Below are 72089 nucleotides of genomic sequence, written 5' to 3' on the forward strand. Positions count from 1 at the left end.
GATAATGTGGAGATTTGAAAAAGATAATAGTTGAAAAGATAGATTTGTTTTGAAAATTTGAAAAAAGAGTTGAATTGAATTGAAAAAGAGGGTTTGTGCTTATGGATTAAGATATATTTGATATTTTTAAGGTAGGGTTTTTAGAAATTAGGGATTTTAAAAATCAGAGTTCTTAACATGTTTATGCAAGAAATCATGGATTAAAGCATGAAAATTAAGATTAGAACGAAAAAATATGAAGAAAGAATGAATTTACCTCCTCCCCACCATCCTGGCGTTTGAACGCCCAAACGCTGCATGTTATGGGTGTTCAGCGCCCAAATGCTGCCTCTCCTGGGCGTTCAACGCCCAGCTGCTGCTTCTTTCTGGCGTTGAACGCCAGGAAGTCCTTTGTTACTGGGCGTTTTTTTGAACGCCCAGAATGCTGTAAATCTGGCGTTAAACGCCCAGAAAGAGCTTCTTTCTGGTGTTTAACGCCCAGATGGCTATCCTCACTGGCGTTCAACGCCCAGTGGATGCTTCTGTTGGGCGTTGAACGCCCAAAACAGACTTTGACTGGCGTTTTCTTGCCAGTGAGCTCTTTTTCTCTGTTTTGTGTGCAGAATCCTTCTGTAACCCTGTGAACTTATACAATTGACTCTTTACCTTAGGATCAGTGAACTTTATATAAACAAATAAAAATAAAAATAGGGCAAAATGCTTAGAGGATTGATGCCCCATGGCTGGGTTGCCTCCCAACAAGCGCTTCTTTATTGTCTTTAGCTGGACCTTGCTGAGTTTTTAGTCTAGCTTCAGCCTTGAGCACTCTTGCTCAACATTGCCTTCAAGATAGTGCTTGATTCTCTGTCCATTGACAATGAACTTCTTATCAGAATCAATATCTTGAAGCTCCACATAACCATATGGTGATACACTTGTAATCACATATGGTCCCCTCCACCGGGACTTCAGTTTCCCGGGGAATAGCCTGAGCCTGAAGTTGAACAACAGAACCTTTTGTCCTGGTTCAAAGATTCTAGATGACAGCTTTCTGTCATGCCACTTTTTTTATTTTTCTTTATAAAGCTTGGCATTTTCGAAAGCAGTGAATCTGAATTCCTCTAGCTCATTTAGCTGGAGCAATCTTTTTTCTCCAGCTAATTTGGCATCAAAGTTCAGGAATCTGGTTGCCCAGTAGGCTTTATGTTCCAGTTCCACGGGCAGGTGACATGCCTTACCATAGACCAGTTGGTATGGGGAGGTCCCTATAGGAGTCTTGAATGTTGTTCTGTATGCCCACAGAGCATCATCCAAGCTTCTTGCCCAATCCTTTCTACGGGTATTTACAGTCCGTTCTAGGATTCTTTTTAGTTCTCTGTTAAAGACTTCAGCTTGTCCATTAGTCTGTGGATGATATGGAGTCGCCACCTTGTGGCGAATCCCATACCGAACCATGGCAGAGTAAAGCTGTTTGTTGCAGAAGTGAGTGCCCCCATCACTGATTAGTACTCTAGGGACCCCAAACCTGCTGAAGATATATTTCTGGAGGAACTTCAGCACTGTTTTAGTATCATTAGTGGGTGTGGCAACGGCCTCAACCCATTTTGATACATAGTCAACTGCCACCAGAATATAAGTGTTTGAGAATGATGGTGGGAAAGGTCCCATGAAGTCAATTCCCCATACGTCAAACAACTCAATCTCCAAGATTCCTTGTTGAGGCATGGCGTAACCATGAGGCAGATTACCAGCTCTTTGGCAACTGTCACAGTTACGTATAAACTCTCGGGAATCTTTATAGAGTGTGGGCCAATAGAAGCCACATTGGAGGACCTTGGTGGCTGTTCGCTCACCTCCGAAATGGCCTCCATATTGAGATCCATGGCAATGCCATAGGATCCTCTGTGCTTCTTCTCTAGGAACACACCTACGGATTATTCCGTCTGCACATCTCTTAAAGAGATAGGGTTCATCCCACAAGTAGTACTTTGCATCAGTGATTAATTTTTTCTTTTGTTGCCTGTTGTACTCTTTGGGTATGAACCTTGCAGCTTTATAGTTTGCAATATCGGCAAACCATGGTGTTTCCTGAATGGCAAATAAATGCTCATCCGGAAAAGTCTCAGAGATCTCAAGAGAGGGGAGGGACGTCCCTTCTACTGGCTCTATCCGGGATAGATGATCAGCCACTTGATTCTCCGTCCCTTTTCTGTCTCTTATTTCTATATCAAACTCTTGCAGAAGCAACACCTATCTGATGAGCCTGGGTTTTGAATCCTGCTTTGTAAGTAGGTATTTAAGAGCAGCATTGTCAGTATACACAATCACTTTTGATCCTACTAAGTATGATCTGAACTTGTCAATGGCATAAACCAATGCAAGTAATTCTTTTTCTGTGGTTGTGTAATTTTTTTGGGCATCATTTAAAACGCGACTAGCATAATAAATGACGTGCAGAAGCTTGTCATGCCTCTGTCCCAATACTGCACCAATGGCGTGATCACTGGCATCACACATGAGCTCAAATGGTAATGTCCAGTCTGGTGCGGAAATAACTGGTGCTGTGACCAACTTAGCTTTCAGCATTTCAAACGCCTGCAGACACTCTGTGTCAAACACAAATGGCGTGTCAGCAGCTAGCAGATTACTCAGAGGTTTTGCAATTTTTGAAAAATCCTTTATAAACCTCCTATAGAATCATGCATGCCCCAGAAAGCTTCTGATTGCCTTAACATTGGCAGGTGGTGGTAGTTTTTCAATTACCTCTATTTTTGCTTGATCCACCTCTATTCCCTTATTTGAGATTTTATGCCCAAGGACAATCCCTTCAGTCACCATGAAGTGACATTTTTTCCAGTTTAAAACTAGGTTGGTCTCTTGGCATCTCTTCAGAACAAGTTTCAGGTGATCAAGACAGGAGCTGAATGAGTCTCCATATACTGAAAAGTCATCCATGAAGACTTCCAGAAAATTTTCCACCATATCAGAGAAAATAGAGAGCATGCATCTCTGGAAGGTTGCAGGCGCATTACACAGCCCAAATGGCATCCTTCTATAAGCAAACACTCCAGATGGACATGTGAATGCTGTTTTCTCTTGATCCTGGGGATCTACTGCAATCTGGTTATAGCCTGAGTAACCATCCAAAAAGCAGTAATAATCATGACCTGCCAATCTTTCTAGCATCTGGTCTATGAATGGTAAAGGAAAATGATCCTTTCTGGTGGCTGTATTGAGCCTTCTATAGTCAATACACATGCGCCACCCTGTAACTGTTCTTGTAGGAACCAGTTCATTCTTTTCATTATGAACCACTGTCATGCCTCCCTTTTTGGGGACAACTTGGACAGGGCTCACCCAGGGGCTGTCAGAAATAGGATAAATAATCCTAGCCTCCAGTAATTTGGTGACCTCTTTCTGCACCACTTCGTTCATGGCTGGATTTAGCCGCCTCTGTGGTTGAACCACTGGTTTAGCATTATCTTCCAATAAGATTTTGTGCATGCATCTAGCTGGGCTTATGCCCTTAAGGTCACCTATGGACCACCCAAGAGCTGTCTTGTGTGTCCTTAGCACTTGAATAAGTGCTTCCTCTTCCTGTGGATTTAAAGCAGAGCTTATGATCACTAGAAAAGTGTCACCTTCTCCCAGAAATACATATTTCAGGGATGGTGGTAATGGTTTGAGCTCGGGTTTAGGAGGTTTTTCCTCTTTCAGAGGAAATTTCAGAGGCTCTTTCATCTCCTCTGAATCCTCCAAATCAGGCTGAACATCTTTAAAGATGTCTTCCAACTCTGATTCGAGACTCTCAGCCATGTTGATCTCTTCTACCAAAGAGTCAATAAGATCAACTTTCATGCAGTCTTTTGACGTGTCTGGATGCTGCATGGCTTTGACAGCATTCAACTTAAACTCATCATCATTGACTCTCAGGGTTATTTCCCCTTGTTGGACATCAATGAGGGTTCGTCCAGTTGCTAGGAAGGGTCTTCCTAGAATGAGAGTAGCACTCTTGTGCTCCTCCATTTCCAGCACTACAAAGTCAGTGGGAAAGGCGAATGGTCCAACTCTGACAATCATGTCTTCAATCACGCCTGATGGGTATTTAATGGAGCCATCGACAAGTTGGAGACATATCCGGGTTGGTTTAACTTCTTCAGTTAAGCCAAGCTTTCTGATAGTGGATGCAGGTATTAGGTTGATGCTTGCCCCAAGATCACATAAAGCTGTCTTGGTGCAATTACATTCTAATATGCATGGTATCAGAAAACTCCCAGGGTCTTTAAGCTTTTCAGGAAAGCTCTTCAGAATGACTGCACTGCATTCTTCAGTGAGGAGAACTCTTTCTGTTTCTCTCTAATCCTTTTTATGACTCAAGATATCTTTCATGAACTTGGCATAAGAAGGTATTTGCTCTAGTGCTTCTGCAAATGGAATCTTTATTTCAAGAGTCCTGAGATAATCTGCAAAGCGAGCAAATTGCTTATCCTGCTCCTCTTTCCGAAGTTTTTGAGGATAAGGTATCTTGGCTTTATATTCCTTAACCTTAGTTTCTGTAGGTTTATTGCCTACAGAAGTGGTTGAAGAAGCCTTTTTAGAGGGGTTGTCATCAGCACTCGTGTGTGTCTGATCCCTCACTGGCAATTGAGAGCCAGAGTTAGAAGCTGGAGTGACGTTAGACGCCAACTCCTTGTCTGTTCCTGGCGTCTGAACGCCAGAACTGTGCCCATTTTGGGCGTTCAGCGCCAGATCTTGCCTATTTTGGGCGTTCAACGCCAGATCCTTGCTTGTTATTGGCGTTGAACGCCAGTCTTGGGCATGGTCTGGGCGTTCAGCGCCAGTCTTCCACCAGATTGCTGGCGTTTTAGTGCCAGAATTACTTTTTCCTATGCTCTTACTGTCCTCAGGTGAATTTTGGGTGGTTTGCTCATTCCTTAGCTCTTTGCTGCCTTGAGGTGGGGTATTTAATGTTTTCCCACTTCTTAATTGAACTGCTTGGCATTCTTCTATTATTTGTCTTGACAGCTGCTGCTTTGTTTGCTTCAATTGTTCTTCCATATTTATATTAGCCATCCTTGTCTCTTGTAGTTTATCCTTGAATTCGGCTAACTGCTTTGTTAGAAAGTCTAATTGCTGATTGAATTCAGCAGCTTGTTTTACAGGACTGAGTTCAGCAGTTACTGTTTTAACCTCTTCTTTCATGGAAGGGTCGCTGCTTAGGTACAGATGCTGATTTCTAGCAACTGTATCAATGAGCTCTTGAGCTTCTTCAATTGTCTTTCTCATGTGGATGGATCCACCAGCTGAGCAATCTAAAGAGATCTGAGCTCTTTCTGTAAGCCCATAATAAAAGATGTCTAACTGAACCCACTCTGAAAATATTTCAGAGGGGCATTTGCGTAGCATCTCTCTGTATCTCTCCCAGGCATCATAAAGAGATTCATTATCTCCTTGTTTAAAGCCTTGGATGTCCAGCCTTAGCTGTGTCATCCGTTTTGGAGGAAAGTATTGATTCAGAAATTTTTCTGTCAGCTGTTTCCATGTCCTTATGCTAGCCTTAGGTTGGTTATTTAACCACCTCTTGGCTTGGTCTTTTACAGCAAATGGAAACAGTAATAGTTTGTAAACATCCTGATCTACCTCCTTATCATGTATTGTGTCAGCAATTTGTAAAAACTGTGCCAAAAACTCTGTAGGTTCTTCCTGTGGAAGACCGGAATACTGGCAGCTTTGCTGCACCATGATAATGAGCTGAGGATTCAACTCAAAGCTATTGACTCCAATGGAGGGTATGCAGATACTGCTCCCATATGAAGCAGTAGAGAGGTTAGCATATGACCCCAGAGTCCTCCTAGACTGTTCATTTCTACTCAGATCCATGATGGAGAAAGGGAGATGATGTAAAGTAAAAAAAATTTTATTTTTATTTATTTATTTATTTATTTATTTCGAAAATGAAATAGATTAAAATAAAGTAAATAAAAATGATTGAAAATTTTCGAAAAATTTGATGAGGGAGAAAGTGGTTAGGAAGTTTTGAAAAAGATATGAATTTTTTTTTTAAATAATTTTCGAAAATTTGTTTTAAAATAGAGAGGGAAGACACCAAACTTAAAATTTTTAGAAAACCAAAATAAAATTTTCGAAAACCAAAGAAAAATCAACAAGAAAACACCAAACTTAAAGTTTGGCACAAGATTTAATCAAGAGAAAATTGTTTTTGAAAAAGATTTTTAATAAAACTGGTGCCCAATCATCAAGAACATAAACCAACACTCTAGCCAATTGGGCAATAAATGTAACACTTGTTTTGAAGAAGGATATTTTTAACCAAGAACAATAATAAAAGACTCTAAACCAAAAAGAAAAATTTTCCTAATCTAAGCAACAAAATAAACCGTCAGTTGTTCAAACACGAACAATCCCCGGCAACGGCGCCAAAAACTTAGTGCACGAATTGTGAATCACACTTTTCACAACTCGTACCACTAACCAGCAAGTGCACTGGGTCGTCCAAGTAATACCTTACGTGAGTAAGGGTCGAATCCCACGGAGATTGTTGGTTTGAAGCAATCTCTGGTTATCTTGCAATTCTTAGTCAGGAAGTCAATTATATTTATCAGTTGAATTGCGAATAAACAAGAGAGCATGGATTAAAGGTTACTTGTTATGCAGTAATGGAGAATATGTTGGAGTTTTGGAGATGCTTTGTCTTCTGAATCTCTGCTTTCCTCTGTCTTCTGATTCACGCACGCACGTCCTTCTATGGCAAGCTGTGTGTTGGTGGATCACCGTTGTCAATAATGCACCACTTTTCCAATCAAGAAAATAAATGCTTTAGAAGCATTCGCTCCTCGGTTCAAGAAAGAAGAAGAAGTCGGATACGAGGTCAAGAGAAGGAGATCGACTGGCTATAATTGGAGTTAGGTTCCGTCTTTGGCGTAGCCTTTCTTCGAACTACGCTCACCGCGCACTTGCATCACCACCTGAGCTTCGCTACCGCTTCGCCCAGCTCCTACGCCTACCACGAATCTTGAATCATCACGAGTGGATGCTAGGATTCAAAGCAAAAGAGATTGGTGCTTCGGCTCTTATTTCAACGAAGTTGTAAGGCCTGAGGCACGACAGAAGAGTTTTGGATTCAAATTAAACCAGAGCGTAAAACAGGTACTGCTGACAGCAATCCCGATCTACGGATATCTATCTAATGCGGCGCGTTGCGATTCGTCTTTTTTTGAAGAAATGGGCACGATCTAGGAACTTCCATAACGTTGGTGTGATTCAGTTTGAGCAACGGATCCTGACGTGAGACATCTTCGTAATGAAAATGGAGTGGAAACATAGTGTAGTGATTGATTGAGAAAAATTGATTCCCTCCAGACAGAAAGTCATGTAGGAGTCTTGAAGAATTCATTCTATTGAGTTGTGCTTGGCACTGGGAAAACGCTCTAGCGACGGGAAAGCGGCCACTAGTTACAAAGCTCCAATAAGGTATCGAGAGGGCTATCCTTGTGAAGGTTCGGGGCAGGTGCGGCTACCATCCATCCTTCCAGTGAAAAGGGTCCAGGTGCACTGTCACCGCACGGCTAATCATCTACAGGTTCTCAGTCGTACCGGAATAGGATTTACTATCCTTTTGCGTCTGTCACTACGCCCAGCACTCGCAAGTTTAAAGTTCGTCACAGTCATCCAATCCCAGAATCCTACTCGGAATACCACAGACAAGGTTTAGACTTTCCGGATTCTCATGAATGCCTCCATCAATCTAGCTTATACCACGGAGATTCTGATTAAGGAATCTAAGAGATATTCATTCAATCTGATGTAGAACGGAGGTGATTGTCAGACACACGTTCATGGATTGAGGAAGGTGATGAGTGTCACTGATCATCACCTTCTCCATAGTTAGGCGCGAATGGATATCTTAGATAAGAACACGCATGTTTGAATGGAAAACAGAAATACTTGCATTAATTCATCGAGACACATCAGAGCTCCTCACCCCCAACAATGGAGTTTAGAGACTCATGCCGTCAAAGAGTACAAAGTTCAGATCTAAAAATGTCATGAGATACAAAATAAGTCTCTAAAAGTTGTTTAAATACTAAACTAGTAGCCTAGGTTTACAGAAAATGAGTAAACTATGATAGATGGTACAGAGATCCACTTCTGGGGCCCACTTGGTGTGTGCTGGGGCTGAGACTTAAGCAATTCACGTGCATGAGGCTGTTTTGGGCGTTCAACGCCAGTTTTGGACCCTTTTCTGGTGTTGAACTCCAACCTTTAATCCTTTTCTGGCGCTGGACGCCAGAATTGGTCAGAGAACTGGCGTTGAACGCCAGTTTACGTCGTCTATCCTTGAGCAAAGTATGGACTATTATATATTTCTGGAAATCCCTGGATGTCTACTTTCCAACGCAATTGGAAGCGCGCCATTTTGAGTTCTGTAGCTCCAGAAAATCCACTTTGAGTGCAGGGAGGTCAGAATCCAACAGCATCAGCAGTCCTTTTTCAGCCTGAATCAGATTTTTGCTCAGCTCCCTCAATTTCAGCCAGAAAAATACCTGAAATTATAGAAAAACACACAACTCATAGCAAAGTCCAGAAATATGAATTTTTCCTAAAAACTAATGGAAATAAACTAAAAACTAACTAAAACATACTAAAAACTATATGAAATTAACCCCAAAAAGCGTATAAAATATCCGCTCATCAGCCTCCAATTGAATTCTATCCAGGTCTGATGCAACGCAAAGACATCTGGAAGATGAAACTCTCCCCCAAAAGTTCTCTTTTTCCTTTTGTGTGCTCTCTTTGAAAGTCTCCCGGTCATGGTCAACCTTCATAAGCGTATTCTAACAAAGCCTTCAATTCATAAGCGTATTCTAACAAAGTATTCTAGAAAACTCTTCTTTGACTACAGTTCAACATCTTCCTCCTAGCGCCACCAATTTCTTCTCTAGGAATTGCTTTTTCTCTTCTTATTTTTCATTCGTGTAGCTCACATAGAGCATTGGGAGAACTCTTTTTATATGTTAGTTGTCCCAATTAGACATTAATTCTTTCTCTCTTTCAATGAAATGAATAACTCAACTTTGGGGAAAAAAAATATAATGATCAAATCCAGTTGTTTGTATAATTGTTTTTAGTAGGTAAATTGAGAATAAATAATCAAATTAGTCCCTAAAAGATCAAGCGATTTTTAAATTAGTCTCTAAATAATTTTTTAATCAAATTCATTTTTTAAAAATTTAAAATGAGTCACGTTAGTCCTTCCATTAATTATATAACTGATAGTGTCATCATTTACAAAATTAGATCAAATTAGTCCTAATTGATAAACCATAATCCCAATTTCATGTATGAATATCCACTCTATCATACATATGCAGAATCTGATCATCAACAAAATTATATGCACGGTCCACCTGTCTCAAACACCTCTGAGAGTAATCTCTAAACTACCATAAGTAGTCCACAAGACTTGCATCCAATAAAATGTATCACAAGTGGTCACCTGTGATCACCAATACCAGGATGAATGGGTGATAATTTTCAATCATCTCTTCATAACGATTCACAAGAACTCCCCCAATAGTCATGCAAGTAGTAACCATTCTCAAGGTACACTTTTGCACTCAAATAGCCATGTTACAAGAAGGATATGGGCCTTGTTCCGAGCGATAAAATTTGAAAAATTAATGTATTGTTGGAGCCACCTTTTGCACCATTGGTCCCAATTGGTGATTTTGGGGCCTAATGTGTATGGTGCGTTTGCAGGTTACTTCGTCGTTGCTGGATGGTTTGTCGACGAGGATCGTGGAGATATCGAAGGTGACATAGTTGGTGGTGGTGGTGGTTTTCTCTAAGTGTTGTTGTTCTTCGAGGATGCAGCCGTGCGAGTTGAGGTGGTGGCTGAGATTATTGAAGCCTTGTTAAGGGGTTCCGAACTTGTCGGCGCCAATGGTGCCGTGGAGGATGATGACAGTGAGAAAAAAAACATAGAAATGTGAACGGCGTCATGGTGGAAGGCATGGCGAATTTGACAAACCCTGTTGGGAGGGGTTTTTTTCTTATTGAGAGTGACTGAAAGTGTGTGGTTAAAGTAAGAGCGAGTAACGTTTTGCCAATGATATAAATTAGATTAATTTAAAATTTTTTAAAAATAAATTTAATTAAAAAAAATCATTCGAAGATTAATTTAAAAATTATAGAAAAATTATCTCGTATACCTTTTCAAATGAGTGGAATATCGTATGTCTTGTACGAATAAGTTGCCAATGCTATATTTGTCTTATAGTGAATTAGAAGAACTAAAATAACCCTACTTTTATTAATATATTCTCACAAATAACCGACTCATAAACGTAATTGTCTAGTCGAGGAGTAATGGATAAAGTAATATGTAAAAGTGAGTTTGGAGTTGTTGGATATAAACTATTTTTTTTTGGCTTGGTAGCTTATAGGTTTAAGTTTTGGGGTGCAGTCTAACCATGCTTTTTTCAGGAATTTTTTTCATTGAATAATTTATTGAAACAATTTTCCCTCCTGTTTATTATATTCAGAATTTTTAATTTATAATAAGAATATTATTACTTTTTCCAGCTATATGTAATAAGGACAATATTAAACAAGTTTCTATTTTTTTTCATGAAAATTAAACTCTAGTATAGCATGCATGTGAATATTAGTTATTATTATAGTGATTGGTTGCTACCTTTATTTGTATGATTAGCATCTTTTCCTAATTAATGATAGCTAAACTTCAAAAATATTTTATTGTGATTATAATTTTTTTTATATGTTATGGTTTTTTATCATCTATTTATGAATTATTCTTTTATATTTATTTATTTATTTGGGTATAAATATTTTTTAATATATATATATATATATATATATATATATATATATATATATATAACTTAAAAATATTAATTAATGACTTAACATATTATATATTTTTAATAAATATTTTTCACTAATAATATTAACGATTCAAAATTTATTAATTATTTTTTATGAGTTCTTATTTTTTGTTCTTGATTAATTTGTATGTTATTACTTAACGATTTTCACTTATGAAACTATCAACTATTTAATATTAAGATTTAGTTAATAAGAATAATGACATTAATATTTTTTTCTAAGTTTTGTTATTAATTATAATTAGAAAAGAGCCGTAAATAAATTTATTAGGAGTCGCAAATAGGTTGAAACTTATCGGACTGGCTCGCGTATCTCGAAGAAAAAAAAGATGAGTCGGACTAGAAATTTAAGTCCTCTATAATAGAAAAAACTCATCGAACCCACACTGCCTAATTCACAGATTTCGCAGGTTTCGGCAAGGTAGGACGGACTTTTGACTTTAAGATGATAATTGAATTTGGAACATTACTTTTGTGTTTGTATTTGAAATGTTTGTTCATTTTACTTTGAGTTAGTTGGACAATATTTAATTATATATTTTAGATAATGTTTGTTTTGCTTTAAACAATATTGATTTTATTATTTTGTTTTAAAAAACTTGGTTAATTATTATGTATATTAGATATTTAGAATTATAAATATTTTTTAATGTTTGTGAATTTAAAAATTATAAATTTATTGAAATACTCATGAAATTATATATTTTTTATTATAATGGTTTAATAATTTTTCAAAAAGAGAAAAAGAGCCTACCAAACCGCCATTAGGTAGGACGGAATAGAAATTTAGGACCGCTTCAATAGACGGAAAGGGGGACTAGCCCGCCAAATAGTGACCTTTTGGCGGGACAAAATGGGACAGGGTAGGCATGCCCACTTGCCACCCCTAAAATTTATTTTCTTAATGAATGTTAATTTTGTTGTGAAATTCTATATTTCATTTAAAAATGTAGCATAATTGAATCTAATTCCTACATTTTGAAATGAATTTACTTGAAAATTTTAAAATGTAAATCACATTTTTTTATAAAATTTTTTTATTAACATAATTAGTGGTGCTTACTTGAATAATTATATTTAGATTCTAATCATATTAAAGTCAACATATTTTATTATTTTATGCCTTCAAAAAATTCACAAGACTGACATGAAAATGTAACAAGTTATATATTTTATTAATAATGTACGTCAGTTATTGATCTTTTAATATTTAAAATAGTAAAAAACTTAAATATGTATGTTATTTTTTAAAAAAATTAAAAAGATACAAATTTAAAATTGACCGTAAACATAAAGATTTGTATTAAAAATAGCTTATAAATAAATTATTTTATAATTAATTTTTTAATCATAAAAATATTTATTTTAAAAAAAAGTGATAAAAAAATTTATTATAGAAAAAATTAAATCACTTTTTTTAATATCATGATTTAACATTTATGCAAATTAATGACTTATTCATCTTGGTGATATACTCGTTAACCTTTATTGAGATTGAAATATAATATTCTTATTTAGTCATATTTATGATATGTTATCATATTAGTATATTACTTTTAGTGGTAAAATTTTTATTGTTATTAAAAATAATTATTCATTTTTTTTAAATATTGATATCTAAAATTAATAAATTAAACAAATAATTTATTATCATACACTCAATTATAGTATTTAATAAATACATAACTTTTAACCCAACAAAACGGCTTCGCTTAAAAAGTTATGCATTCATCCATTCACACATCTACCTTTTATCTCACATCAGTCACATGGGTCATGGATAAAAGGGACATTGTATGCGTGTATATACTTGTCAACTATAAAATCCGAATCCGTTGCAAATTTACCGTGAACTCCTGACTTTCACGTACACTCAAAGTAGTTTATTAAAATTTTGACCGTTCATATTAATTTATGTTATATCTCTATGGTCAAAATGAGAGAAACATCACATTCCATTACGTACATTGTCATACCAGAACAGCTTCCTAAACTATAATACCTATTTTATTATCTCATCTTCTAATTATTATTATATCAAAAATCACATCCACACCCATTTTACGTATCTCAATTAGTGATAAATCCATTGAGAATTTCCGGGAACCAATTTAGAGTATTCTCCATCTTAACTTCAGTGTCTTAGGTTAGTTTCTTATTAAGAGTAATGCAAAAACGAACATCTTTACCAATTATGTATATGCATATAAGCAAAACTTGGGGTGGATAAACCACTAGTTTCTTTCATGATTAGTTCATTCAATTTTTCGATGGAATTTGGATATTCCTGTATTATTCAAATCAAATAGCTTTAACACGTTAAGAAATTATATTACAACATAAATGAACATATAATACATGTTACCAACAGCATAAAGAAAGTGCAGCTTAATCTAGCATCTTGAATTCCAATGTAGCCCAATGGTGGAGCTAGTTTTCATGCTTTCGCATCTAAGAATCTGATCCGGTGAGATTTTCTGTGGAGCTGCCTCAGCATTTTGAATCAAGACTTCTGCAACAAATATCATTTCTTCCTTCTTTGCTCTAAACCTTAATATTGTTGTGTAAGACTAAATACATGGGCAGCAAGACATGAAAAAAAGAAGTTGCTACCCCACTGTACTGCATTTTAAAATAAAGAATCAAGCAGCAATGGAAACCCCAAAATCATGCCATGGCATCTGCCTGTTTTCGAGTCAACCGAGCATATAAACCATCTTTTAGGAGAAGTTCTCTATGACTTCCAATCTGCACAGAGAGAAGTTATTGGCAGCTAGAATTCAGATTATGACAAATGGGGCATAGTGAAAACAATAAAGCCTTGCAACATAATAAGAGTTATGTCCCCACGCTATTTAACAGTCTGATTAAACTTAATGAAAAAAACAATCAGATTAAAAACTGGAAGAGAAACAATTAGGGACTGTTTGGTGTGAGTTCATATTTATATTGCTTTTTACTTTTAGACGTTTCTGAAGAAAAAAGTATAAAAATTAGTTAAACAATAAAATTCCTTTCATTGCAAATCGAATAATTCTTATTTTTATTATAGGATTTTAAAAATAGATATATTGAAAATCAAAATTGAAACCAAACAACCCTTACTGTCTTCAACTCTTCATGGTCCTGTCTAATGACCATCATTATCCAGAATAAGAACTTCGGTGAAAATCCAGTAATTTTTTTTTCTTGTTTTTTAAATAGAGAACATGTATAAACTTGTAACCCAAATTTTCATACACCATTGAAGATGACAGAAATCAAGAAAGGAGGAAACACATGAAAATATCAAGGGTACTTCAAAAGGGATTATTAAAATGTTGATAGGATAATTTAGGGCAATCAAATTAAATCAACACTTTACAAACCTCAATAACTTGACCACCATCCATTACCACAATCCTGTCAGCGGCTTGTATGGTGGAAAGCCTGTGAACCAAGTCTTATAGATCAGGAAAAAGAAAAAGAAAAAAAAAAAGAGACAGGATACTATCTAATGACAATCATAAAACCAAAGAATCTATATCACCTGTGTGCAATGACTATGACACTTCTCCTTGATGTAGAGTCACTTCTGACGGATCGAAGAACACCCTACATAGAATTGAATGCATCAGTGCCTTAATCTCTCTATTAACATTTAGTGTGTCTAATTACCAACCGGTTAATAATAGGTTCCAGAAACAACCTTGACGTTATGTTCACTCTCAGCATCCAGTGCACTGGTGGCTTCATCAAGGATCAATATTTTTGGGTCCCGAAGGATGGCTCTAGCAATAGCGATTCGCTGCTTTTGACCCCCACTTAATAGATCGTCATCGACAACTGTTTCATAACCGTTAGGAAGTGCTGTGATGAAATCATGAGCATAGGCCTCCTTTGCAGCCCATTCAACATCCTCCTGTGTTACATCGCGAGTACATCCATATCTGATGTTTGAACTAATATCCATCCGGAAGAGCTTGGGTTCCTACACAAGCAAAAACTGTTAGGTCAGAAGGAAAGAGCAATATTTATTTACTGAATTTCAACCATGTTGGAAAGACTTAAGAACCTGTCCAACATATCCTATTCTCCCTCTCCACCACATGATGTCCAAGTCTTTAATAGGAATGCCATCTACCAAAATCTGCAATAAATAAAAACTTATGTCGATAAATATTCAAATAAAAAATGTAAGCTACTAGTAAGACCCTTGTCTCACCCGCATTCAAACATAGATTCAGAACCTTCTTCTTTTTAGCCCTTTTAATGGAAAGTCAACATGTAAATGAAACCATCCAAGTCTGCGCTCAGTTTATATGAGATATACCTGGCCACTTGTCGGCTCATAGAGACGAAGCAAAAGGTTCACCAGTGTGCTTTTTCCGCTACCACTAAGACCAACCTATACCGAATCAAAAGGAAAAAGTAAATTAATCTCTTGAGCAGAGTGCAGGGAAGGAATGTATTGAAGGTGCTACAGGCAATTTCTTTCTTACAATTGCAACCACCTCACTGGGATGGACCACAAAGTTTACATGTTGCACCACAGATACCTGCCACAACGTCAGTGTGATTAATTGAGCCTGTATCACTGACAATAACTTAAACACGTGTACATGGAATGTCAAATCGAATATAACATGTTAAAATGTCACGCAAACAGAGAAGTGATGGCAGAAGAATTCAGAATTCAGGATATATGTCAATAGTAAACCATTCCATTAATTTGAGAAATTGTGTTGCATGGGATATTCGTGGAATAAATTGTCTATAATGAAGAATGATTGCATGAACACTGAGATAATATGATTCAAAATGTTCTGCCCCTTTTCCTTCATCCCTTTCACACAAAGATTTTATTTTTAAATACACTTAGTTCAAAGCTTATATAAAGCATGCATTTTTTCTAAAAGGACATAAACAGTTAAACTTCACAGCATTGTTATTTGACACCCAACTTACACTACCAAAAAGGGAAAAAGAATGCATCAACAATTTTGGAGGGAGAGCAAGCTTTTAAAAATTGCTGCATTGAAGTCAATATTTTAATTTTAGCACCATTCACAGTGTAACTGAGACATGGAGGAGTAAGAATATAAAAGTTTCTCTATAGAAACCAAATAATGATGCTAGCAATAGGAGATCTACCGTTGGCCTTGAAGGGTAGCGAAAAGATACATTTAGAAACTCAATTTGCCCCATCAACCCCTGCAACTTTACTCCTGCGAAAAAATTGTCCCCAATCTTCATTATATTTAGAATTAAATGAATGATGGAAAGTTATGCAATAACTCAACATTTCAATAATAGGAGACTTTCCTTTTCTCTTATTTTTAGATAAAACTTTTTCAATATGTAAATTACTATCACTATTTTCCACAAATTTCTTGGGTTCAGAAAATATTAATGTTTGATCCACAAGTAGTTGAAAGTTGCACATGCAGACGTAGGTACCAGCAGTCTCATACAGGTGGAAGAATGAAAAGCCTTAATATAGCTCTCACAATACTTGCCTCTTTCTGTGAATTGGCTGCTAGGTAAGAGATCCATTAAATGGAATACTTTTTCACTAGCTCCAACAGATTGCATCAAATTGGAAATATTGTCTCCCACCCACCAGGTTGAATAAATTAGCCATTCACTGTATAGTATAAACTTAGTAAGTTTCTCAGCAGTAATATGTCCAGCAAGAATAGACATCCCTCCAAACAGCACAGCGATAACCTATAAGATAAAACATTCCCATAAAAGCAGCAGTCAAGTACAAAGGTTTAGTTTAGCTAGACTTCTGAATTAAAATAAATTAATTTTTAATCAAACTTCCTTCCAATAGCAAATTAAAGGTCAAAGGTGAAAACAGGGGCAAATATCTCAAAATAGATAAGTATAGAAATTTAGAATCCTTATTATACCTGAGTTGAATGATAAAGAGCATTGAAGCTTAAATTCCAAAACCCATATGCAGCACTTTGTCGCAGGCTTATGTCAGCTAATTTCTCCAGCCACCATTTGTACCTGTCAATAGAGATGAATATAATTAGCAGAATAATGGGAATAAGCAAGTAATAAATAAATTATAATCATAATAACATCACCTTCCATGTTCTACTTCTTCTGTTCCATAAACACGGACAGTTCGAATGAGAGACAAGGTCTCTTGAGCTACCTATGATATAATAACGAGAAAATTGTTACAATAGCATTTATGAATTATAAAACGAATTACATCACAAGGCATCATATTCTACATCATTTGCAGAAGCAGTGACTTCTTGGATCAACCTTGCTGCCTTTTTCTGGTACCTATGTTGAAATATATAACAAAATTAACACCGGTGGAATAAGGAGACAAAATAAGGCAAAAAGTAGATGCCTGGGGTAAACACTGTTAGGGAATGTTAAGAGATTCCTTTGACTTTTACATATTGACATCTTCTCTAAAATGGAAATTAATTAGCCTCTATTGTGTGAACCAATTAAGAGCAAGTCATAGCATTCATGAGCAGTATGTTCTGATAGATACACTCCCTTTTTAGACATGATGCCTCTGTTAGTGCTATTTAATTTGCAATTAACACAAGAAATGGAATTGCAATTTTCTAAAGGAGATATTTGAAGAAAATCAACCAAAAACTTTACCTTCCATAATGTACCATAACTGCTCCTAACATGATGCATATCATCAACGTACTTAAACCAAGTGGCCAAGACAAAATCACCAAGTAGATTAATGAACCTGTCCCCTAACAAGATGAGAAAACTAATTTAAATCTTTTGACATGTGGGATGACTTATATGGATATTTCATCTTGCACAACTAATTCATACCTGAAGAACATTGCGCAATATCAAGTTAAGATCATTTCCAATAACCCTAGACACTTGTTGACAATCTGCCCCGAGTCTACTTGTCAAATCACCAACTGTTTCAGAGTCAAAAAATGATATATCCTACAATAAGGGCACTGCAGAATGAGTTAAACCATACACCAAGAGAAAAGATAAATAAATGAGGGCAACAAACTTATAGTGTTATTAAGTGCTGCGGCAGAACCTGAAGAATAAGGGAAGAGTATAATGTTTCTCTCATTCTCTTAACCTGCACATATTTGTAAACACATAAATCATTGTTTCAACACACACATGCACACACACACAAATCGCCATTTATATAACATATATGCAGACCAGATCTGAAAGTAAAGGCTTATCAAATTGCATAAAGATCACTGCTCAAGTACAATAGTCTTAATTTGAAAACTATACTTATTTCATTATGACCTAGCCTATTTGTATTTTTAACATAAAGCATTGAAGTCCCAAAACCCAAGTCTTGTTTACACAGTACAGAGAAACTCACCAAAATCATGTTTGCAATGCCAAAACAGCAACCTCTTATCCCACTGAAGCATAGGAAAACTACTTGTTAGCCACCATATCTCAAATGTAAAACCAAAGTTTCAAATGAACCAAACTAAAAACAACAAATGAGGGCGGAAAAGTAAATGATCTTTGCCATTCAAAATTAATTTTAGATGTAAACCAAGCATGCTCTAACTAAATCAAAACCAAAAGTTCTCTAACAAAGTTTTAACTCCTAGTTACAATAATATCTTCAATACTTACAACTGTCATCGGAATCTTAACAATGCATTACTATATTCTACTCCATAAAAGACACTAAAAGAAAGAGGAGAATGATTCATTGATTCCCCCTTTTGGTAAAGCAAAAAAAAAAAAGCAATTTATGAGTATCAGCAAGTAGAAAGGGAGATTAGACCATACAAGATTTTGACCTGCATATTCCCGAGATCACACACAACAGAACCAAAAGCCGCACATTCTGGTGAAAAACCGCAATCTCCGCGCTCTGCGCCGAGAAAATCGACGCCGTCAAGAAATGCGGTATTGAAATCTCAGAAACCTGAAAGAAAGCAAAAAAAAAGTCATACAACAAATTCTCGAAAAATCAAATGTTCCAAAAAGCAGCAAAAGAAGAATGGGCAGACGCACCGCCGCGAAAATGAGAGCGGTGAAGGCGGCGAAGATGATCCAGCGGTCACGCGCGACGAGGTGCCACATCTTGCCGAGTGCGCGCCAGACAGAAACCGGCTGAGCCAGTAGCTCGATTTCGATGTCGTCGTCGAAGTTCCACCAGGATCCACCAGGGAGAATGGAAGGGAGGAAGCGGAGCCAGGTTCGGAGCGTTTGGAGGAGAAGGAACTCATCCCGAGTAGGAGAAGTTGATTCTTCGTTTCTGGAATGTTCTGGAATGTCCTCAAGGGAAACACCGTTGATGGAGGAAGAGGAAGAAGCAGAATATTTAGGGAGAATGCGCCTGGAACGGAGAGAGGGTGGGGTTGTTAAGGTGTTGGGAGCGAAACCGAAGCGCTTTCTAGAAAGTGTGATGAGAGTTTTATTACTGTGTGGGATGAGAGGGAGTAGGGGAGGTTGTGAAGCTGAGAGTAGAAGAGGCATGGTGGTGGTGGTGGTGGTGGTGGTGGTGGTGGAGTAGCAGAGAAGAGAACATAGGAGAGAGATGAAGAGTTTTCAGTTTTGGGGATAAAGTTACGAGTTTGAACGTGCGAGGGTGTGGTTCATGTGTGTCAGTGAGAAGAAAAAGAGAGCTGCGGTTCCGGTTGAACCTTGAGTTTGCTAGGCTCTCCTTTCACCTACCATAAAATCCATGCAATTATACGACATCGTTTTCTGTTCCAGAAAGCCAGAATTGCCTTCCACGTGCAAAATAGTGTTGCACATTTACACACCCACCTGATGCTTCTTAACTCTTAAATAGGAGAATTTTCGAAGTGTCCAATCTAATCCATAAATATTATTTATTTTCATTTATAATGTTTGAAAAATATATTAAAAATATTGTTTTAGTATAGCTATGAAGTATTCTTGTATAGTTAATAGTTCGTTCACTTTGAAATGTTCTTTGGATTTTTCGAATTGGATGAGTTATATTTCGATTGAAGAAGAATATGAAGCATAAATACCTGCAAAAGACATCCCATAATCAAATAAGACTAAAAATTAGAATTTTTTCACATATTTTTTTAGTGAAAAATTTACTCTCTTTTATATAAATATTATAAGAAAGTAATAGTTGATCTGTTAGAATAAGATATAAAAATTGCAAATAATAATCGAATTATAATTTTTTTTTTGTACGATAAAAATCGAATTATAAGGCAGTTATACTCGAGTTGTAACGGACAAATCATATATATAATAAACAATACTTAATTTTGTTTTGGATTCGTATTAAATATGTTTTGGATATATGCAACTATTTTAAGACCATGCAACTGATGCAAGTTTTGAACTCCTTAGCTTGTAATAATAGTAGTTTTGACATAATCAGTAATGCCTGTATGTGTGAGTTCTGTACGTACTCTATCTATGCATGTTTTATTTGTTTTTAAGTTGGTCTTTAATTTATGGTACTCAATTACGACATTGTTGCTTTGACTTCCTTGCACTTTTTATTTTTTATATTAGGTTGAGAATGGTGTTTTTTTTAGATTATGGATTGTTGAGATATTATTCTTAAATGTGACACCGATTAATTTAAAAAACCGAAATTAAATCTTTCGAGTTGTAAGAGATATAAAAATCGAATCTTCGATTTGTGAAATAAAAATCAAACCCTCTAATTTTTAAAATACAAAATCAAACCTTTTAATTTCTATTTCAAAAGAGTTAAAAAATTTAAGATATAAAAATCAGATTCAATAATTTCTGTACCTTTTACATTTTTTTTAAAAACACTTAAAATTATCATATTAAAAAATATCCCCCATCTCACGTCCACCAAAAAATAAATTAGCCCCTTGCTTGCCCCCTTAGATTCATCTCTTAAAGGAGTGCACACAATGACTAACTAGTAGCTACAAAAAAAATATTCAACGAATCACTACTCAATGTGAAAAAATACAAATCTGGGTGTCACATTGATGATACAATGATACCATATGAAGTTATGAACTGCAGCCGTGCACACTTAATGTTTTAATTGCCCTTTAAAACTCCGAAAAATCAAACAAATGAACAGCTCTAGTTACAAAAAAAAGATTCATGATATTTTTGTTTCGGATCAAGCTCAAATTTGTAAACTGAAAAAGTGAAAGTCCAATATCCTTAAATCAAAATAATAAAATTTATATATGATAAAAATTATAAATTTAATAATAATTAATATTTTATTTTATTAGGCTCAAGAATTTCAATATGGGAAGGAAAGTGGTGATTGGGCTAGAAATAGAGAAACATTGTGTTTTACCCAATGGTGGACGTCTGGAGTGCATGATCAACACGCAGGGGGCGTGTTGACTGCTACACGTGGGGAGCGTGATGATGACGTGGCGCAGCTTGAGTGGTACACGGGGGCATCACGTGGGGGCGTGCTGGCATACCACGTGGGGGCGTGATGATGACGTGGCGGATCTTGAGTGGAACACAGGGGCATCACATGGGGGCGTGCTGACGTAGCACGCAGGGGCGTCCTGACACGTGGCAATACGTGATTGGCCTGAGGCAATCAAAACGTGGGGGGCGTGGTGAATGCTACACTCTCTATATAAGGCAGTGCTCGGGTCCATTTTTATTCTGAGGAAGTGTGTGAGTGATCTTTGAGTGTGTTTCTGGTGTAATGGAAGGTACCACAAACTTGGTAGTATATCGCGACGGTGAGATAATACGTAATACTCATGAGGGAGTGAGGTTTGTGTGCCAGAATCCGTTTTCCTTTGTAGTTCCATGCACCATGATGTTTATGGAACTTCAGAATAGTCTCTGTCAAAGCATGGAGAATGGTACGTTAATGAGAGTGAGCAGAATTCTGTACCGGAATCCGGTTGTAGTTTTTGGTGGTCTGATACAGTTTGATACCATGCCAATCACTGACGAAGTGACTATGCATAATATGTTTCAAATTCACCGGCAGACTCAGATGCGACAACCACAGATTGAGCTGTATGTTGAGTTTGAAACCGTAGAGGCGGAAGGGATTCAAAATGATTTAGAGGTGGAGGATGATAGAGCAGCAGTGTACGAGAGAATGAATAGTGACAGTGAAGAGGATTTCGAAACCACTTATGAAGCCGGCGACGAAGACGAGGATGGTGATGTGGGAGTTGAGACAGTAGTGGATAATGTAGTGGTTCACCCCTCGATCAGTCAACCGATGAACGTGCCACCTTTTATGCGTGAGTTGGATCTCGACGCCATGCATGCACCGGAGTTTCCGGAATATTCAAACATAAGTACGTGATGACCGAATAATATGTTTTCTTTAATTTATACTTTGGATTGATTAATAAATGATGATGGGCACTTTCTGTAGGCGTTGCTGATCCCAAGGACGGAGAGTTCCGAATTGGAATGGAATACAGTTCTAGAAAGTCGGTCGTGGCATCAATTAAAAGTTACACTATCGCTAGAGGAGTTGACTACGGCGTGTATGAGTCTAAGCCACAGACGTTCTATGCAAAATGCAAGATGTATGGGCGTGGGTGCGACTGGCTTATCCGAGCCAGCTTGATACGGAAAAAAGGTTGTTGGGAGATACGCAGATACAACGGTAGGCACATGTGCACAATGGGAGTGATTTCACAGGATCATTCCAAGTTGGACTCGGATACAGTTGCTGAGGCTATAAGGCCATTGGTCGAGACTGACCCGTCCATCAAGGTGAAATCTATAATAGCCGAAGTCCAGTCAAGGTTCAACTATACCATCAGTTATCGAAAGGCTTGGTTGGCAAAGCAGAAGTCCATAGCGAAAGTTTTCGGTGATTGGGAGGAGAGTTTCCAAGCCTTGCCATGGTGGCTCTCGGTTATGGTTCAGAAGATGTCTGGGTTAGTTGTCCAGATAGAAACACGCCCACTGTACAATGGAAATGAAGAGGCGCAAAGGGTAAAAATACTTCATCGTGTATTTTGGAGTTTCAATCCATGCATTAGGGCATTTAGGCATTGCAAGCCCCTAGTTAAGGTTGACGGAACACACCTATATGGAAAGTACAAAGGTACACTTCTGGTCGCTGTTGCACAGGATGGGAACCAGAACATTGTGCCTATCGCTTTTGCCTTGGTGGAAGGGGAGACAGCTGATGCGTGGCACTTCTTTCTCAGGAATCTATGAATGTATGTTGTCAGAAAAGATGGTGTGGGTATGATCTCAGACCGGCATGAGTCAATTAGGGCAGCAGTGAATCGTTTCGGAGGTGACTGGCAACCTCCAAGAGCATGGTGGATGTTTTGAATAAGGCACATCGGCAGCAACTTCCTACGAACATTCAAAGTCTCTCACTTGCAAAAGCTTGTGGTCAACATTGGGTATTCAAGAATGGTGGAGGAGTATAACATCAACTATAAGAGGTTGGAAGAGCGAGGCGATGCATATGCTAGGTGGTGCGATGCTATTGCACTTAGACATTGGGTATTGGCATTCGACGAGGGACATCGATGGGGCCATATGACGACGAACCTTATCGAGTGCATTAACTCAGTGTTGAAGGGTGCCCGTAATCTACCTGTGTTGGCACTAGTCCGAGCAACATATTATCGGTTAAATGAACTTTTTACGTGGAAGAGTGCTGAGAGTCACGAACGCAAACGTGCTGGATTTACCTATTCCGTATTCGCACAACAGCGGATAGAGGCAAGTATGCAACAGGCTGGAAATATAGTTGTGCACCGTTTTGACAGACGGAATGAAGTATTTGAGGTGCGCAAAATGACTAGCAGAAAGGTGTTAGTCGTTGATCTTGCGCGACGTACGTGCGACTGTGGGCACTTTCAGGTGGAACGAATACCATGTCGCCGTGTTATTGCTTGCTGTGCTAACCAGCGAATCGATTGGCAGCTGTATGTGCATGACGTGTACAAGATGACAGAGGTCCGTAAGGTATATAGATTCGAGTTCACACCGTTAGGTGATGCCGAGACATGGCCTGCATATGAGGGACCCACATTGGTTGCTAATCCCACCTTGAGATGAACGTCGAAAGGTCGCCCAAAATTGACCAGATACTTGAATGAAATGGACTCACGCGACATGCGTGGTCCTCGGATATGCCGTCTCTGTGGTGCTTAGGGTCATAGTCGGAGTCGATATCCTCAGCGTGCTAGACCGAGTGGTGGGGGGAATGACTTTTATTTTCATTGTGTTTGTATTTCTGAATTTGCATTTTTATAATAGATTTTCTTTTTTTATCTTAGTCTTGTTTGTATTTTTAAATTTGAGATTATCCATTGATGTTTAACACCATGATAATGTTAACATTTACGGCCTTACTGAAGCAAATATACAAATTTTTAACTACGAATAACATCGGCCAACATACAGAATATTAAATACGAATTACATTAAACCCTAGGATGAAATCTAAAAACCCCGACCCGATGCTCACTTCCTACGAGCCATCCAGTTCAGTGCCTTACCCATCATGCCCTGACCTGGCCGCAACGGAGTATAACTATCAGGCGGATTTTGCTTCGTCCGTATGTCATATGGGTGACCTGGAACAGAGTCATCCACACCTGCAGCGGCCGACCGGCCCGCCTCTTCCGGAGGTGCCGACCCACCCGCATCTGCCGGAGGGGCCGACCCACCTGCCTCTGCTGGAGCGGATGCACCGGGGTTGTACTCGTCAACAACTGTGTATGTCCGCCAAAGGAATCCACTATCACATGACGCACCCTCTGACGTGTGGTCGGAAGCAGGACGCCGCAAACCATGGCTCATACCGACTGATGCCCCACGTGGATCAGCTGAGACTGGCGGTGAATGCATAGCACTAAAATCTGACCAACCACCCAAACTAGCGTTGGCCCAATCATGACCACCGACGGAGAAGTCAAACCAATCATGACTGGCTGGAGTCGTCAGTATCGGATGACACAACTGGCTGGCTGGCCCGGGTGCCTGTGCTGAGAGTGCTGGGAATGGTGGCTATGCTGGGAATGGTGGCTGTGCTGAGAGTGGTTGCTATGCTGAGCGTGATGAGAGTGGTGGCTGGACGCATTGTGATGACTGTGATGGCTACCATGGCTCTGGTCTTGTGGCTGTGGTACATAATAAGGAATCGGCTCAAACACTGCATGCTGAGGTGGGACCTGAGGTGCAGGTGCTAAGGTGCTGCTGGGCCCTGAGGAACATACGCCGATAATCTCAGCATATGTCCGAATGAGCGCACGTACCAATCCCGATACTTCGAGGTCGGTATAAAGTCCCAAGTCGGAAAGGGGTGCAGATCCCGCAGTCGAGTGTTTCGCCTGTTGCCCCCACTCCGCTACGGTATGATCATTCCTTCGTACGGTCGCCACTCAAACTGCCACATATAATTCGTATGTCATAACCCTAACATTAATGTCTGGAACTAGGATTCATTAGAACCATAAATATTTACCTTCTGCATGTAGTCTATATCATGCCTAAATGTCACAACGGTCTTCTCTAACCACGCTGTGCTCCGTTCCGAATGACTCCACCTGAAACATGATACAGTGAAAAAATTTACATAAGTAACCGTAATTGAAACATGCATAGTGAATATAATCTCCGACAAGAACCATAAATATTTACCTCATGGCAACTGGTATCTCAGCAGGTGGAAGGATATGTCTCGGTACGGGCGCAATACACGGCATTCGCTCCCATGCCCAAACAAACAACAGATTAAGAGGGTCATCCATCTCCTTCGTATCATATCGTGATGCACGGCATAGTGCTCTGTAAAGATGTGCGAGACATGCTGAACCCCAACTATAAGTATGGATCCGCTCGAAATCGCGAAGCAACGGTAGATACTTCGCATGGGCGTATGCGGTCGACTTATCTGTGAATAGGGTCGACCCTAACATACAGAAAATCTGACATCTCACGTATCTCTTTATGGACTCTTCAGTGTCCAACGGCTCCGCATCTCTGTTACGTTGAACCCAATCAAGCTTTATATAAGATTTCGAATTACGACTGAGTACTGGTTCACGTCCGAATATTGCCATGCTCTGACTCTGAACGAAATCACTACTACTATCAGTCCATCCACTCACAGGCTCTCAATCAATGAGTAAGCCAAATATATGTGAGACATCTTTCAATGTCACTGTAACCTCACCCACCGGCAACACAAAAGTGTGAGTCTCTGGCCTCTACCTTTCAACCAGAGCAGCTAACAATGGGTGAAATCCTCTTATCATCCCAATCCTAGATACGTGGTAGAATCCCGTGGCGCGTAAGTAGTTTTTGACCCCCGGGTTCCAACTCTGTGGCGAATCTAGTTTACGCACCAACAAATTTCTGTTAGACTGCATCAACAAAAATATATTTGTTATATTAGTTATAAATATTCATTTATTAATAAACAAATATTAGCATATCTATTTATATGTGATCACTTTATTTAATAATATTATTTACATATTTATTTATTTTAATATTTTATTTGTTAAAATAATTAACGTGCAGTGCATTACCAGTACCATAGTTAAAATAATTTTTTTCCGTGCATCAAAAGCATATATTTCTCTAATATTATTAATAACAACGTATATATTTTTCTAATATTTATTTATTACTTTAACATTTATATATTAAAATTTTGAATATGTTCAACATACATATTTATTTATTTTACAGAATATATATTTTATTTTACTATAGTATTATTTTATATTTTTATCATAGAAAAATATATATTTTTTAAAAATTTTTAGTATATTGTATCGTATAATGTATATTTTATTTTAGTATTTTTATAACATAAAATTAATTCAAAATTAACAAAAAAATTATATTTTAACATGTTAAATAACAAAAAATAACAAAAATTTAAATACACAATAAAAATATAATTTAACAACTTACATAAATTGGATGATCCAAATAATTTATAATATGTTCCTCCAGAGCATTATAATTACGAACCATTTTTTAAAATAAATACAAAATATTTTTTTCTGCCTATTTTCCCACCATTTCTCCTTGTGGAGCAGCAACACCCTTCCCCTCTTAGTTGAATCGCAACCCCCCTTCCCCTCTGCTTCACACACTAATGCTTTTCTTCCCTCTCACTAACACACTTTCTATATATTGCAGTTGGGGGAGGCTCTTTATATAGAGCAACTTAGACCACGCTTGCTGTTTACCGGGGTGAGACCTGTCCCCTGCATGGCAGCAGCTGCAACACGCCCCCCCTGTGGTGCAGGCACATTGGGACTCTGCGACGTCAGCTCCACCACGCCCCTGCGTTGTACCAGATCCTTGCATGCGCGCCGCGTCACCACGCTCCCGGCGTGCTACTGAGGTGCTGACACGCTGCTGAAGAGCAGGGACACCACGTCCCCTGCGTGTTGACCGGAAGCTCCACCGCCCGGTAAATCACCCCACCTCCCAATATCTTCCGAAAACACCAACTTCTTTCCTATAACAAAAATAATTTCTGTATTTTATTACTTTATAATGTTTTTTTTTTCATTTTAAGTGATTTTGTCCTTTTGTATCAGTCAAGTGGATTGCATAGAACTGCAAAGTTTGCAACTAACTTGCTTATTCACTTACGAAAACTTTCATATCCATTCTTTATTTATTTATTTTTTGTAACTTTGTAAGTAATGCAAAGTCCACATAATTCTTATTCAGGTGAATCAAGCCACTTTTTTATTTTGAAATGGATGAGAGGACGTTCAATTTGCATAATAATAATTTTTTAAAAAAATTGCTCCATATTAAAAAGCACCAACCTTTCTAATAAAAGTGCATATCACACCATTTCAATTCATAAAAAAATAGCCTAATCAAGTAATTGATGTAAATATTAATAACGGTCAAAATATGAATTAAAAGTTAATCTTTAAAGTAGTCAATAAAATTAGATTCGATGTTCATAATGGTTCCTGAAATTAATAGTTTTTCAAATTCATTTCTGCAAATTGTACTCTAGAATTTAAATTCATCTTTTAGATAATTTCTATGCAAATAGCACCATCAAAAAACTAGTCTGGACTCTATTGTGACACATTATAGATGATGTGGCAGGAGAAATTTCTTGAGAGCAAATTGGTCCATACGTGAAATTTAAAAATCCTAATCCCCAATTGATTACACCATCTCCAGACCTTCTGTACTCATGTCCTCTGCTGGATTCAAGAATCTCCAAAGTGAAACGAGATGGCTAACGCGAGTGACATAGCTGGGAGCTTGACTAATTCTCGCTCCAATGAAAGTGTTGGTAGGAGAACTGCTAGAAACAGAGATTCGTGTTTGCCAGAATAGTGTAGGTGTGGGGGACGATCGGTTCTAAGATGGTCAGGAGATCAAAGGCCCTTCTTCGGTTGCCAAACTACAATGTAAGTGGTTGCTCTTGTTTGCTATGTTCTAGATATAATTATGGCTTATTTACTTCCAAATTCTCTTGAATGTGGGTGTAGATTGTAGGTAAGAGGTGGTGTAGGTTGTTCCTATGAGCAGATAAAGTTCAAGAAGAAGATGTGATAACAGTTAATGGTAGAGTAAGTCCTTTAAATGACAATAAAAAATAGAAGATGAAGATTGCTTGAAAGCTTGGAAGCCTAAAGTCTGAAGTTAGGGTTTTAGAAATGGGTGGGGCTATGTTGTTTGTATGTATGTTACTGATTATTGTGGTTGTTTTGTTTTTCAAGTGGGATAAGTAATTTGGACAATTGTATCTTGCTAAAAACAAATGAGATGTGCATATGCACATTGTATTACTATACATTTTTTTAGCTTTCAAAGAAACAAAAATTGATAGCATTTTACATATTTTCGTATTTTAGGACAAAATAAAACAAAATCAATTCAAAAGAGTTATAATTGATATTCATTGCATAAAAAGACTTCGCCAAAAGTGTTGTATATGTCAAGGTTCCAAAAATAAAACCTTTATTGAGCTTAAAAAAGTTTATCCTAATTAAGAAAGCATTTAAAGCAAGTATTCTAAACAAAACAGAGAGACAAAGACACCAATTATTTTCTATACATAATATTCTATGTCATTATTTGTTGGTTCTGGGTGGCTTGAATTTAGGAGTAGGCACAAATCTCATGTAGTTGACAAGCCTTGAAACAATTCTCTATGTTGCTTTTTGCATGGGACTTGGTGTGGTAGTTGCAGGTAGGGTGTTAGCTAGTGTGGTAGTTGTAGGTGGGTTGCTTGCTGATGGAGTGCTTGTGGCTTTGGATAACTTCCTTTTAGGAGGGAGCTTTATTAGCCAAGCTGGAGCGAAAGATACCTATGTAAGAAACATGTTAAATGATTAATAAAATTCATAAGAGTGTGGATATAATAAAATCTATACAAGCTACATTTGCAAACTTATTGAGAGTCATCGGTTTCTGACAAAATAAGTTGACTAAGTTGAAGCTGTATTTCAAGTTGAGGCAGTGGACTAAGTATGGCATCACCACCATCTACAGCAGTAGTTGAAGTAGAATTATTGGCCTAATTTTCATCAACATCAATACCAGTATCAGCTACAGCAACTGCAGTTGCTGCTTTTTCATCAACAACTCTCTTGCCACAATATCTTTTGGTGTGTTCTGCTTCACCAAAGTAGTAACAATGGCATTTTTTATAAGTTCTTTTCAACTTGGTCTTCTGCTTCTTACTACCACTTGGCTCATCATCAGCATCCTTTCTTGTTTTTTCCTTAATTGGCCTTGGTTTCTTTCTGAATGGTTGAGGTATGTTATAAGGTGATCTTTTTTTATAGTGCTTGGCATAGAAATGGGTTTATATGGAAGGCATATGTATCATTATATGCTTCCATAGTTAACCACTTGTGATAGAATTGATCTGATTTTTTGTCAGCTATTGCCAATGCAGCACATGCGTGCACCCATGGCATCCCTGCACAAAAAATCTCTATCAATAAACAACTAATGCTAGATAGTAGACATAATTAAATAGATAAACTTAAATGAATGAAATTATACCACTTAGCTGCCAAAAATTACATGTGTACAACCTCTTTTTCAAGTCCACAACAATGTTGATTGGCCAGTCGTAGACTTCAAACTTCTCATAATGTGTGTTACCAGACCACATAGGCACCCAATTTTTGGATTCTTTCCTTTTTTTTTCAACCTACTACACTGGATGGGACGAAGGTAGGATCCCAACATGAGCATTAGACTTCACCTTGTTCCTGGCTATAGACCTTATAGCATACAACCTAACTTCCTCCAACAGTGTGATAATGGGCTTGGCTTTGGCTTCTTTGATCCTAGCGTTGAAAATTTTGTAGGCATTATTGCAAATGTTGTCAATTTTAGAAAAATTACTGAAGAAGGCCCTACTCCATGAATCCATTGGCCACTTGCTCAGATATGTCCACGCATCCTTATTAACTCTCTATATTTTTTTATCCTTCAATGAACCCTTCTTGGATAGTACACCTTGCACACTCCTATAGCAACTCTCTAAGCTCATTGTCCTTCCATTACTTGTTGAAGTTCCTTCATAAATAGCAAACATAGAATTTGTGATAGACATCAGGGAACACCTCCCAAATTGCAAGAATGAGGCCCTGAAAATAAAATGAAATAAAATTAACCTTAGCTAAAAGTTTTCTCCCGAGCCTCAATGTAATTCCCAAAGTTATATAAGTGATAGCAAATTGGTCCCCAAAGTTATATAAGTGATAGCAAATTGGTCCCCAAAATTATATAGGTGACAGCAAATTGGCCCTTTTTTAGTGTAAACAAATAGTCGAGATAGTCCTTGTGGCACTTCTCTTAGTTAAAACAAAGAAAAACATTGCAGCGGTATAAAGGCCACAAGAATAAGAATAATAATTGTAGTTAATGAACATCTCAATGAACATCATATGTAAAGTTCAAGTCAATGAACAACTAGTGTTAATTAACAACTGCAACAACTACCATAAATAATCTCTATTAACAACTACAAAAAATCACAACAGCTGCAACAACTACCATAACTAATCTTTATTAACAACTTTAACAAATCACAACAGCTACAATAACTATCATAAATAATGATAATTAACAACTACAAACATCACAACAGCTATAATAACTACCATAACTACAAAAAATACCATGATTACAATAAATCACAACATCTACAATAAATCACAACTATAATAACTACCATAACTAATTTTAATTAACAACTACAATTATCACAATAGCTATTTATGGATTAATAGATTCATCATAGGTTAGTTACCATGTCAATTAACAATAATACCTTTTGCATGTCTGAGATAAAATACCAACCATGCTCTTTATAATGACCCAAGTATTCATGAAGCAGTTCCATGAATCACTTCTAGTTGTCCTTGTTTTCAATAGAAACAATAGCATAAGCAATCACATTTTACATCTTAACCAATAGCAGATAGAATTTGACCAACATGCTGTGTTTTCAGAAATGCTCCATCCATGCCTATAAGTGGCCTGCAACCAGCCTTAAACCCTCTTTTACATTCTTTAAGATAAATATACATCTTCTCAAATATTATATTTTCATCAGAATTAGGATGAAGCGTGACACCAATCTAGACATCGGAGCCATGATTACTCTTGATCAATGTCAATCTGTAATCCTTAACCATTCCATTCGGGCAGCAGCATCGCCATATACTATGGCCCTTGCATTCCCTAAAGCCCTTGTTAGTGAGGACTTGTTAAGGTCCAACTCACAGTTGCTCTTGAAAGTACTATGCAACCTCAAAATACTTCATATTAGGATATTTCCTCAGTTTTCTCACCAATCTACAAGCTAGTCATTTCTTGTTAGCCAATATATTTTCAGTCTCCCTTGGGCATCTATGATCATCCATAAAGGTCTTGATCTGCTAATAATTACCCTCAAATAGGGGTGGCAAGCAGAGAAGCCCGCTCCACCCCGCCAAAAGCCCGCCTTTGGTGGGCAGCCCCGCCCCGCTTGCCTAGTACGACAGTCCTAAAATCTCACCCCGCCCCGCCTAATTGCGGGCTGGCGGGCTAAGCCTGCCAAATCTCTTCTTTTTTTATTATTAACTATTAAATAATATATATAATTTTACAATCATTTTAATATATTTATAATTTATAAAAGCATAAAAAAATTATAATTTTTATATTCACAAACATTAAAGTCATTGTAATTATAAATATCTAATAAAAATAATTATAAACCAAGTTTTCATCCAAAACATAATTATAAATATTGTCTCCAAAGCAAAATAAACATAATCCAAAACATAATTATAAATATTGTCTCCAAAGCAAAATAAACATAATCCAAAACACTCAATTTTCATCTTCATTCTCTTGTAAGTTGGGTTGGGAGAAGTTGGATTTTGACAAAAAATTGCAAAAATATTCCCTTGCCAAAAAATCACTAAGCCCGGCAGGGAAGCCTGTCCCGCCTTGCCAAATCCCGTGGGTTAAGCGGTGCGGGTTAAACAAAATTTTGCTATTTGGCGGTCCCAAATTTCCAGCCTGACCCGTCTTTTTTGGCGGATTACGCGGATCAGCCCGACGGATTTAGGCCCGTTTGCCGCTCCTACCCTCAACGTCTCTGGAAGCATACACAACCCAACCACATTCCTCCAGCTTACACACTGACACTATCATTCTTCTTAAACCAAATTTGTCTTCCCTCTTGAATACAATACTCACTAACAACCTCCTTGAATTCCATTTTCATGTTAAATTTCATTTCTACCTCAAGTTTCTGATCTCCAAACCTTTCTCCTTCTCTAAACACCAGAAAGACCTTATCTAAATCAACCTCATCCAATACATCTTCAGAGTTTGGAAGAGTCTTCATTTCCTTCGAATGTCATGAATCTCCACCATCAGATTCATCATAAGCTCCATCTTGAGCTTCAGAATATGGTGTCATATCACCAAAAAATAGTTCATCATCTTTAGAGTCTGAGTCTGCACACACCATACCATCATCCTCAACCATAATTACTCTTCTCTCTTGCATTAGCTTGGAAGTTGCTGCAGTCCTCAACTTAACTTGAGGGAGCTTTCCTGTTGACTTCTTCACAGCCACTTCTTCTTCTTCAGTAGAGTCTTCTTTGTCATAACCAGGCTTATATGGTTCATCCTCCACACTATCATAACTATCATGACTATCTGTTGAGTCATCTGAACTAGATAGTGTCACTGTCATAGTTTCGGACTCTTTTCCCTTAGCATATGATATTCTGATAGTGTTAATAGAAGCTGCTCTTGTTAAAGGCCTCCTAGCATGTGTTGTTGCAATTTTGCCTCTTTGGGAACCTTTTTTTTGGTAGATCACACTCCTTAAACACTGTATGTTTGGGCCTGGTTACAGATTTTGCAGTGGACTAGACATTTATTTTTGGTGGTGGGTGGGGCTTACTACTACCTTTTGCAATGGGTTGCGTCTTTGCTTTTGGACCTGGACTGAATTTACTATTTGGTTTTGTTGTGTGGATTGATTTTAGGGTGGACAAGACATTTTAAGAATTAGCTAACTTTGTAGTGGTGCTAGCAGTGTGACATGGTTCTGGATTTGGGGTTGATGATGTTGTGGGGATTGTTTTGGTGGTGACATTAGTAATGAGGTTTGGCTGGAAAAAACGGTCTTTTAAATTTTCTCCTACAGTAGCATTATCCTCTAACACAATCAATTCTTTGCCTTTAGATACTGCTTCTTCTTCCACATTAAACACAGATTCAGGCATTCCATGCTCATAATAACACATAGACAACTCTCTTGTTCCTTTGAGTATGATAATACATCTTCATGAGCTCTTTATCATGTGATATAGTTCAGAGACTAGTCTTCAAAAGTCTATTAGGAGCCAACAACCAACATTGAGTCACCTTGTCATACCTAAGTTGCTTGTGGTAGTCTCGGATTAAGAAGACATCGAGTGTGTCTACATCAAGTCGTTGCATATTTGAAATTTGTCCACTACTGTAGGACACACTTCCATCCTGCTCTGTGGTAAATAACCCTCCATGGTGATATATGATGGTAATAAAAAGCTCATCCATCTGAAAATAAAAAAGATAAACACCTAACTTCAACACTAATATCATTAAACCATAAACCACATTCCACTAAAATGTTAGAATCAAACTATAACAATAATGAAATAGATATCAAATATAACAAACAACTCTTGATCAACGAAAAATTTTATCATGATCACTAACAAAATTAGTTCCAATTAAACCCTAACAAAAACAGCATAACATCAACATGCATACCCACATAATCAACGATAAATAATTCTATTTAACTATTAAAAGAAATCACATTAACAACATTTAAGTAAAACAAAGCATTTCTTATTCTACTTTCTCTTTTTTTTTCTTGCCTCTAATAGAGAAATCAGTCTTCATCACACACTCTCTGAATGATGACGACGATGAAGCTGACCCTCGAGTGCAGTGTGTTTTTAGAGGGAATCGCTGTAAAGACACGATTCACACCATTGCCATTAAGGGTTAAATGGAAGAAGAAAGGATTTTGTTTCTGTTTTGAGAGGGAAAGAAAATGTTGATTTAACTTTGAAGGAGAGACTATTGTATATAGTGTGAAACGATGTTGCATAGCAAACGTTTACTTGCCAATACACATACGGTGTCGTTTAGGGTTTGCAAACGTGTCAAAATAGAGTCTATGTCAGCTTTTCGATGATGTCACTTGGACAGAAATGTCCTGAAGGATGAATTTGAGTCTCAAAGTACAATTTTGAGGATGAATTTGAGGAATTATTAATTTTAGGGACTACTTTAAACTCTGAGTGCAATTTCTAATACCACTTGAAAGCTTAATTCTCGAATTGAGAAAATCTAACACATTAGACAAACACACACGTAATCTTTTTTTTTTCTCTCTCTCCTTATTTTTTGTGAAAAAACATGGCTTAATTTTATATATTGGTCTAATATTTCATTAGAAACATGTGTGCAGTGGCTACTGCCAATTCTTTTTTTTTTGTCAGAGAACTAGACCAAAACCTGGCCCAGACCTAATACAATACAAAAACTCAAAGCCCCCAACCTTTGACCAAAAAAAAAAAAAAAAAAAGCCCCCAACCCGACCCGAAAATCAAACATACGTTTCCTTCTTCATTTTTTGACGAAACTAGACTCTTCATCTTCCATTACAGCAAGTTTTCCTCAACAAGCCAAGCAGATGAACTGCAGCATCTCGACGCGGAAGAGCACCAAATCGACGGAAGTATCTTCGACGCTCAAAGCTCCAAAATCAATGGACGCAGTTATCGAACCGTCGGTTGTATCTTCGTCTTCGTCGGCAGCATCTTCATCTCCATCGACATCCTCATCGTCTTCATCCCTGCCGAACTTTGGTGGTCCTTGAAGTTTCGAATCGTTCGCTTCTTTGAAGGCATATAATGGGTTTTTTTTTTTTGGTCAAGCGGCATATAATGGGTATTTTTTTATAATGATTATTAATGAAGGCATATAATGGGCTTATAAGGGCCCGGGGTATATAAAAGGCATATAATGGGCTTATAGGGTCCGGGGTAAGCTGGCCCAATAAAGTATGGAAACAGCCCAACAACAAGGGCCACGTTGGCCACATTATAAAACCCTAGGAGCCCATGCGAGGACTCAAACCCTAACCCTATTTATAAATCTGCAGAACTGAAAAAACCTTCACTTTTGTTCATCCCCCCACCAGATCCACGCCGTGATTCGTGATACCTAGTTGTGGAAGGAAGATGAAGGTCATCGCCGCCTACCTCCTCGCCGTCCTCGGTGGCAATGCCGCTCCTTCCGCCGCCGATCTCAAGGGCATTCTCAGCTCCGGTAGCCTTTTTATCTAATTAATCCTATTTTATTTCAATACATTTCTATTTTGCTTCGAAGTTAGTTGATATGTGGAGAATTTTGACCTTAGTATTGTAAATTATGACATGTATGTTTTGTTCAGTTGGAGCTGAAGCAGATGATGACAGCATAACGCTCCTTTTATCTGAAGTTAAAGGCAAAGACATAACAGAGGTTATTGCCGCCGGAAGGGAAAAGCTTGCGTCGGTGCCTGCTGGTGGTGGTGGTGCTGTTGCCGTTGCCGCTGCTCCTAGCGGTGGTGCTGCTGCTCCCGCAGCCGCCGAGGCAAAGAAGGAGGAGAAGGTCGAAGAGAAGGAGGAATCAGATGATGTAAGAAGATTCAACTATTATTATTATTATTATTATTATTTAATTACTTTGGTTTTTCAAAATGATCTGATTATTTGGTTTTGGATTTGTTTGTCTTGCAGGATATGGGATTCAGTCTCTTTGATTAAGTGGTAGGTTGTTCAAACTAGAGCTTCTAAGTTTTGTCTCTTATTTTTGGGTTAATTGTAGTGATCTATGTGTTTGAAAGGATTTGGTTTTATATTTTTATTGACTTTTTATTGATGTTATGGAACTTCAATTTGGTAAACACAGTTGAGTTTATTTCTTGGTTTAGCTTATTTTTGCCTGGACTTACGTTCTATACTAATTCAGGTAGTTCAGTCGTGACTGAATTAATAGGGAGTTAAATTACAATTACGGAATTACTCACGGAATTGCCTGGATTACTCGAATAAAATATGGGCTGGGAAGTGATAACGAAAACTAATCTCAAATATCGTGAATTGAATAATGAAGATAAATCGATTGTTAAGATATAGATATACAATGACTGAATTTTATATGCTATTATGATCGTCCTAATTTTACAATGAAATTCCTCATGCCTTTCTCAGAATGTCAAAAAGATTTTCTGGCGATACCGAAATTCAATTTATTTTATGCCTTGTCTCGCGTAGCGTGTACTGTCATTCTGTCATGCATTGATGTTGTAAGTCGAGCAGTTATATTTTCTAACCAAAATTTTAACACAAGGGCTAAAATTGAAATATTAAATAAAATTAGAGATAAAATGTACACTCAAATACTTTGATAAATTCGGATCTAGAATGTGTTTGCTCTAAAATTATCAACCGTTGCTGCTACAGTGCTACTTTCAATTAACACTATTTTCTTATGTCTGGATCATTCTTCACAATCTCGTTCTCTGATTCGGTATACCTGCCCCACTTTATCTTATTTCGGCAAGAGAGGCCTGCCATTCGATCAAAAGATTAGGCTCTAATAAAAATAAAGTGATGTTATACATTCAAATCTTATTATGAATCAAGTCTAAATAAAGTAAATAATAAGATTTAAAATAATATTAGTTATAATTGATTTTTATTATGTTAGACTAACTTGGTTAACAAAAAAATTTAGATGCTTATTCTTTAAATTCTTTTTCTTCCAACATTTTAATTCATTAATACATAATAGTAAATTGTTTTGATCCAACACCGTAGTAGAAAATTTTACCTCTCTACTCCAATTGGTTTTATAGACCATGAGGCTTAACACACATGATTGTAGGAAGGTCCTTGACAGCATTCCAGACCAAATTCGCTAAAAATCGTCAGGCACACCAAAAATATGCTTAGAATAATTTCTCTCTTAAAATTTTTAGATATGGATAATTTCAGTGAGAAATACAATAACATTTGATATTTTGATATTTTACATTGCTATGATAGTAGTACAAATTGACGTTTTGTAAAAAAAAAATATTATTTTAATTATATAAAGGCAAAATTTCATTGACGTTTTATTAACACTCACAACAACAAACGAAGTGATCATAGCAACTACTATGGTCAATTTTGCTGTTCTTGGGTGACTTGCCCCGACTTCATTTGACAGCCTCACACTGCATGATGTTAGGAATCAAATTAGTTTTTATTAAAACTAATAACATTTCTTTTAATTGTTGTGTTGCATAGTTTTTCCTGAAAAATGATGCATCTAAAATAGGACCAAACCTCACGGCTGCATTCATTCCGAAGGCGAACATGATTGTCCAGCCCAAGATATTCATGCTGCAAAGTCATCATCAGAAAAACATGCATGAATCGCCAGCATTGGAAAAGGTGAGCATTGAACCCATATAAAAAAAATTGGCTTTTTATTGTAAGATAATGTTGTGTAGTACCATATACTCATTGCATCCACCGAAATTTCTACATTCTTTAGATAACCAGCGAACAAAATCAGGACCATAAAGTACCAAACTTCCAAGCTGCACAAGATTTTAAGGAAACATATGGAAGAATATATATCTTTTGGGTAGATAAAAAAAACTTGTGATTATAATTTGGTAATAATATAGATATACAAGCATAGGCAGTACATATTTGTGCATATATATGAAAATGTGACGCACCAGAGCATAACAGCAGAGGCTAATGAGAGACGAATAAAACCACAGAGACTCTGAAATGCTTGCAAGGAGAATCCCTTCCAAGTGTCCTTGCAACTTCCATTTGAGCCACCACTATGACACGTTAAGCATCACGGCAGCGGATTTTTAGCATCGACACCCAGCTCAGCACTGCATGCGCCACCAGCACCCCCGCGGAGATCCAAGCCATGACCATGATCTTGCTTTGTGCCTGTAGGGATTTTTGGATGGGGAAGTTCATGGAGTATGCAAAGAGTTGTGGAAGCATCCAAAGTGCGAATACTCCCGCCACCTTTGCTATGGATGCTGTCTCGTGTCTCCCCTATCAATCTTGGTAACTGGCAAGCAAACACATATAAGAAGCTAAGGAGAAGTGCAATGGCGTTGAGGATCACCCATGATCTTTGCATTAAGACTCCAAGCATTTCCAACTTTCTTGCTCCAAATGCTTGTTTCTAGTGCGCTTCCCATTCCAAGCTGCATCATTGCAAAATATATGCAATTACTTTGACTCATTTTATTTAGATTTTGTTTCAAGGAAACAATAATCTCTTTTCCAATTATGAAATATATGTGGAAATGTTACTATTGGTAAAGAAAGTCTAAATAATATAGTCTATTTTCCAGTTGAAATGATTTTTTTTGGTCGGAGTAGGAAATTTTTTGAAGAGCAAAAATTTTGAAATCCCTAAAACTTAGTAAAATACATATTTTAAACTAAAATAATAGATCCATAACATATGTTTATTAGCAACAATATCAGCTTGGCGTTCTTATGGTCTGTATTGAAAGGGGAGTTACTTATATTTTATTAAGAACTTATACAGTATATACTTGGTTAGTGTTGATACGCGAAAATTTAAATATTAACGCGTAACCGGTAAGTATATCGGGTCGTATCAAGTAATAAAACTCATTAAGAGTGAGGTCGATCCCACGGAGATTGGTAGATTAAGCAACTTTAGTTAAATGGTATATTTAGTCAAGCAAACATGGTTTTGATTTCATGAGATTTGTGATTTTTTGAACATAATTGCAAAAATTTAAATGGCAAGGAATTTAAAGAACTAGAATAGAGAAAGAAAATGAAAGTGACTAACTGAAACTTAAAGTGCAAGAAACTTAAATGACATGGAAAATAAATTGCAAGAAAGTAAAGGTTGCAGAATTTTAAAGAGCAGAAGAGTAAATTGCAAGAAATAGAGAAACAGAATGTAAATGACAAGAATGATAAATTGCAAGAATATAGAAGGGAATTGGGTAGTGGGCATTCAAAGAACTAAAGAACAAAGAGATGAGAATTAATGATGGAGAGATCATTAGGGATCAGAGATGTAAATTGTCATGAATTGATGTTACTCAATTCCTTCTCAATCATGGGTATAGATCCATGGCGGATTGTGAATAATTGAATCCCAATCTCTTGGCAATTCAATTTCTCTTCAACACAATCAATTGCCACTCTCGTGATCTAATTGGTCATGAGAAGAGGTGAAGTTCAATTTCTAATCCAAGGCCACACAACTTCCAGGATCTCAACTAAGGAAGGTTACATCTCACATACCAACCCAAAGTGTATTGATCAAAGAAATCATGAAAGGATGAACTCTAAACTGAGTTACATGGCTCCTTTCTCAAGTTCACCATATAATTCATGTAGATTCAACCCTTCTCTCGAATGTAGTTGAATCTTTGAAGAACAAGAGTTTCCTCTTGGATGAACCACTTGAATTGAGAAGGAAAAGAAGAATTATCAACCCATTCAAATAAACAGAGCTCCTCCCCCTAGTGAAGGTGGGGTTTAGTGAATCATAGCTCTAAATTCAACAATAAATGTAAAAGTTAAAAATTAAACTAAGTGTAGAGAAGAATGAAGAAGAAGAAGAAGAAGTATTCCTTTAAAACTGAAATTCAAAGTTGCAAGAAAAACAAAATAGAAGACGGGTGAGATGCAGAAAAAAAAGTAAAAAAGCTAGTGTAATAGTAAAAGTGTCTAAAAAGTAAAAGTAAAAGTCACCGTAAAAGTACAAACTCCTTCTCTATTTAAACTAGTCCTAAGACTCATTTGGAGATCTTCAATTGGATTAGCAATGTGGGCTTTATCCTTGTTGAATATTGGCTCAGTGGAGGAAGTGTTGCTAAACAGAAGAAACAGACCTCATTCTTCTCGCTTCTGGCCCAATGGTCTGGCGTTACTGGCAAACACGCCAGCTTTATGCACGTTGGCAACGTGCCCAAGAATTTTCTGGGCTAGGAACTTGGTGCTTGGGCGTTGCCAGCCCAAGTTGTTGCTAAACACTTGGCCCTTTCTGCCTTTTTGAACTCAGTTTTGATGCCCAAAGTTGCCTCTGGTTTGAGCTTCAATTTTGTGCTCTACTATAGACTATTATACATGGTTGGAAAGCTCTGAGTGTCAGCTTTCCAACACAACTAGAAGCACCTCAATTAGATCTCTGTAGCTCAAGTTATGTTCTATTGAAGAAGACATGGTCAGCCTGCCAGAATCGCAGGCGTTTTTGGCAAACACGCCTATGCCAACGTGCTCAGTTTCTGAGGCTCTAAATGAAGCCAGCTTTTGAAGCTTCGAATGAACTCCAATCCCATGCTATGATATATGGTTGGAAAGCTCTTGATGTCTACTTTCCAATGCCACTGAAATCACCTCATTTGGAGCTTTCCAGCTTAAGATATACTCCATTGAAGAGGGCAAGGTCAGGCTGCCAATTTTTTCTGGAGTTGTTGCTGGAGTTGTTGGCAAACATGCCAGCAACAACGTGTAAGCCTTCTCCTCCATTTTTCATGGGCGTTGTTGCCCATGTTTTTGGCAAACATGCCAGTAACAACGTGCAGACCTTCTCCTCTGGTAGCTTCCTGGCATTGCCAACTTGGTTCTCAAGTTGGCAACTTGCAATGTATCACCCTCCAGGATTGCTGGTGTTGCTGCCCAAGTTGTTGCTGGACACGCCAGTAACAACGTGCATACTTCCTGCACACACACTTGTATGTTACCAACTTGGTTTCCAAGTTGCCAACTTGCTTGTTCTTCCTTGCTCCAGGCACACACATTGGCGTTGCCAACTTGGTTTCCAGGTTGCCAACTTGCTTCATTACCTAACATAAACCAAAAGATTTTCCTCAAAGTCTTGCCATCTTATGGAATAATTTTCAAGGGAATCATTCACATCAACTTGTATATAAACTTCTTGAGTCATTTGCATGGATTATGCCAAATTTCACTTAGTTCTTGGTTCATGAATGCATGGATGAAAAGCTCACAAAATTGCTTATTTATTTCAAAGAAAATGAATGAAACTAAACTAAAACTACTTAAACTAATTAGCTAATATAGAAAAGATGCAAATGCATCACAACACCAAACTTAAACCTTGCTTGTCCTCAAGCAAGAAAAGAACTATGCAAAAAAGATTTCTTTCAATCGGAACGGGTTGAGGAGTAGCTTGTAATGCCTGAGTGAGTGAAGTGATTAGTTGACAGTGGGGTGAACTCTGAATTATATGCTCATACAAGGATTCCAGTGCTTATTAGTCCCTACATTTTGGAAGTCTTAGGTCTTAGGACTTTCATTCAAATGATATCATGGAAATCTCTCTATAGGTAATCACCTTGAAGCAGCTTATAGTTTTTGTGTCTTGGCCTTGACTCTAAGTGTCATGTCTCAAAGCGGCTCTTTAGATAAGCTTTCAATCAATACTCCCAAACCAGTTGGTTTTAAGGTATTAGGTGTTGAAGCACCCCTTAGGATTTACTTGCTCAAGCCTCTCTCTTTGACACAATTCTACCACAAGCATTTAACTAGGATAATAACTCTTTGAGTTCTTATTTCTTTCTTTTTCTTCCTAGTAATTGATGCTCAGAGCCTTTTGCCATGTTCTCTTTTTTTTTTTGCTGCTTCTTGGATCAAAAGATGTTTGAGAATCTCCATAATACTTCTTTGAACTCTATTTCCTACCTATGAGCTCCCATGCAGGTTTTCACAAACATGCAACCTCAATACACAATCATATAACTAGAACCACCACTTCTCTTAATCTTTTGCTTGTCTCAAAACAAATTTTTGACTCCTCAATCATTCTTTTCAAGGAAATTTTCTCTGTTTGCAATTTATAGATCTTGAGTGTAAGCAAATTCTCAAGTGTATGGTGCTATGATGTATTTAGCATCTTAGTTATTGAACTTTTAAGGAGATTATGCTAAGCAGACAAGCAGGGGTGCAATATTGCTCTCAATCATAACAGTTTTGAATATAAGATGATCACTTAACAATACAACCTTTCGGAGTTCACTTGCTTTACTCCTTATCATCATCATTTTTGGTCTTTACATCCTTCTTTGCCTCTTTGATTGATAATGCTTAATCCTTCCAAAAATTGAAGTGACTACCTACAATGAATTTTGAAAGTTTCTTGTCCCCAAGCACTTGAGAGATGGTTAGCATGCAGGTATGCTTGTGAGTTCTTGACCTTAAATTGGTGTGGGAATACCAAACTTAGTTCCTTACCTACTTCTATATACTAACACAAGAATGCTTCTTTCATGCATGCATACTACATCATGTGCTTTAAATCTATGAGTAAATAAAATGCAGGACTAAAAGGTAAACAGATGAAATGCAGGCTTAGTCAATTTCTATGATTGTTTGGGATTTATGATTGTTCATAATTATCTCAAGAGTTACTTTGTTTTCCATGACTGTTGGTGGAACACCAAACTTAGTACCATGCATTCACCCTTAATTTTTTCTTTGTTGATACAATCACATTGGTGTGGAACACCAAACTTAATTCCTTGCAATACATAGAAGTTGAACTAACCATTTATTCTGAGAAGAGTATGAAAAAGTAGTTACCTAAGGTTGGGTTGCCTCCCAACAAGCGCTCTTTTATCGTCATTAGCTTGACGATTGTCCCTCTTTAGGGAGGATGATGATCATAGTGCCTTAATCCTTCCCCTCTCACCGTGAGCTTCCTTCCAGTATCCTTCTTGATGATTTCCACATGTTCAAGTGAGAGGATTTTGTTCACTGTGTAATATCCAGAAAAGTGTGGAGATATTTCCATTGGTTGGTAAGTTAGCATCACTTTATCCCCTGGTGAGAAGCTTTCAGTGGGGATTTTCTTGTTTCTCCATCCTCTTGGCACTTTCTTCTTGGGACTCTTTTCTTTTTCAGGAGGTAGTTCAGGTTTTGAAGCCTCAATTTTTGGAATGTCCTTGCTAAGAATCTCAAATGCTTTCGTTGTAGCTTCTCCTTTATTCTTTGAGCTTGTTGCACCACTTCTACCTCTTCCTTTCTTTTCCAACATGAGCTTATGTGCATTGGAAGTGTTTCATCAGGTGCCTCTTTCAAGTTTGGATCTATGGAATCAATCTTCATACACTCTTCCTCTTGGGTGGAATCTTGCAAATTCTTGAAGACATGGAACACTATATGCTCTTCATGCACCCTTAGCATCAATTCTCCTTTTTCAACATCTATCAATGCCCTGGCAGTAGCTAAGAAAGGTCTCCCTAGGATAATAGGAGTGTTGTCATCTTTTTCTATGTCTAAGATGACAAAGTCAGCTGGGAGGAAAAATTTGTCCACATTTACCAATACATTCTCTACAACCCCAAATGCTTGCTGAATAGATTTGTCCGCCATTTGTAGGGCTATTTTTGTGGGTTTCAATTCATGAATCTGAAGCTTCCTCATCAAAGATAGAGGCCTTAGATTTATGCTTGCACCAAGGTCACAAAATGCTCTCTCAATCATCATGTTGCCTATGGTGCAGGGGATATGAAAGCTCCCTGGGTCCTTCCTCTTTCTTGGCAATCTTTTCTGGATGATGGCGCTACACTCCCTGGTCATTACAACCATTTGTCCCTCCTTCAAGGATCTTTTCTTTGTCAACAATTCCTTCATGAACTTTGCATATAATGTCATTTGTTCAAGTGCTTCTATGAAGGGGATGTTGATGTGCAGTGTCTTGAATATCTCCAGGAATTTGGAGTATTGTTTCTCTTTGTTCTCTCCCTTGAGCCTTTGAGGGTATGGGATCATTGGTTGGTATGCTTTCATTGCCTCCTTCTTAGCTAACTTCTTACTTTGTGTGGAAGTTTCTTGCTCCTGCTTTTACTCCTTTACCTCTCCTTTTAGGCCTTCTTTGTTGTGCTCTTCTTGAGTGATGGCTTCTGTTTCCACCTTCTTTCCACTTCTCAATGTGATTGCTTTACACTCCTCCCACTTTATGGCTTTTCCTGTGTCCCTTGGGGTTGTCTTCAGTGGTACTAGGAAATGCTCGCTTCTCACCTATCTCTGTGATATGTTTAGCCATTTGTCCCATTTGTCTTTCAAGATTTTTCATAGATGCATCCTGATTTTTGAGTGTCAAGACTTGATCTTGTCTTGCCATCTCTTGAGTCTTGATGAGTTTTTCCATTAAAATCTCTAAGTTAGAGATCCTCTGAGAGTCTGGATGTGGTTGCATGGGAGGTGATGGTTGCTGGTGGAGGTTGTTTGGAGCATTGAGGTGGTTATTTTGTGAGTTGAATGGAAGTGTGGAAAGGTTATTTTGGTGAGTTTGTGAGTTGTTATGAGGTGGATGATATGTGTTTTGTGAGTTTTTGTATTGGTTAGTGTTATTGGATGAATGATTTTGGTTGTTTGTATTGCGAGAGTTATTGGAATTGTGGTTTCTCTGCCATGAATTTTGATTGTCACCCCATCTCAGGTTGGGGTGATTCCTCCAAGATGAGTTGTATGTGTCACCACAGAAATCATTTTGAGAAGAATTTGAGGTATTATGCATATATTGAACCTGTTTTTGTTGCTGCTCAACATTGCTCGCTTCATTTTGACCACATTCAATTGAAGGTTGATTTGTTGTGCTCACTGAAGCTAGTTGGAGGCCATCTATTCTCTTAGCCATCATTTTCATTTGTTGCTGGATTTGTTGGTGCATCAACTTGTTTTGTGTCAAGATCGTGTTTACTCCTTCTAATTCCAACACTCCCTTCTTTTGAACGGGTTGGCGTTGTCTCTGATGAGTATAGAAGTATTAGTTATTTGCCACCATGTCTATGAGATTCTGGGCTTCCTCAGATGTCTTCATAAATTGTAGCGAGCCTCCTGCAGAGTAATCCAGGGACTCTTGAGACTTTAGAGTTAACCCTTCATAGAAATTTTGAAGTCTATCCCATTCACTGAACATCTCAGGTGGACATTTCCTAATCAGAGCTTTGTATCTTTTCCATGCCTCATACAATGATTCCCCATCCATTTGAGTGAACGTTTGCACCTCCGTCTTCAACCTGATGATCCTCTGAGGTGGATAGAACTTAGATAGGAATTTATTCACCAGATTATCCCAAGTGTTGATACTTTCTTTGGGGAATATCTCCAGCCATTGAGATGCATTGTCCCTCAAAGAAAATGGGAACAACAGCAGCTTGTAGATATCTGGATGTACACCATTTGTCTTGACAGTTTTACATATTCTCAAAAAGACAGATAGGTGTTGATTTGGATCCTCAAGGGGACCTCCTCCATAGGAACAATTGTTTTGCACGAGAGTGATGAGCTGAGGCTTCAATTCAAAGTTGTTTGCATGAACATTGGGAGTGAGTATACTGCTCCCACAGTGTCTTGGATTTGGGAAAGTGTAAGAAGCTAGAACTCTTCTTTGAGGTGGGTCGTTATTGTTGGCAACTCCCTCAGGAGGGTTATGCAAGTTGCCCTCTATGACTTGGTCTTCTCCTTCTGAATCCTCCTCACCAATTATGCATTTTCCTGTTACTTCTCTTCTTAACCTTCGGAGGGTTCTCTCGTCTTCAGGATCAAATCTCCTTGCCTCTGACATACACAAACACACGCAAACCAACAACACAAATGAAACACTCTATTGCTAGAGTGAAGTTAAAGTTAGCGAAACAAAATATCAAACAATTAGTGGGCTATAACAAAGAAAAGAAAAATGCTTAATCTAAACTTCCATTCAGTTAATCATTGTTAATCTTTGCCAATCCCCGACAACGGCGCCAAAAACTTGATACGCAAAAATTTAAATATTAACGCACAACCGGCAAGTATACCGGGTCGTATCAAGTAATAAAACTCACTAAGAGTGAGGTCGATCCCACGGAGATTGGTAGATTAAGCAACTTTAGTTAAATGGTATATTTAGTCAAGCAAACATAGTTTTGATTTCATGAGATTTGTGATTTTTTGAACATAATTACAAAAATTTAAATGGCAAGGAATTTAAAGAACTAGAATAGAGAAAGAAAATGAAAGTGACTAACTGAAACTTAAAGTGCAAGAAACTTAAATGACATGGAAAATAAATTGCAAGAAAGTAAAGGTTGCAGAATTTTAAAAAGCAGAAGAGTAAATTGCAAGAAATAGAGAAACAGAATATAAATGGCAAGAATGATAAATTGCAAGAATATAGAAGGAAATTGGGTAGTGGGCATTCAAAGAACTAAAGAACAAAAGAGATGAGAATTAATGATGGAGAGATCATTAGGGATCAGAGATGTAAATTGTCATGAATTGATGTTACTCAATTCCTTCTCAATCATGGGTATAGATCCATGGCGGATTGTGAATAATTGAATCCCAATCTCTTGGCAATTCAATTTCTCTTCAACACAATCAATTGCCACTCTCGTGATCTAATTGGTCATGAGAAGAGGTGAAGTTCAATTTCTAATCCAAGGCCACACATCTTCCAGGATCTCAACTAAGGGAGGTTACATCTCACATACCAACCCAAAGTGTATTGATCAAAGAAATCATGAAAGGATGAACTCTAAACTGAGTTACATGGCTCCTTTCTCAAGTTCACCATATAATTCATGTAGATTCAACCCTTCTCTCGAATTTAGTTGAATCTTTGAAGAACAAGAGTTTCCTCTTGGATGAACCACTTGAATTGAGAAGGAAAAGAAGAATTATCAACCCATTCAAATAAACAGAGCTCCTCCCCCTAATGAAGGTGGGGTTTAGTGAATCATAGCTCTAAATTCAACAATAAATGTAAAAGTTGAAAATTAAACTAAGTGTAGAGAAGAATGAAGAAGAAGAAGAAGAAGTATTCCTTTAAAACTGAAATTCAAAGTTGCAAGAAAAACAAAATAGAAGACGGGTGAGATGCAGAAAAAAAAAGTAAAAATGCTAGTGTAATAGTAAAAGTGTCTAAAAAGTAAAAGTAAAAGTCACCGTAAAATTAAAAACTCCTTCTCTATTTATACTAATCCTAAGACTCATTTGGAGATCTTCAATTGGGTTAGCAATGTGGGCTTTATCCTTGTTGAATATTGGCTCAGTGGAGGAAGTGTTGCTAAACAGAGGAAACAGAGCTCATTCTTCTCGCTTCTGGCCCAATGGTCTGGCGTTACTGGAAAACACGCCAGCTTTATGCATGTTGGCAACATGCCCAAGAATTTCCTGGGCTGGGAACTTGGTGCTTGGACGTTGCCAGCCCAAGTTGTTGCTAAACACTTGACCCTTTCTGCCTTTTTGAACTCAGTTTTGATGCCCGAAGTTGCCTCTGATTTGAGCTTTAATTTTGTGCTCCATTATATACTATTATATATGGTTGGAAAGCTCTGAATGTCAGCTTTCCAACCAATTGGAAGCACCTCAATTGGATCTCTGTAGCTCAAGTTATGTTCCATTGAAAAAGACATGGTCAGCCTGCCAGAATCGCAGGCGTTTTTGGCAAACACGCCTGTGCCAACGTGCTCAGTTTCTGAGGCTCTAAATGAAGCTAGCTTTTGAAGCTTCGAATGAACTCCAATCCCATGCTATGATATATGGTTGGAAAGCTCTTGATGTCTACTTTCCAATGCCACTGAAATCACCTCATTTGGAGCTTTCTAGCTTAAGATATACTCCATTGAAGAGGGCAAGGTCAGGCTGCCAATTTTTTCTGGAGTTGTTGCTGGAGTTGTTGGCAAATACGCCAGCAACAACGTGCAAGCCTTCTCCTCCATTTTTCATGGGCGTTGTTGCCCAAGTTGTTGGCAAACACGCCAGCAACAACGTGCAAGCCTTCTCCTCCAGTTTGCATGGGCGTTGTTGCCCAAGTTGTTGGCAAACACGCCAGCAACAACGTGCAGGCCTTCTCCTCTGGTAGCTTCCTGGCGTTGGCAACTTGCAATGTATCACCCTCTAGAATTGTTGACGTTGCTGCCCAAGTTGTTGCTAGACACGCCAGTAACAACGTGCATCCTTCCTGCACACACACTTGTACGTTGCCAACTTGCTTGTTCTTCCTTGCTCCAGGCACACACATTGGCGTTGCCAACTTGGTTTCCAGGTTGCCAACTTGCTTCATTACCTAACATAAACCAAAAGATTTTCCTCAAAGTCTTGCCATCGTATGCAATAATTTTCAAGGGAATCATTCACATTAACTTGTATATAAACTTCTTGAGTCATTTACATGGATTATGCCAAATTTCACTTAGTTCTTGGTTCATGAATGCATGGATGAAAAGCTCACAAAATTGCTTATTTATTTCAAAGAAAATAAATGAAACTAAACTAAAACTACTTAAACTAACTAGCTAATATAGCAAAGATGCAAATGCATCAAGTGTTAAAAAAAATTATATCCTCATTTAACTAAAAAATTCTTTTTATCCACATTTTAAGGTAATGAATGGTTAAATTAATCAAAAATGCTATTTGTACAACAAAATCAACCACCAATGTATTTATGTATAAATGCATATGTAGTTTAATTTATTTTCAATGTGTATTTATATTCTAGCATGTATTTTATACTAAAAACTTATTTTGGTTGCTGATTTTAGTGTACAGATGGTATAACTCTTAATTTATCTACATGTTTTCAAATAATGCATAACAATAATTAATTCTTGGACCAGGAAAAAGTACCATGATACCAAAGCAGAAGCAGGCAACGACATTATTCTCCACGGAGATGGCGGCGAGAGCGGTGGTGCCGACGTGGCCCGCAAGGAGCTGAGTGACGGCGCCAAGAGAGTACTGGCAAAGGGAGGTGAAGATGGCTGGGCCGGCCAGGTACCACAGCTTCTTAGACTCAATGAAGAACTCTCTGATGAAATCTCCCAGGCTTGTTATACAAGGGATGTCACTAGATTCTGCTCTGAAAACTTCCGTGTCTCTCGCTGTGACTGGCAGTGTTCATCATCACGGTTCTCCATCACCATGAATGATAATGAATTCTTGTTAATAATGATATAAACAAATTAACAGTATATGTAGCATGTGTGGCTATGTATATGTATGTGATAAGTGCTATCATTCTTTTTTAATTAATGTCATTTCATGGCATAATTAGCATATTTAAAGATTCTAGATTATTTCTGATGCCTGAGTTATATATATACTTCTTAATTTTTACTGTAAATTAAATTAACATTGAAACAGAACTCTCGGCAACACCAATATTCCATGTTTAATTGGGGGGACAAATTCAATATCCCCATACTCTTTCAATCGTATATATTTGGAGATAAGCCTCAATGTAGTTCCTGAAGTTGCACTCGAGCCTCATAGTAGTCCCTGAACTTAAAAGTTCCTCAGAGTCATCCCCAAACTTGCACTCCGGGACTCAAAGTGGTCCTTCCGGCAATTTCAGCACACGTGGCGCAACCGGAAAGCTTAGCTGACAGCGTTGGTGACACGTGGGACTCACAACGGCTAGCTGAAGTGGCAGAGTAAACTCTTCCGACTCAATTTAGTCCCTCAGGTGAAGTTAAAACCCTAATCCCCTTTTTTGAAGGCCACATTGTTCACTCTGCTGTCTCTTCATCGGTGATGTGTTCTTCTGTTCTCTCTCTCTGAAGCCCGAAGGTTATGGCTAGCACGAGCAATGCAGCTAGAAGCTCGAACAACCCACGATCGTTTGGAAGCATCATGAGAAGAATGAACAGAAATAGAGAAGCTCGTTTGCCAAAAATGAAAAAAAAAATCATGGGAAGCCTGGTTTCTCTGAAAGAGGTAAGCCAAAAATGAAAAAAAAATGTGGTTCCTCTGTTTTTTGATATTGTTGTTAATCTAATATTCACAAAAGTTCAGGCCGTTTTTTTCGATTGTAATTGGTGGGTATGAATGCCTCTGTTCTGTTCTCTGTGCTAGGGTTTGATCACTACTGGCTTTCGTAGTGGTTTGGCCAAGAAAATTGTAGAGTAGGAGCGTTTCTTGTGTTTTGATGATATAAAAACGTGTTCTTTATGTGTTAAAGTTTACTGCTCTTAGTGGAGGAGTTTTCAAACTGTTAATGTGTTTCAAGACAATGACTCTGATCAATGAATTTGTTAAACAGAGTTTGTATGATCACAGTAGAAGTAAAGATCTTTTGGGAGTTGAAAATTTTTTTAACTCTGATAATGGATTCTGAATTTGACTGATTTACCTAATTGCCTTTCTTTGTATTGAGTTGGTTTAGTTAAAATGAATGTAATATGTAATGCTGTTTAGTTAAACTGAGTGTGTGATTATAAAGGATTCTTGCATACATAAGTTAGAGTAATATAAAGTAATAAGTTTTGCAATTGCTAATGAAGTTAACTTAGCTATTGGAATAGTCAAATTATTTGATGAATTTGGTCTGGACTAGTGGATTAGTTGTGGGAAAGGGTATGTAAATTTGAATGGTTTGATCCATCAAGATTGAAGTTAGTGTCTAGAGAACTGCTATCCTTAGTTACACCAAAATAATGTTCTTGATTTCACACTTTCTTATGTTCACATGACACAAATCATTAGCAACATGATCAAAATAAAGGTGAAATATCATATAATTTAACAGTTAACAACTAACAAAGTTAGGCACTCTATTCAATACCCCGGTCCACAATAACCTTTTCTAATAAAAATTTTGAAAAAAAAAGCACAAAATAATAGAAGACTTAACTTATATTGTTAATTTGAATATAGTGATAATATAGCACAGTGAAATATTAGAGAGAGAAGGAGAAGTAGAAAAGTAAGGGAGTGGTGCTTTTGTTGCCAACTGTCAAATAATGAAAAAGAGAGAGTGAAAGTGATGATGAAATGGTAGAAGAAGATTAGGACTGAATCAATGCTATGATCATTAACTACTATTTACCATTACTATTTCTAGATGGTTTTTCTTATTTCATCTCCACCTTCAGGTGTTGTATATTATTTTATTGTTTTTTAACCTCTCTAGTTAGTGATTACTTTAGCTCCAAATTTGGCAGATTTTCTTTATTTCTGTGTGCCTTTTTTTGTTGGTAGTAAGTTGTAGTTGTATATATATATTTCCCTCAGTTGCAAAAAAAAAAAAAAAGGGTCTTAGTCTTGGGTTTTGTGGGGAACTACACGGAGAGTGAAGTTTGGTGCCTGTCCTTGTGATTTATTTGCCAGTTTGATTTAAGGCACATATTGCTGATTATATATGCTGAATTAATCCTGGACTGATTATATGATGTTAATACACTGGGCTGGTGTCTATATATGCAGAATTAATCCTGGACTGATTATATGCTGCATAATGTTCTGTCAATCTATTGTTACTCATTTATCCTGTTCTGCATAATGTTTTGTAACAGTGCTGTGTAGGGACTAGTTTGATGTCACTTACATAAGTCTAGGGACTAGTTTGATGTCACTTGAACAAGTCCAGGGACTATTTTGATGTCACTTATATAACTGTAGGGACAGTTTTGCTGCCTGAAAACAACTATCTGACCCCTTCTTTGGTATCTGAAACAGGGCCTTATAAATGCAGTTAAGGAGGTTTTTCCAGATGTCCATCACAGATTCTGTGTTTGGCATCTGTGGAAGAACTTCAATAAGCAATGGAAGGATCTCCAGCTTAGAGGGCTACTTTGGGATTGTGCAAGGTGTACTAGCCAAGATGGCTTCTTTGATATCATCAAAAAGATTGAAAGGGTTAATAAGGAAGCCTGAGAGTATTTGAACAAGTGGCCCTATGCAAGGTGCAACACAGGAAACTGCTACAAGGCTTGCAAATTTTATGAAGTTTGTGTCCAACCCTGGATTCAAGGCACCCAAACACAAAAAATGAAGATTAGGATGATTATATTTAGGAAAAACAAGCTGTTTTTTTTTATCTATTTTGCTGATGTTGTTTACAATGCCTAAAATATTGTCCCAGTGTTGGGGATTTTAGAATTTGAATTTTATCAGGTCAATATGTCAACAACTTTGATATACTTAGTGTTTTGGCTCTATATTGTGTCTTTTTTGAGTCAAACATTACCAATATGAATTATGAATTATGACTTTATTGAATTGAGTTTTCTAAGCCTTTTGTTTATATCTTATCCTCTGTTACAAACTTAAGAGTAGTTCAAATCCTGTCCATTTCTATTTCATTGAAAAGAAGTCTAGGAACAAAAGTATGCATATAATCAAACACTTTAATTTCCATTTCTTTCAAACAAAAGGATAGAAACAAGTACATGAACAAGGAATGCATATAACATGCATGTCATTTGTTTTTTGCTAGATACAGTTGACCCTGTTGTCTATCCAGCTTTAATACAAGAACACCAATTACAATCAGCAGCATGAACACAAACATCAAAATTCCTTCCATTTTCAGAACCCTAATTTCATCTTCTAATTTACCAAATTTCCAAGCCATCTTCATCTTCCATTCTTCATCATCAACTGAATGTCTTGTTCTATCATCACATGGCATGGCATCTTCCAAAACTTTATCAACCCACATAAACAATCCACACCATTTCTTACCCACAGTCTGCACATCAAAGAAAATTCAATCAGCAAAATTTATATCCATAAATACAGCAATCAACAACAATAATACTTACATTGTAGTTCGGACAACCCAGGAACGGTCTCTCTGGATTAGAATCCGTCCCTGACCACCGCAGCACCGGTCTCGACCCGCATGCACACCATTCTGGCAAACGAGCTTCTCTGTTTCTGTTCATTCTCCTCATGATGCTTCCAAACGATCGTGGGTTGTTCGAGCTCCCAACTGCATTGCTCGTACTAGCCATAACCTTCGGGCTTTAGAGAGGGAGAACAGAAAAACACAGCACCGATGAGAAGACAGCAGAGTGAACAATGTGGCCTTCAAAAAAGGGGATTAGGGTTTTAATTTCACCTGAGGGACCAAATTGAGTCGGAAGAGTTTACTCTGCCACATCAGCTAGCCGTTGTGAGTCCCACGTGTCACCAACGCTGCCAGCTAAGCTTTCCGGTTGCGCCACGTGTGCTGAAATTGCCGGAAGGACCACTTTGAGTCCCGGAGTGCAAGTTCGGGGATGACTCTAAGAAACTTTTAAGTTTAGAGACTACTATGAGACTCGAGTGCAACTTCAAAGACTACATTGAGGCTTATCTCTATATATTTGATATGGGGATATATATTCAAAAAAGCATCATATCATAGTAATGTTATTATTCCGGAAGTATTATTCTTACATATATGCAACTTCCATTAGTAGTCTCAAATGATTAACTAGTGACTAATATATTAGATGTATGACAGTCAAAGTGAAAGAAGAAAGTGGAGGGAAGGAAAACAATAGAAACAATTGTGCAAAAGAGCCTTTTCAACTAGAGAAACGTTCCCAATTAATGGGGAATAATAATGAGTCCACGCCACCACTTCTGGTTCTTGGAATAACAAGTTTCTTCTTTCATTTCATCTTTTATAAACCGAAAATCTATTATATATTCTATTATATATCTCTAATTTTAAGGCCAAAATATGCCACATGTTACTCTCTCGTTGCAATTGAAATAAATCTTTTTCTCCAAAATCAAAGAACTCTCCTCTCTTCTCTCTTTCTTTCTCTATCTCTCTCATTTTCTCACTCACTCTATCTCTCTTATATATCATTATCAATGACTAATTACGAATTTGACAATCAAAATATACAACATATATAACATTCTCTAATTATATTTAAATTAAATTAAAATTAAAATTGAAATACTAAAATTAAAATATAGCTATATTATATATTATATTTATATATCTATTATATATTACTAATTTTAAGGCCAAAATGTGCCACATGTCACTCTCTCATTGCAATTGAAATCAAATCTTTTTCTTCAAAATTAAAAAACTCTCCCCTCTTCTCTCTTCCTTTCTCTATCTCTCTCATTCCTTCACTCACTCTATCTCTCTTATATATCATTATCATTATTAATGACTAATTACGAATTTGACAATCAAAATATACAATATAACATTCTCTAATTGTATTTAAATTAAATTAAAATACTAAAATTGAAATATAGCTATATTTTATATTATATTTATATATTACTAACTAATTTAATAACTAAAATGTGTCATACGACACTCTCTTATTAAAATTTAGAGAAAATATTTTCCTCTAAAATTAGTAAACATCCTTCTTATATTTTCTTATCTACGACCTCTCTTTTTTTCTATTTCTCTCTATCCTTCCTACTCTATATATAATTTATAATTCATATTTTATATTAGTAATTTGACAAATCAAAATTTGTCACTAGATATTTTCATTATAATTAAAATAAAAAATTTTCTTAACTTCCAAAATTAACAAACTCCTTCTCTCATTCTTCTTCTTTATCTTTCTCTCTCTTTTCTCTCATTCTCTATTTTTTTCTACAAAAAATAAAATTAACAACATAATATAATTTAAATAAAAAATATTATTATATACATATATTTTATTTAAATTTAAATTTTTACTGCTTATCTTTTTAATATATGTTTTTACTTTTTTCTTTTAAATATTTATTACATATAATTTTAAAAAAAATACAAATATTGTGATTAAAAGTTAGAATCAAGATTCAATTGTTTTAAAAAAATGAGTTAATTTTATAACTATAAATATAAATTTTTTTTATATTAATATCTAATTATATTTTTATATATATAGAAAAAATATTATTTTTAAATAGTAAGTATAAAAATTAATTATTTCTATTTGTGCAACAAACTTAATACCTAATCAAATATAAAAATATACACCTTAAATTCTTTTAAATTTTAGATAACGAATGTTAAAATTAAGTAAAAAAATTAAACTCTTTCATTTAAAAATAATAACTAAAAAATTTATTATTTAATTTTGTTTAAGATTCTGATCTTTTTAGCCGACGAGAACTTTTGTCCCTTAATACCATTTTATAAAAGTAGTTTAATATTATAAATTTTTCGTGTCATAATCTATAATATCAGGACTTAACGTAATTTTAAAAGACTTATATTCCCGTAATAATATTACGGGTAAAAATACTAGTTGAAAACTGTTTTGCATAATTATTATTCGTTTGCATCAAGCAAGGTTCTAAAAATTGAACCGATTATAAAATCGATAAAGTTTCGAGGTTCAAAAGTATTTAATTTGCAGCACTTTCATGTTTCCTGATGATCATGCTTTAATTTGCAATCAAGTTCTCTTCTGAATCTTTAGACCCACCCCACTTCTTTATCCTATCTTCAGCAAGAGAGGCCTGTCATTTGCACACAAGATTAAAATTAATTAGTTAAGTCTCTACTGAAATATTTTTATGTATACCATTGCTCAAGTATTTTTGCCTTCATCTTGCATGCATTTGCAAAATCATACACCTACATATATGCATATATACTACTCCAATTTGCAAAAAACAACGTTACCTCTTTATTCCAATTTGTCTTATAGACCATAAAAAATAGCACACAAGATTGTAGGATGGTCCCTGACATCATTCCAGACCAAATCCCCTAAAAAACATCAAAACACATTAAACATATATTTAAAATTTCACCACTAAACTAAATATAAACAGAAAGTTGATTAATCCATGATAGAGAGGAAGATACTCACAATGACACCCAAGTCAAGTTTGAAACCTAACAAAAGTCCAAGGGGAACACCAATTAAGTAGTAACAAGTAATGTTGACATAAGCAACAGTAGCTTGCCAACCTGCCCCAACAGCCACACCTGAAAGAACTGGTTGCACATTGTTGATTATAATGCACAACGCCAACATGGGTGTCAACTCTATCACAAGCTCTTTCACATCTTCATCCGTTGTAAACAATGAAGGGTATTCTTTTCTGAAGATGACAAGAACCATGGAGAGCACGAAAGAAACCATAAGTGTAGTAATCACAGCAACAGCTATAGCAAATTTCGCCGTTCTTGGGTGACGAGCTCCCAATTCATTTGACACTCTCACACTGCACCAAAATTGCCTGACTTCATTTTTTTAATGGTAATATCATATCTTTTCCATTTATTTTTCAGAAATATCCCGGGTTCTTTTAAAGTATTGGTCAAAATTAAGGTAATATTTTTCTATATTTTTGTAATATTTTTTTGTATATTTTATTTTAATATTTTAAAAAAATAATTTTTTTTTAAAAGTTGTTATAATTATGTAGCCATTATAGCTATAGTAATAATAATTACCATAGCATGCATACACTATTTTGATATATCAGATAAATTTCATATATATATGATCTGTCAAAAAAAAAAAGTAACATAATAGTATCTTATGTTTTTTTCTGATAGCATAATAGTATAAGAAAAATTTTAAGTATATGGAGAATACCGGTGTTCCAATTATTTTAACCGTTGATTTCAATTAATATATATTTTTAATAATTCAGATCAACGGTTAAAATAACTGAAACACCAGTGTTCTAGGTACACTTGAAACTCTTCGAATAGTATATATCTTAGTAGACAAAAGTGTTATTAATTTCATTTATGCATATTATCGTGTGCATGTGTGACCAATTAAATCCAAACCTTACTGCTGCATTCATTCCCAAGGTTAGCATGATCATCCATCCTAGTATGTTCATGCTACAAATATAATTAAATGATCAATATTAGACAAATGAAGTGTTTGAGTTAACTCAACGTAAGCGAAAAGAAGATATTTTTCTAGCACTTGTTTGAATTATTGAAATGTGAGTGACCACACTTACCAGATAGACATGGCATCCACCGAAACTTCAGCATTCTTGAGATAACCGGCAATAAGAATCAGGGCCATGAAATACCAAACTTCTAGGCTGCTCCAAGATTTTTAAGCAAAAAGAAACTATTAATATATGCCGAAACCTCATAAAGAACAGTCATTTCTATCATGAAACTGTCTCAAAAGTTTAAATTAATAGAAAAAAATAATATTAATAATTATATTTCTGAGTATTTCAATTTTTAACTATTATGCATATATATTGATATTGTTACTTTATAGCATCTTTTATGCTTAATTTTTTTTATTTTATTTTAAATTCTACAAAATATTATATAAATATTTGTGATATTATATATCATTAAAATTGATTTGACGCTCAATGTAAAATTTGTCATTTTAATATTTTATCTCAATTCAATTTAAATTTTATATTTTTAATTATTATATTTAATGAATTATATAAGTAACAACATTTAATTAATTTTTTTAAATAATATATATGATCTCTTTGTATTGATACCAATCTTATTTTAAATGTTATATTTAATTTAAATTTAAATTTTAAATTAATTCAATTATCATAAATATAAAAAATAATAGCAAGTCGGAGACAAAATTTTAATAAGGCTGAGGCTATGAGATTTGTTAGTTTTAAATGTTCAACTCAATGTGTGTAAATAAGGATTATACATTATTCTATTTAATTTAGAATGAACCACACTCCAATAAAACCATGCATATATAGAATAGGAAGCATTTCAAGTGCACCGGGAGTACCGGTGTTCCAGTTGTTTTAACCATCGATCTGAATTATAAAAAAAATATATAATATATATTAATTGAAATCAACGATTAAAACAACTGGTGCACCAGTACTGCCTGATGCACTTGAAATGTTTCATATAGTATAAAATTAAACAGATTTTAGATTTCTTTTTCACTCATACATAGGTTGTGGAGAAATATACACTATACTGTAATAAAATATTAGTGTTAAAAAAATGGAAAAAGTTAAAAGTAAAATAGTACAAAAACAAATGAACATATCTTAAAATTATTTTCACTCAAATTATGCACACATTATGAAGACATACACATTTGTAATTGAAAAGAAGAATGTTTTAAAAAAATTATAAAATAGTACAAAAAGGAAAAAAAAAAGAATAAATGATTCAAACTAAAATTAAATTAGTGGTGCTAAACACCGAAATGAAAACAAAAGAATTTGAATCAAGCAAGTGATAGTTTTATTTCAATTTCATTGAGTCTCACAAAATATCACATCACATCAATATTTATATGATTATATATTATAAATTGAAAAAATAATAATTTCACTTATTTTGATAATGCCACTTCTTTTTAGATGTATACAAAGATACAATACAAAAAAATCATATGAGAAGTGTTATTATAAAAAATAAAAATGAAATTATTATTTTTTATAAATTATTATTTGAAATTAAATACAAAATTTATCACTTCAATATTTAGTTTCAATTCAATTTAAATTTTATATAAAATAATAAAATTTAATTAATTCTCTTTTAACATGAAACCATCTTTTTATACTGTGACTGATTTTATTTTATTAATCATCTTTAATGCAAAATAAAATATGAAAATATTACGTTTTCTTTTATATATATATTAAATTTAAAATCCCAAAAATACTGTATTGGAGCTCTTAGAAACGGATGAGAACAATCAATGTATGGGAAAATCCAATCCCAGCGCACAAATGTAAGATTACAATGACAATTGAATCAATAAAATTGTGTGTTTCATTTAAATGTTATCCGATGAAGTTGGCTTAAACAAATATTGATTACCAAAACTTTTCCCTTTCTATTAATAATAAAAAGGATAATTATCTAAATAATCTTTAAAAATTTTAAAATTAAATATTTTAGTCTTTTAAATTTTAAAATACATAAAATAATTTTTAATATTTATTTTTATTAGATAATGTAATTTTTTTTAATAGTCACTAATGATGACTGCTGATGTATGTGGTATGTTGACTTGCACATACAATCGTTAAGTATTCATATGTGCAATTTGGATAAATCAATAATTAGAATGAAGTATAAAATAATTTTCAAAAAATTTAAAAACTCTCAAAACAGCTTCTAAAAGATTAAAAAAATATAAAATAGTCTTTCAAATTATTTATATATAATTATTTCTTAATTAATAAATTTTAATTTCTAAAATTTTTGTTATATTGATCTCAAATTTGATTATTTATATACAAAATATTTTTAAAATAAATTATAAATTAATTTTGAGAAGGCACTATATATTTTAAAAAAATAATAAATAAATGAATCTATTTTATTTTTGATCATGCAAGATATTAATTTAATTTAATTTAATATATAGGTATCATATTCTATGATTATTCTTTAATAATGAAAAAGAGAATGAACTAATATTATTTAAAAAAGATAGGAGAATTTTTATTTAATATAAAATTTTTTATAAAAATAATTAGGAATATTTATGCAAATATTTATGACTACCACACTTTAGAACTTACATGCAATTTGAATTAAGTTATCTATAAAGTCAAATTTATAAGTTTTGGTTAACTACAAGGTCAATGTAGTGATTTACAAAATTTCAATGTGAAGTTATTAATACTTTGCACCACTTGAAGAAGAGATGTCTTAGCAAATCTAAGTGTTGTGTTTGTCATATTTCTTAAAAAGTTTTGAGATTCATTAATTGTAATAATGTTGCACAAAATAGATTTGCAATTGAAGTTGTTTGTGCTACTACAATTAGCAATTATGCTAAAAAAATAGATTTTTTTTACTTAGGAATATTTTTTTAAATTTATTTGGTGTTAATATCTTAAAAGTTTAGATCCATAAAATAATAGTCTTCATAATACAATAACTCCTTAGATTTAGTTGTTATTATTATAGTTTCTATATTATATCGATGTAAGTGTCATATATAAATAATTAAATAATAGTATTTCTTATGACATTTTAGTATTAATAAATAAAATTATTTGGTAGTATATATTTTGTTATTTTTTATATTATTTATTTATTATATATTTTTTAATAATATTTTATTATTCTAATTAATAAAAATATTATAAGATGTTGAATTTTGAAAATGATTAAAAATATTTGAAAGAATTATTTAAAATTTTAAAAATTTTTCAAAACCTATTTTGAGATTTTTTAAATTGTTTGGGAATTATTTTGTACTTCATTCAGATTGATATGTCAAACTTGCACATATGATCACTTAATAACCATGTATGCAAGCTAACGCTTTACATCCGCAGTCATTGTTAGCTATTAATAAAAAAGATTGTATTATATAATGGAAGTAAATAATAAAGATTATTTTATACATTTTGGAATTTAAAAAAATTAAAATATTCAATTTTAAAATTTTTTGGCTAATTTCAGTAACTCTTTTAATAATACTTTATGCATATAAAAGCATCATTAGAATTAATTAATTTTAATTATTAATAATTAATATTTAAAAATATAAAATAGAATATATTATTAGATAATAAAACTAAAATAATTAAATTAATAATTAAATAATGATTTATTCGTTGACCATTTATTTTTGCGCATATAATGAAAGGTGTAACGCACCAAAGCATGATAGCGGAGGCAAATGAGAGACGAAGAAAGGCCCAAAGATTCTGAAACGCTTGGAAGGAGAAGCCTCTCCAAGTCTTACCACAATACCCACACACTACATAACCAATCTTAACTATCACCATGAACCACCACGCCGCGTTGAGCACCGCCGCCGCACCCACCAGGCCCCACCCCAATTTCAACATTAGTACCCAGCTAAGCACAGCATGCGCTACCAATGCAACCGCCGCGGTCCATGCCATGATCATCATCTTGCTCTGAGCTTGCAAGAATTTCTGGATGGGGAAGTTCATGGAATAGGCAAACAGCTGCGGGATCATATACAACGCAAAAACACCGGCCGCCTCGGCGATCGCGGTGGTTTCTCCTATTGCCTTTAGGATCTGCCGTGCGAATACGTATAGAAGGGATAGAAGAAGCGCGGTGGTGTTCAGAATTATCCATGATCTTTGCATGTACACACCTAACATCTCTGGTTTCCCTGCTCCAAAGGCTTGTCCGCACAGCGTTTCCAACGCGCTTCCCATACCAATCTGCATTGCAAAATAACGCTTTATCCTACAAATTATACTTTTATTATACTATTTACTTATGGAAAAGTTTAGGGGAAGTAATTTTTGTGTTTTCTGGCCAACACTTAACCATCAAAACAAAAGTGAGTATTCTCTCACCATTAGATGTAATCTCACACCATTAAAAACACTATTGATAACCAATTGATGGTTACAAAACACCAAAATTGCTGGTACCCTAATATTCCTCTTATTAAATATAAAATATTCAAAAGATTTATCTGTACACTCAAAATCATGTTCATCATTTTTATTAGGAAAAATAATTATTTGTACTATAAATTTTATTAAGGCTCATAAAAATATCTATTAAATAAAAAAATAACAATATATTTATAAAAGATTAATTTCATATGACAAAAATATTAAAATCTTTTTAATAAAATTTTTAAATTATTCCGACTCTTTATCTTTAATTTCAGTTCCACTGCTATTTTTTCTTTCCCAACTTACAAAGATGCTCCTTCTTTTCCATCCACCCCCGCACTTCCTCTCCTCCCACTCCTTCTCAAGCTCCCACTCCCGCTTCCTCTCATAAAAATGTTCTATTTTCAGTAAGTCATGTAGGCTGTTGGTCACTACTAATAATTCAGTGGTATATAAACAATTTGAATAGTAGGTAGACATGGCGTTCAAACCTTTAACTTTGAATTTCCTTTCTGGTATAGATATTGAGTTCGAACTTCTCCTAAACTTGATCCAAAAACCCTTTAAATTATACCGGGCTTTGAAAAATTAGTGGCCAGAAATAGAACTTCTGTAGTTTTATGTATTTATTTTTCTATACTATAAGCAAAAGGATTGATGCCCATTTTTTTAAATACCTTTTGTTTTATGATCTATAAAATGTTTTTTTTTTTGTTATTTCTAAAATTTAAATTGAAAACCTCTTAGTGAAATCATAAACTATTTTTAAATAAATAAAAGAGTGATGAATATAGTGCCTATTGATTTACTAAGGTATATAGATATATACATAATATGAAAAATGCTATGTATTTTGAAGTAAAATGTTTATTCAAATATTAAGCACAAAATCTTTTGGGCTAGATAGATAGATGAAAGCTTACCATGATGCCAAAGCAAAAGCCGGCGATGACAGAGTTCTCGATGGAAACAGCGGCAAGGGCGATGGTGCTGACGTGGCCGGCAAAAAGCTGAGTGATAGCGCCAAGGGAGTATTGGCAAAGGGAGGTGAAGATGGCTGGGCCCGCCAGGTACCACAGCTTCTTTGCCTCAATGGAGAACTGTCTCAAGAAATCTATGGGGCCTGTGATCGGACCAATGTCATCGGAATCCGTCGTAAAAACAACCGTGTTCCGGGGCCGCATTTGGTCTTCTGGAGATAGCAGTGGCTGATGGCTCTGGTCATCATTACCTATATTCTCCATGACCACAAATATGCAAATATGGACCAGAATTGTTGCCTCTTATATATATAAACGGATAAATTTAGAAAGAAGAATAATAATTAGCTTACATTATTTAAAAAATGTTATAAACACAAAAAATTAGTCACTAAATCAATCAGCATGTATTTGTATTGTATATAAATATATGTAGTGTTTTCATTTTTAATATATATTTTATATTTAATTTTAACATATATTTTATATGTATTGATTTAGTAATTGATTTTTAGTATACACACAATACATGATTGATATGATTTTATTAAAATTTAATATATGTGTTAACAAATAAATTTTTAACAAATATTATGGTCAAATAATTAAGTATTACAAATATATTATTATAATAAATTAATTTTTTTTATAGAAAAGTCAATCTATTTCAAAGTTTTTTAAAATAATAAAAATTTGTTAAAAATTGAAATGTATAATTTAATTTTTTTTTGAGAATTAACTTAAATATCTATTATTTGTTGGTTTATTTTTGTTATTTCCTATTGTATATAAATAAAGGCTTGGCCATTGTGTGCATATGTGAACTTGGATATGCTAAAATAGTAACATGGTTTATGTACCTTAATTTTATGGAGGTGTTTAATAATCTTTTTTCATCATTTCATGGTTCTATCTTTTCCCTTTCTAACTTTTCTTTTTATTATTTTTAGACAAGACACGTTAAATATGTTGTGTTTTAAACTTACTCTCACTTAAGTCACCAAAAAAAAAAAACTTAGTCTCACTTAGAAGGAGATTATAAAACCTTAAGTTCTTTTATATTAATCCAACTAAGCATATGTCAAAAGAAATCAAAGATCTTGATGGACTCCCACACATGATTTACACTTGATTGTTCTTGACATTTAATTTGCTAATTGACAAAATAAATATTTGGACTCCTGTTGAAAAATTAACTATCATTGTAACATTATTTTAATTTATTTATCTATAAAATTTTATTTATATTTAAAGTAACTAAAATATTATTTTTGAATGTCCATTAAATATAGATGATCTATTTGGACTTAGATTGGAGTATAAGTCCATCCAAAAAAAAGAAGACAAAAGTTGGTGTATAAGAAATGTTTGAGAATTGAAGTAGCAAAAATGATTTATTTCGGTGGATATCATCTCATTTTTTTTTCATTATTTAACAAATAAAGTTATGCGTGATTTTAATCTATATATATACATACGCCATGCATAGAACTTTCAAATGAATGAAACTAGTACAAAATATATAAAAGCAAACACTATATATCTTTCTCAAATTATTAGATACATCAATTCTTAATAAATGTAAATTGTGGAACAAACAATTAATTTGATATAAAGGAAGTAAATGTATCTTGATAAAAGATCACGCTTATCTTATAAAGCAGAAAAAAGGAATTAAAAAAAATTAAGGTCACTGTTGTATAGTATGATACATAAACGAACACTGATATGGACACAGAACACAATACGATACAAAATATATAGAGATGCAAATTTTAAAATTTTATAAAATATAAGAACACGACATATATATAAAATATAAAATAATTTTTTAATTGTTTATTTTTAATATCTTCTTTTAATATTAAAATATTTAACATATTTTTTTGTTTTAAAAAATAATAATATATATTATTTTTAAACTCATTTCAAGAATATATGTTAAGAATAAAGTTGGACATGCTGACACGTGATGATATTTAAATGTGTCCAAAAAAATTTTTTTTTTATTAAAATACGGTTAAACACAATAGATACGCGTGTCAAACGAGTGTCAATAAGTATCATATCTAAAATGTGTCTGACACGCGAATACAATAAGTTATCAAAGTGTTCTTACATCATAGTTTATAGGTAAACTTGCACCGTATTTTGACATATTTTCACTATTTTTAACTAAAAAGCTAAAAGTAAGAAGATATCAATTTTATTTTTGTATTACTTTCTAAAAATATTTTCACTAAAAATATTATTAAAATATTCTATCAAACATATTTTGAAATTCAATTTTTATTTTTTTTGAAAATCAAAATAAAAATATTCTAACTAAATTTGACCTATATAGACCGAGTACAGACTGATTCATTGAGCTAGATCGGACCATAAAGGCATAAACACGCCAACTATAACACTTGTTTTATACTTCACAAAGAGGAGAAGTTCTGTTAAAAGTTAAAACTAGTTGATAAATATTTATACTAAGCATTTAATTAATGTTGTGATGTATGTGTAACTAGTGTACGGTAGTGGTACTTCTATATTTATTTTATGTTTTTTTTTAAATAAATTTAATTATTCTGTTAATTTTTATAATTTTATAAAATTTTTAATTAAATTTATATATATATATTTTTTAATTGAGTCTTTGCACCAATTTTTTTAATTGAGTTTCTATATTTTTTTTCTTTTTATTTGGATTTTTGCACCAATTTTTTTTAATTAGGTCCTTATACAATTAAACTAATTACTGTTAAGAGAGACCTAATTGAAAAAAAAATTTGGTGCAAGTTTACCCATTTAAAAAGAAAAAAAATATAGGATCTTAATTGAAAATTTTGCAAAACTATAAGAACTAACAAAGTAATTAAATCTTTTAGGTAGCGTTTGTTTTGAGGTACTAGGACAGAGACAGAGAGACTGAAATACAGTATAATGCACTATAAGAAAAGAGAGTTATTTTAACATGATTTTTTTTAACAACCATAGTTAAGTATAAAAATTAATATATATTTTTGACAAATATCACAAATGTCAAATTTTCTATGTTTTTTTTTTATTTATAATTTGATTGTAGAAAATTATTCCTCAATTTTGATACTCATTTGTTTTCAACATACTCCATTCTTCCTTTTTTCGTTGAGCTCCGTCAATTTTGGCATCACACTGCTCTCAGTTTGGGATCATACTACTCATTCTTCATCTTCAAAATCTCAGTTTATTCTTCAGTTTCAAGATCTCATCTCATTCTTTGTTAAAAAATTTTTATTGAGAATTTTTTGTGGTCAATAAGTGTCCAAATAAATAGTATTTTTGACGGTTAATAAGTATCACAAAAAATACATTCTCAAATTTTTCTAACAAATTAATTTTGATGGCCAATATTTATCAAAATAAGATTTAAACTTTTTTTATAATTACTTATATGTTAAAAATACTATTTTTGACAAAACTTTTATTAACATATTTTCATAGTTAAAATAGTGTCAAAATTTATTTTTTTTGACGAATTTTAATTTTTTTTGACACATAATAATCCTTAAAAATAGTCTATATTGTTGTAATGATGTTTGTTAGCTCAGAGACAGGTACTAAAATTTTTCTATCTCTGTCTCCAAAATTTCAGTATTTCAGTACTTTCAAAAAATAAGGACACAGGAGACTAAAATTTTCAGAGACGGAGACTGAAATTTTAATAACATTTTATCCATAAAATACCCTGATTTCAATTAATTAATTTCAATTTTATCCTTTGTATAAATTAAATTAGAGTTTCATTCTTATTTTAATTTCTGTCTCTCACTTTATACCAAACAAAATATTAAAATTTTATTTCAATCTCTGTCTCTCCACCAACTGTTACCTTAGATATTTATTAAATTTAAAGGAAGAGAAAGCGAAAGGAATAAATACATATATAGCTACCAATTGATGGTTGTAAATTAAATGTAGGATTTAAATATTTATATGTAGTGTACAAATATTTTTTTTATGTAATTACTTATTCATCCTATACCATTTCTACATATAATTGTTGTTGGTCGTACATTTTTGTCCTTTCCTTAAATAATTGGGAATCATGGTTGCAACAAATATCGTCTAGTGATTTAGTAGGCTTTGAGGCATGAGGTAGGGAGTGAAAATTTGTAAAATGTGTAACAAGCTCCCACACACTGATCTTTTTTCTGAGTTCTAATAACTCAAATGTCATGAGTCCGTTTTTTTTTTTTCTATGGTGACTAACAAATCTTTCTTGTTAATTAATTTTTGGAGGAAAAAAAAAAGGTTAGTTACATGTGGAAATCAAAACTAATCTCTTTCACCACCCAATCGCCATTGGTAGCCAGCTAGTTATTTGATTTTGGCCACAAATTTATTGGTATATCCCAGCAAACTTATGTGGATATATAGTGGAAACTAAATATACAACCATGCAATGAATACATAAAAAATTAATTATTCGTAAAAAAAAAAACATGTTAAAATATAATAAATTAACTCTCTGATTAAATAGAGTTTGATATATAGTAAAATAGTTCTTTTAACTTGAAAAAAGAAAAGGATAATTTTAAATAATTTCTCTGACTAGAGAAATAATTTTTAAATAAAATTAATATTAATATGCTAGTAGTATAAGCCTTTGTAGGATTATTTTCTTATTTGATAAGCTTGTTCTTGCTATAAGAAGTATAATAATGTGATAAAATATCACAAGGCTAACAACAACCATTCAAACACTAACTACCAGCCTGTGCAAACTAGGTAGCTACTCAAATCGAATGGTAGCTATCCAAGTATTTAAGTTCAGATCTTTGGCAGAAATAAAGTGCTTAAGGGGTAACATTATTGACTATACTTTATTCACCGAGATATTCTCTTCCTTTCCTTCCCTAGCTTTATTCACTCCAAAATCAACAATAATGGACAAATGTGATATTTATATATATCTTATTTGAAAAATGCTATTTGTACACTAAAATTAGTCACTAAAATCAGTCACTAATATATTTGTGTATAAATATATGTGTATTTTAATTTATTTTCAATGTGTATTTATATTTTAACATATATTTTATATTAGTGGCTAATTTTAGTGGTTGATTTTGGTGTAAACGTAGCATAACCCATCTTATTTAGGTACTCCGAAAATTTCTTAGCTATTCGAATAATAAATGAGAATTTTTCTCTATTTTATTCATATTATGACACATCAACATAAATTATTTTTATTTTAAAAAATTAAATTTTTAAAATTTAAATTCTTACTTTCTTTGAACTAACATAAATTTTTGTTTTCTTATCTATTTATTTATTTACTTATTTATTTGTTGATTCATTTTTTAATAATTATTTACCCTTATTTTTACTATGAATAATTTCTATTTAATTTGATTTTAATCATCTTGTAAATGCATTCTTTATTTAATTTGGAAAATTAAATATTATTTAAGTTATATTATTTGCATAATTTATTCTAGGTGATTGTTTTATGTTGGATGTGTTAGAAGTGTAATGAGATTAAGTTTCAATTCTTTTTTTATGTATAGTTATACTTTTAAATCTAAATTCTATAAAAAAAATTGATTTTTATGAATTTAAAATTATTTTTTATTTTTCTATAAAGAAAATTGATAGTGACTCCTATTTTTTTCAAATATTTTTATTGTCTGTCCTTTATTCCTAGTCATTCCAATTTTGAAAAACTCTTTCGCCTCTTGTCTTAATGTATTTTAGTCATAATAGGCTGTGACACTTAACAAAATTTCATATTTGCTTTTTATTTAAAATATTAATAAATGATGAGACTTGACAAAGGTAATGTGTTTAAAAGATCTTGATGTAAAACAACAAATGTACTTAATAATAAATATATTTTTGTCTTTAATATTTGTGTCACATTTGGTCTAGTTTTAATAATACTTCTAATGTTTTAAATATATTTTCTTTCACAATTATTTTAACTATATTCTTAGACATTAACACTATAAAAAATACACTGAATACCGTCAAATTTAATGACGGACGTTACTGACGAATTTAACGGTAAATTTTCTGACGATTATGAATGAAAATTCGTCCCTTGAATAAGTTACCGTCGGATTTAAATTTCACCGCTAAATCCGACAGTAAATAAAGACGCAAAAATTAATTTATTAGCGCCGAATTTAGCGTCAAATTTTCCGTCGAAAAATTTTGACGGTAACAAAATTTAGTAAAACGCGTTGTTTAGACAACGACGAACACCTTATTGTCAGATTTTTCCGCCGGTAAATTCAACGGTAAATTTGGGATAAAATTCAAATGCGAAACCCTTCTCCCTCACTTCTGCAAACACACACACACACACACACACTCTCTCTCTCTCTTCTCTCTTTTTTCGTCTCTTTCTCATCTCTCTTCTTCTAGTCCATTGAAGAAGGTTGCTCCACCACCACCTGGAGGCTGGAGTTGTTGTCACCGCCGGTAAACCACATTGTCATTGCAGATCAGCACGTCGTTGTCACTATTGCTAGAGTTTCTGTGGTAGCCTCCACCGTGCCACTACTGTTAGTGTTCCTTGCCGTCTATCAGAGGTCGTCGCCTTGTTGTTATCACCGCGGCTGAGGTCTACCGTGCCAAGGTAAGGTTGTTGTTCATTTTTCTTTTGGTTATTTGTTATATTACTAAACCCTAACTCCACCATTGTAGGTTTCACTGCTGCCTTCTGTCACCATCACGCTTCCACCATTCTGCAGCCACCATCAGAAGTAATTTTTTTGTATTTTTTGTATTTTTTTCAAATTTTTTATTTATTTAGGATTTGTTAGGTATTTTATTAAATTATTGATTAAATTTTTTAATGAAGTGTGTGATTATGGTTTGTTATATTAATTTAGTGTAATTAAAAATTAAATAATGTTAGGTTAGGTAGGGTGTAATTTAGGATTTGTTTTGAGTTGATGGGATTTTGGATGATTGTTAATATTCTGAGTTTATTGTTGTAGTTAATTATTTTCTGAGTTAATTAGTGTTGATTGTTGTTAATTCTTTGAGTTAATTTTATCTTGTTAATTTTCTAAGTTAATTATTGACTTATTGTTGATTGTTGTTAATTTTTTGAGTTTATTGTTGTCTGAGTTAATTATTTTCTAAATTAATTTGAGTTGATTGTTGTTAATTTTACTAAGTTTGTTGCAATTTATTCATTTGAAGATATGAACTTTGATTTGTTTGTTTAATTATAATTTGTGTGTTGATTATGTTTACAGTTTACAATTGAAGGTGTACAGCCTGGTATTCCAAAAAAATGTGCCTGTAGACAATAGGTTTATGATGCAAATTAAAACCTCCAGCTAGATTTGTAAGTTGCTGATATTGTATAAGTTTAAATAGATATACCATTTGAGAGACATATATATACATGTTAGTGGATTACTTAGAATCTTAAATAGATATATTATTTGTATAATTAATTTTCTTTTCAATATTTTATTGTCTAGAAGAGAGCTTTAACTATGCAATTGGTATGTTATTTTTCATATCAAACCTTATGTAAGTTCATCTTTTCTGAATTTAGAGTATATATTTATAGTGCTATTTTTTTCATACACGAATAATTATTATTTTTCTTCTTTATTCTTAAATTTTGATGTGTGAACTTATTTGTGAACTTTAACGAAAAATTATAGACAAATTATTATAAAAAACTGTAAAATTTTGAATTTTGTTAGTTTAAAAATGATTGAATTTAAGTATTTAAAATTATATATTAAATTTTTAAACATTTTTTTTAAAAATAAAAGCTAAGTTTACCGTAATAAGCTCCAGAATTTCGCCAATTAAAAGTTAATATCCGCAACTAAATCTGTTGATAATTAGCGGCGAACGAAAAAATCCGCCGATAAACAATTATCGCGAGGTTTATACCGTCGAAATCAATCCGACGGTAAACATATTACCGACGAATTTTTTTTGGTAAATCCGCCAGTATCCAACGAATTTCTTGTAGTGTAATGCCATGTAACATATTAGATTGAACAATTGATAACACATTGGCATAATTAAACTCTTAACCTCTTCATTCATTAAAAGAAACACCGTTAAAATCGACGGTTAAATAGACGACGCGAAGTTGTCAATAATATTAAAAATCGGTAACAAAATTGAAGGCGTGACATGTCACTTTTAAATGTGTCAATTTTTAAAAAATATAATAAAATTGACGGCTTGTTGGACTGTCGATAAGTTTTCAAGAAAATCGACAACCTTTTTGTCGATAATATGAATTTAAGATTTTTACATATTTAAAAAAAGCGACACCTTAACTCTCGATAATCTTATATAAAATTGATGACAAATCTGTCAATATTTGATTCATTAAAATTAATAAATTAGACATCGATTTAATTATTAAAGTACCAATAATGCCGTTGTTTATTTTTTATTTTCTTTTGTCTATTTTAAAGTAAAAAAGTGACAACACTGTCGTCGATTTTAATAGCTATATTTTTTAATAATTTTTTTTCATTTGAAAATTGTAGACAATTAATGCAAATAAATTTTTAAATATAAAAATAAAATTTATACTAAATATTAGATAATGGGACAAATAAATTTTTAAATATAGAAATAAAATTTATACTAAATATTAGATAATGAATTTGCAAACTTATCAAGATAATAAATAATTCTCTAACATAAAGATTCAAGATAAGATAAATAACTAAATATAAAATATTCGTCTAAATTCACTAATAATATAAAATATTCAAAGCAAAATAAATAACCCTACTCGTACTCATCTAAATAGTCCTCATCTGAGTCATCGAGATCATCAGAATCATCCTCCATTTGGAAAGAACCATGTGACTGTCCTGGTGGCTTCGAGATAAAAGGGGGTTGTTTGTCTTAGGTTGTGCTTCTTTATAAGCTTTAAAAAGTAAAAAGAAGAGATGGGGGACACGTACCAAAACTACTAGGATAGTAGGATCCATGGCCCTCACATACTCAGTCAAGCTGTTTGAAAAAGTAAAATACTTCCATACTTCACCATGGGAAGGACGTATCATCACATAATCATTTCTGCAATTTTCTTGATGCCACAACATATAAAGTGCAAAGTTCATTAAGGTATACAACCTTTGCAGCCTTGAAATTAACCGCAAATAATACATTATTTTATATGACACCTTTTTATTTTTATCCTTCTTAGACTTAAATCTCTACTCCTACAAAATTTGCTTTGCCTAAGATTTTTGTCCTCTTTGCAATATATCATACATCCGCTGACATAACAATCTATCTTAACCTCCTTAAACCCAAGCTGAAAAATAATTTTCTTAGCTTCATAGTAGTTAGTGTAAAATTCACAAAATTAGTAAATAAGTAGCTAATAAATTAATTATTAATCAAAAAAATTAGAAAATGAAATTTGATAATTTAAGGAGATAGAGCTAATTAAAATAAGAATTTTGACATTAACTTTAAAGAATTTGGCCCAAGATTGAGCCGAACAGACCGAATCGAACAAACCGGATCCATATTGGTCCAAACACACTTAATGAAGCCTTCCTTCCTCCCTCTTTTAGCAAACACGCTGAAACACTTGAGCCAATGGGGAAGAACACCTCCAAGAACACAAAACCGTCACTTGATCT

At 34.5% G+C, this 72089-nt stretch overlaps 6 protein-coding genes and 1 pseudogene across 7 annotated transcripts; 3 read left to right on the plus strand and 4 right to left on the minus strand.

Moving 5' to 3' along the window:
• Positions 1-13091: 13091 nt before the first annotated feature.
• Positions 13092-19648, minus strand: ABCB26 (transporter associated with antigen processing protein 1). Of its 2 annotated transcripts, none has more exons than XM_088487974.1 (18): positions 18906-19648; positions 18689-18816; positions 18253-18295; positions 17947-17991; positions 17721-17843; positions 17532-17635; positions 17141-17195; positions 16988-17058; positions 16805-16907; positions 16406-16616; positions 16041-16114; positions 15389-15445; positions 15220-15294; positions 14962-15036; positions 14596-14877; positions 14437-14501; positions 14276-14336; positions 13092-13655 (listed from the first exon to the last, which is right to left on the minus strand). In XM_088487974.1, the coding sequence occupies exons 1-18, from the start codon at positions 19368-19370 to the stop codon at positions 13575-13577; spliced, it is 2118 nt and encodes a 705-aa protein (XP_088344100.1). In that variant the 5' UTR covers positions 19371-19648; the 3' UTR covers positions 13092-13574. The 2 variants fall into 2 exon arrangements, with proteins under 2 accessions (XP_088344100.1, XP_088344101.1); XM_088487975.1 differs by having other exon boundaries at positions 18678-18816; positions 18906-19558.
• A 2309-nt stretch (positions 19649-21957) lies between these two features.
• LOC107640357 (uncharacterized) lies at positions 21958-23042 on the plus strand. The gene is made up of 2 exons (XM_016343882.2): positions 21958-22162; positions 22243-23042. Exons 1-2 carry the CDS (start codon positions 21958-21960, stop codon positions 23040-23042), a joined length of 1005 nt encoding a protein of 334 aa, XP_016199368.2.
• Positions 23043-23246: 204 nt separating this feature from the next.
• Positions 23247-23900, plus strand: LOC148563586 (uncharacterized). The gene has a single exon (XM_088486865.1). The coding sequence runs from the start codon at positions 23247-23249 to the stop codon at positions 23898-23900; it is 654 nt and encodes a 217-aa protein (XP_088342991.1).
• Positions 23901-35508: 11608 nt separating this feature from the next.
• On the plus strand, positions 35509-36347 carry LOC107643312 (large ribosomal subunit protein P2B). The gene is made up of 3 exons (XM_088488840.1): positions 35509-35702; positions 35827-36053; positions 36155-36347. The coding sequence occupies exons 1-3, from the start codon at positions 35615-35617 to the stop codon at positions 36179-36181; spliced, it is 342 nt and encodes a 113-aa protein (XP_088344966.1). The 5' UTR covers positions 35509-35614; the 3' UTR covers positions 36182-36347.
• A 1101-nt stretch (positions 36348-37448) lies between these two features.
• LOC148563587 (protein DETOXIFICATION 29-like) lies at positions 37449-49647 on the minus strand (annotated as a pseudogene).
• Positions 49648-52643: 2996 nt separating this feature from the next.
• LOC148563588 (uncharacterized) lies at positions 52644-53181 on the minus strand. Its single transcript, XM_088488841.1, has 2 exons — positions 52990-53181; positions 52644-52916 (listed from the first exon to the last, which is right to left on the minus strand). The coding sequence occupies exons 1-2, from the start codon at positions 53179-53181 to the stop codon at positions 52644-52646; spliced, it is 465 nt and encodes a 154-aa protein (XP_088344967.1).
• Positions 53182-55439: 2258 nt separating this feature from the next.
• On the minus strand, positions 55440-62744 carry LOC107641763 (protein DETOXIFICATION 29-like). The gene is made up of 7 exons (XM_016345230.3): positions 62401-62744; positions 60750-61291; positions 57122-57208; positions 56940-56996; positions 56005-56362; positions 55815-55901; positions 55440-55648 (listed from the first exon to the last, which is right to left on the minus strand). The coding sequence occupies exons 1-7, from the start codon at positions 62719-62721 to the stop codon at positions 55574-55576; spliced, it is 1527 nt and encodes a 508-aa protein (XP_016200716.1). The 5' UTR covers positions 62722-62744; the 3' UTR covers positions 55440-55573.
• Between the last annotated feature and the right edge of the window lie 9345 nt (positions 62745-72089).

This window comes from Arachis ipaensis, chromosome B5, assembly GCF_059453495.1.
Source record: "Arachis ipaensis isolate K30076 ecotype BB chromosome B5, ASM5945349v1, whole genome shotgun sequence".
NCBI classification, from domain to species: domain Eukaryota; kingdom Viridiplantae; phylum Streptophyta; class Magnoliopsida; order Fabales; family Fabaceae; genus Arachis; species Arachis ipaensis.

Coding starts and splice junctions, on each gene's coding strand:
- LOC148563588 (XM_088488841.1), bottom strand. CDS start 53,181: ATGGCTAGTACGAGCAATGCAGTTGGGAGCTCGAACAACCCACGATCG. Junction 52,917..52,989: donor TGGGTTGTCCGAACTACAAT/GTAAGTATTATT, acceptor TTTGATGTGCAG/ACTGTGGGTAAGAAATGGTG.
- ABCB26 (XM_088487974.1), bottom strand. CDS start 19,370: ATGCCTCTTCTACTCTCAGCTTCACAACCTCCCCTACTCCCTCTCATC. Junction 16,908..16,987: donor GAAGAAGTAGAACATGGAAG/GTGATGTTATTA, acceptor CTCTATTGACAG/GTACAAATGGTGGCTGGAGA. Junction 14,878..14,961: donor GAATAGGATATGTTGGACAG/GTTCTTAAGTCT, acceptor TTGCTTGTGTAG/GAACCCAAGCTCTTCCGGAT.
- LOC107641763 (XM_016345230.3), bottom strand. CDS start 62,721: ATGGAGAATATAGGTAATGATGACCAGAGCCATCAGCCACTGCTATCT. Junction 56,997..57,121: donor GTGGATGCCATGTCTATCTG/GTAAGTGTGGTC, acceptor TTATATTTGTAG/CATGAACATACTAGGATGGA. Junction 55,902..56,004: donor AACTTGACTTGGGTGTCATT/GTGAGTATCTTC, acceptor GATGTTTTTTAG/GGGATTTGGTCTGGAATGAT.
- LOC107640357 (XM_016343882.2), top strand. CDS start 21,958: ATGAATAGTGACAGTGAAGAGGATTTCGAAACCACTTATGAAGCCGGC. Junction 22,163..22,242: donor TCCGGAATATTCAAACATAA/GTACGTGATGAC, acceptor CACTTTCTGTAG/GCGTTGCTGATCCCAAGGAC.
- LOC107643312 (XM_088488840.1), top strand. CDS start 35,615: ATGAAGGTCATCGCCGCCTACCTCCTCGCCGTCCTCGGTGGCAATGCC. Junction 35,703..35,826: donor CAAGGGCATTCTCAGCTCCG/GTAGCCTTTTTA, acceptor TGTTTTGTTCAG/TTGGAGCTGAAGCAGATGAT. Junction 36,054..36,154: donor AGAAGGAGGAATCAGATGAT/GTAAGAAGATTC, acceptor TTTGTCTTGCAG/GATATGGGATTCAGTCTCTT.
- LOC148563586 (XM_088486865.1), top strand. CDS start 23,247: ATGGTGGAGGAGTATAACATCAACTATAAGAGGTTGGAAGAGCGAGGC.